At 36.3% G+C, this 72,089-nt stretch overlaps 1 long non-coding RNA gene across 11 annotated transcripts; it reads right to left on the reverse strand.

Annotated features, from left to right (window-relative positions):
- Positions 1–16,955: 16,955 nt before the first annotated feature.
- On the reverse strand, positions 16,956–29,449 carry LOC129893437 (uncharacterized). 11 transcript variants are annotated; one of them, XR_008767439.1, is made up of 13 exons: positions 29,283–29,449; positions 28,673–28,783; positions 26,523–26,664; positions 25,054–25,516; positions 23,248–24,944; positions 22,278–23,136; positions 21,977–22,040; positions 20,226–20,849; positions 19,946–20,148; positions 18,670–18,749; positions 18,476–18,583; positions 18,009–18,377; positions 16,956–17,189 (listed from the first exon to the last, which is right to left on the reverse strand). It is a non-coding gene; the product is annotated as an uncharacterized LOC129893437 (long non-coding RNA). The 11 variants fall into 11 exon arrangements; XR_008767442.1 differs by having other exon boundaries at positions 20,226–20,466; positions 20,534–20,849; positions 23,248–25,516; XR_008767441.1 differs by having other exon boundaries at positions 23,248–25,516; positions 26,523–26,661.
- Between the last annotated feature and the right edge of the window lie 42,640 nt (positions 29,450–72,089).

Here is a 72,089-nt window from a genome sequence, read left to right on the forward strand (position 1 = left end):
ACCGCTGTTCCACGACACTACTACTGACTAATGCCTAGGGAGTCATATGTGTGATCTCCTCTCTTATATTTAATTTTGAGTATTTTGGCATGCCATTGAGGAGAATGCACAACTTTTTAATGGGGGTAGGGCATCTTGACGCGTAGGAGTTTTTGTTTCCAAGTTTCTTTTCTCTCAAGTGTAATATCTAGTAGAAACGACATGTTTTGGTTGTTTAGTGTAAATACAAGAATTTATAGAAGTATATCAAAGTTAGCTAGAACATACTATGTTGATTGGTGCTGAATAGTATAACATATGTGCCATGTGTGAGAGAGCTAAACTACCTAGTTTGAGCAATGCATCTGCAAGCTAAAACTTGTCTGGTTAGTCTCACTGGAATAATTGGGTAGTTTAATTAGAACAGGATCATAGGCCGTTGTTGAGAATGAGTCACTTAGACTAAAAATGACCAATCAAATGAACGTGTACCTTTGAACCAAAAGTTTTAGCCTAAAAAAGACCTTTTGTTGAAACAATACAATTCAACTTCCTTGTCTGACTATAGATATTTATCTTGGCCAGGTCCCTTCTAGGATAATATGCACCTCAACTCAAGCTAAAAGCCTATGTTGAGGAAAAAGTTGGGGTATGAAAATAACTATGTGATGATAAGAAAATGAATAGCATTGGGTGTGGCTTCTAAATAAATAAAACAACAAATGTAATGCATCAAAGAATTCAAATTGCAATGATAAACTCACTTAGAAAAAAAAAGAACAAAAGTAAAAGGCACACCCAGGCGTAAATAAATAAAGGAATAAGTGGATGTAGTTTAGGGTTGAAAAAGAAGTATCTAAGTCAATGTAACATCATGGAGGGGAACAATAGTCACTTAAATCCTAAATATATCCTATCCGAGCTCGAGCCTACATTACAAGTAAAGAAAGTCCTAATATGATCCTAAAAGAGCTATTTGAAAGTGAAGTGTAAAATAAAGGCAAGCCTATGGTCTGTACATGTATATTGATTGAACTTCATTTTCTAGTGTGAGTGAGTTAATTTTAGTCTTTGTTTTATTTATGCATACCATGTGAGAGACTTTATTGTGGCGAGGTCATTGTAATTATACTGTTGAGTTGCTATATTGACTAGTACGTTGTTGTTTGCATTTTCTTGGTTGACTTTGAGTAGTGTGATGTTGTAAATCAATCTATGTGAGATAGTTGGACTATCAGTGCATTGTATAGTTGAGTGGATTTAATAAGTGGGTCATAGTTTATGTGTTAGGCTGCTAAATGTCTACTTGTAGTCATTTGTGTTTGCGTTTCATGATGCTTTGTTTTTTATGCCATTTCTTGAGGAAATATAATAGTTCTAAGTTAAGGGTGTTGATATGTTGCATATTTACGACACTTGCGATACTCAAAATGGTGGATTAGTATGAGTTGCAAGCATATTTTTGTAGATATAATGTTTGTATTATTCATTTTGCAGGACAACTAACTCGCGCATGAGTTTGAGATGATTTTTGAGGATTTGAGGATTTTTTGCTGAGAAATGTTGAAGGCCAGGGACTATGAGTGCCCCCATGGTCTGTGGTGGCTGGCGTGATGCTGATATAATTGAAGCCTAAAGCTAATCGAATTTTGGCTAAGTAAAACTCCACAAAACCCTTTATGGGTCGTGGAGTCCACCATGGGTCATGAACAAAGCTCGTGAAGGACCTGTAGATGGAAGTTAAATTTTTTCAAGGGAAGTACCACAGATCCTAGTATAGGGCATAGTGAGGATCGTGAGATATGATGTTTTCCTTTGAAGAATTAAAGGCCCACACAGTGGCTCACGGGGAATGAAGGCCAATATGAACAGTGATGCCTTGGTGTGAACATTGTGGGAGCATGTTTTGACTACTTTTCAAGATTCAAACATCCAATCTAATCTTTTTTTCGTTCTTCATCTTCATCTTGAGATTCAAGGTTTGCTTTTTCATAAACGTGAGTATTGTTTTATGAATTCTATATTGATTCTTGATTCATTCCTTACAAATATGAGTAGTTAAACCCCATAACTAGGGTTGGAAGAACCATGCCATAATAATGAAGTAGGCAAACATATAAGAGATTGTTGTTAAGTGTTTAGCATTGCATTGTAGTTTTCTTCATCTTGTTTTTCTTTTAACGAGTGCATGCGTTAAATATCACCTTTATTCATTACTTATTCGGGAGAGAGGTAGTGATTAGAAAAAGAAAACTATAGCAGAGATTTAAAATCTAAACCTTCATTTAAGAACTTGAGCCAAGGAGGGGATAATTTTCTGAGATAAAAAATAAGGGTTAGTCGATAATATACTCTGAGACTGGGAGGTGATGCGTGAAATATATTTAATAGGACCAGGAGGTATTTATATGTACATAATTTGCTAGATTGTACATGTGTCGCATCAATACGATATCAGTAATAACTAACAACTATTGAGTTACATGTCGTAGGGATCACAATCCTAGTTACATCTCATATTATTTACAACCTTAAAACTGTTTTATTTTGTTACTAAGAACATTTAATTACTAAAATGACAAATTCCCCATTTACTTTATTCATGTTTATTATTTGGAAATACTGACTATAACTGAGTTTAAGTGCGAGTAGACTTATTTCTTCCATATTCTCCATGGGTTCGACCCCAACCTAGTTGGGTTCTGTATTTGATAGGGAACGCTTTATACTTCTAAATTAAAGTGTAATTTTGGGTGTATCAAGGAAACAATTTTATTTTTTAGTTGGGGGTGCTTCACTTAGGGTCCTTTGTTTTGTATAGTTGATGTTGGGATTTGTGATTCTGGATTGTTATTGCTTCTTTTGATATTTCCCTTTCCGGGATTGTTATAGATTTGTATGACCTTACAGGACCTTGATGATTATATAGATGATGATCCCTTGTCGGGCTTTTGATTTTGATTGTGTTGGATTAGTCATTTTTTATTTTACTTTGTTAGCTATTTCTTTGTTCATGGTATTTTTTATTTTTGTTTTGATGGTGTTGGTGAATGGAGATATCCAATGATGGATAGAGTGACAACTTTCCTAAAAGAAAATCATCAGTTTATTGTGAGTGTGTTTCAGTGTTGTTGAGTGGTGAAGTCTGAGTAGTCATATGTATGTAGTGAAGTCTTAGTATCTAGTTGTGGTGAAGTCTGAGTATCCATATACCGGTCCCAAATAGATGTATGATTTTGGCTAGTGATGGATTGGTTGATGGCTTTATTAAGGCAAAAATCATTGTCTTTTTGGAGGTAGTGGCTTGGTTGGCACTAAGAAGATAGTCTTGCAAATTCCATACCCCTCCATTTTCAAAATTGAGCATATTTTGAATGATTTTGTGACAACTCTTGTAACTCTTTTATGACTTTTGATTTGTTAATGGGTTGAATATTTGATGCTACTTGTATATTAAAAATGAAATATGATTTTGAATAATTTTGATTGATTTTCATGCCATTGTGTGATGAGATGTTGAATAATGACTTATGTTCGCTTGTGCCACCTAGAACTTGCTCATTTGGTCTTGAAATACTGATCTTAATTGAGTTTAGTTGGAAAACTGATCTTAGAAATTCTTTGATTATTCTTGAAGTCCATTTGGCCTAATAATTCCACCTTTGCGCTAAATATATTCTTAGTTGTCTTCTTTGAGCCTAATTCCTTTTATTGGCAACCTTATTACCAGCCTTACCTATTTTGAACCGACATTCTTCTTTTAACCCTTTTCCTCCTTGAACTTGAAATTGTGAAAGTATAGGCTAAAAGTCTAAGTTGGGGGTGTTATGGAAAAATCATAGAAGGGATGCCTATCACATAAGAGCTTAATTAAAAAAAAGAGAGAGATTGATGAATGGAGGAAAAAGTCTTAAAGAAAGAAAATAGTTTTGAAAAAAGAAGGAAAGAATTGAATCCTTCAAAAGCTGAAAATGGTTGCATGTGTGGGGAATTTTGAGTGGAAATGAAATTTTGGAATGTGCATTGATTCGAAAAAGTGGAAAAGTTGAAAAATGATGAGTTGTTAAGTAGTTCAAGGAGGTTGTAATCACTTATACCTAAAGGATATCCTAACCTTCCTAAGCCTACATTACAAGTTTACCACAGTCGTTTGATATTTCTAACCATATGAAGTTGAGTCAATGTTGATTGAAAATATAGGCAAACCTATGGTGTGGTACTTGTGTTCATAAGATATTCTATTGCGAGTGTGAGAATTTGTGTTCTTGTCCCTAGTTTTGTTATACTTTGTGAGGGTTTAGGACATTTCTTTTTCTTGTGAGGGAATGAAAATTGATTAAATGGTGATTTTGAAATTTCCTAATTGAATCAAGTGAGCATGTAAAAGAGCTAAATAGTTGAGTCACTTCTTAATTTTGAGTTGTTGTCACTTAATGATTCTTGGTTCTTGAAAAATATACCATGAAAGTGAGGGGGTTGTTTTTGTTAAAAGTTGCATAAGGACTATTTGTTAGTACCAACCAAAGCCATGACCATGATCCTTATTTTAAATGAAAGTGAGTTGTGCTTAATTTGAATGCCTCTTGTGCTTTTGATTTTGTTTTGCTTGAGGACAAATTTTTTAAGATGGGGGTGTTGATGAGTTGGTATTTTTACCTACTTTTCTTGTCTTTAAACTCATAATATTGCCTTGTTTATGTGAGAATAGATTCTTTTGATGTTATTTTCTTCATATTTTGAAGTAAAATGAATTATAAGTTAATTTAGGGAATAATAGATGAAACCAAGTGAAATCGAGGCAAAAATAGAGATAAAAATAAAAATTGGAATTAGTAGCGAAATACTCTTTGCGACTTCATGGGTCAACGATTCGCAATCGCAATCAACAAATAACTTACTCTTGTCGATCGTATGAAGATGCTTCGCGATTGCGATGGGTTAGTCAATATTGAATTCGTGATTGCGGTCACGATGAAGGACATGTCATGCTTAAGGGACACGTTTTTTATCACAAATTTTATTATACACTCACGCACAACCATTTTTGGAGAATACACAGATTATATTAATTAGATTGGGATATTTTTGAGCTTGGCTTATCTTGGAGAGCAAGGTTCCCACAACAAACACTATTAGAGTGAAGATTGAGAGCTTTATTTGTAATAATTTTGTCATGACCCTACATAGGGCATAGTCATAACATGGCGATCGAAACCATAAAGGGCTCCAACCAAGCTTATTCTTTATATCATAAGCATACATAAGGTAAAGTAAAAGCGAAAAGATCATAAGAGAGTCTAAACCATGGATAGTAAATGAAGAATGTCACAAGACAACATAGACTTGAAATATTTATCCAACTAGGTATGTCCCTAGCTCACCCTCAAAAATAAATATAACAGAAATCTTTGGAAATAATAACCAACTCGATAACTAGTCCTCGATAAAGAAGGACTCACCACAACTTTGCCAGATAGGAAAGCTAAACTAGCCACATGGATGGATATGATCCTCAACCTCAACCCCTACATTATGAAACAATGTAGGCAAAAAGTATGTATTATTACGTTTTAAAGTACTAAGTATGAAGAAATGACATTGAACATATATAATGGAATACAATGGTCAAGTAAAGTACATAATAAGCTGAGATAAGTAAAGTCATGATAGAGTCATAATGATCAAAGCATTTGAAAAGCATAATGTAGATCATGAAAATACATAAGAGATCATACATATGTGGATAGGAATCATAACCGACAATAAGACCATGCGGGCTATAACATGGAATCTCGATGTTACCCCTACACCAGAAAAAGGGGAATTTACTTGCCAATGTAGACTCTACCCCGCTTGGCGGGTCATTACGTATGCTATATATGGATCCAATAGCTAGGCCATGAAGACAACCTATGGTGGAAAGTAGTTTAAGAGACATGAGGTTGCTACTAGGGCTTTTGGTAGGGCCTCACAGCAAGTCCACTCGATACTAAGTTAAATCCCATGGAATACCTACATAGCAAAGAAATCGTAATGAACATATATCATAGTCATGATCATAGATTTGAAATCATAGAGTAACTTATTTTCATAATGTAGCCACAATTTGAGTATTTGCCTTCCACATTACATAATATACCTACATAGTTGTAGTTCATACATAATTCATATCCTCCCTTAAGGCATCACATTGGGCCATAAGTAACCTTTTCCATAATTTGCATGAAAATCATGATTTGAAACATACTTATAATTCATGATCATAGTTGAAATACATAATCATAATTCATACTACAAAATTAGGGTAAAACATGAATGCATGATCAATTGTCTTGAAAATTATGAAATTTACTTGAAAACATGCATGATCATATACTTTCTATCAGCTCATACATAATTCATAACGATAATATCATTGGAAGTATAATTAAAAATACCCATAATTCATAACATGAACCCTAAAGATCAATATAGGAAAATTCATAGAAAAACTCTTCAATTCAATGCAATAACTATCAATTTATATCAAAATAGACTCATAATCATAATTAGAATCATAATTCATGCAATTGGAATAGAAATCATAAAACTCATAAGAATACATACTTTAATTGATTTTAAAAAGTAGAGAATTTGTTGGCTCCATGGGTGAAAGTGCCCTAGGATTAATTACCCACATACTTGACTGAAGACCAAAGAATTTGGAAGAATTTGAGAGTTTTAATGGAGGGCTTGAGTGAATTTCTTGAAAGTCTTCAATGGAGTCCTTGAGAGTCTTTTGTAGAGAGAAAAATATTTGAGTAGGTGAATTATAGAAGAATGAATGAATTTAGAGGTGTAGGTTAATTTATAGAGCTGAATTAGTTCCTAAAAACGTTCAGATTCATTAACTAATAATTTGGAAAATGTCTAAAGTACCCCCCACTTAAAATTGAATTTGGGACACGTAACTCGCATTTGAAAAATGTGTTTTATGAAATATAAGGTAAATTGCATTTCTTGAATTCTTTTTATGCCTAATTTTCTCGGAAGTGATTTTTGGCCAGACTTCGCGTAAAATTGCACTATGGGGAAGCAAGTCTGTGACGCGGACTTGCCATGCAGCCTCCTGTTTTGATACACGAGTCCTAAAAATCCACTGAGACTATTTTCGTACAGATTTTGGCCCCCTGATCGATATTCCAAATTCGGATTTTTCAAAAAGAATAAGGATATTGCGTTATGAGAGCGGCCTATTTCCCAGGCATGATTAAGGCACTTATGAGCATTTTGGAGGAATGTTACAGAGTTTGAATCCTTTATTCAACTCTTTGATTTGTATTGCTTAAATTCTAGGTGTAGTTGTTGTGGTGATTTGGATTTTGTATTAGAGATAAACAATTTATGGGTTATTGATTTTCATCTTATGCTTTTCTACATACTTGAATTTTTTTCATTTATTAATTGGGTCTTTGAATATCTAATCCATTTCAAGTTTCAATTGATTTCCTATTGATTTGATCACTTTTTGGACTTGCCCATTTACTTTGATTGAGCTTGAAAGAGTAAATTAAGGTTTGGAAAAGTTGATTAGTGCATAATATGAGGTCTAGCCACTCATGTATAAGATCTTAACTAGAAATAGTGAACCATGCATTGCGTTGTCACTTAATTAGGTTTGAAAGAACTTGTTGATAAATATTTGCCTATATTCAAGAGAAATAGGTGGATAATTTAGATTTTAGGCATGTATGATTTTACCCATGATTAATTAAGATTGTATGAAACTAGTATGCAATGGATCATATAGGTGTTAATTGGTATCCCATTCCAAAATCCCATTGGTATCCTTGCTTGAAAAGGGCTTTGTTCCTTGTTCTTTCCTATCCCCTATCCTAAATTGTTACCGAAATATTCATATTATAATTTTATCATTTATTTCAGATTCAAACTAGTAGCTTGTAATTCTTTATTTGTTCAATTGCCTAAATATTGTTCCTTGTGGGATTCGACCTTGACTCTACGTTGGGTTTATATTGACAAAGGCAGCCTACACTTCAATTCGTAAGGGTGTAGTTGGGCGATATCAATTACCACTCTTGTAGGGGTTAGTCTCATTACCAGCAGACCTTGCTTTCTTATGCTGGTGCTCCTCCCTGTCTTTCCGTTTTGTCCTCCACAACTTGTTATAGAACACCATGAGTCTGGAGGTGTCTATTTCAGAAATCTATAGGGTAGCCTTGAACTTTTTCTTCATATGTTTGCCCAGGCTAGAGACAATCTTTCTTATCTTCGATCTCACTTCAAGAACCGTCTCTGCATCATACCTGGATGAACTTAAGGTTGTACTCTTTTACCATCAACCCCTCTTATTTCAGATTTATAAACTCTTCAACCTTTTTTTCATCATCTCTCAGGAAAAGAAGTGGTCTAAAAATGCCCTCTCGTATTCTTCCCAAGCAGCAAGGTCGACATCCTTACCACAATTTTTCTCCTACTGTTTTACCCAAGATTAGCCATATCTCTGAGCTGATAAGAGATAAGCTCAACTCCCTCAATCTAAGTCGCATGCATAGCCTTAAGGATTTTCCAATTCTCATAGATAAAGCTTTTTAGATCTTTTTCAACCTTGGACCTTGTGAAGACTGGTGGGTTCATCCTTAAAAAGTCTATAATCCTTATAGAAGCTGAAATTCTTGGTAGTTAGAGCTAGTGGTGAGAGTTCTTTGATGACCTAACTAGGAAGCCATCAATTGAGTGAGCATAGTGATAACTCCTCTAAACTCCACCTCTATGGTTCGTAGGGAAGGATTTATGAATGGGTCTGAGGCTTGATCTTTAGACCTTATCAACATGCATTTCTTATGGTCCGTAAAACCTTTTATGAGTTGTAGAAGCCATCTATAGAAAGGGTCTTAGGGACCTTAATTTTTCACTAAGTCAAGGAGTGACGTACGAGTTCCTTCTACAGTCTGTAAAAGCTTCCACGGGATGTAGATAGAACTCACAATAGTCCTCTGGTAAAAAACTCAACTTATTCTAGCACTCTTTGGACTGATCTAAGTTATAATATTTTTGGGTGTTACATAAGGTACCATGATTGTAGCCGCTTATAAGGCTAAGTTCTATGCCTTTTTGCGTTATGATATACAGTCAGTGAGTACTGAGGAATAAAGGATCCATTTGTTCATTAAGCTTTTTATCATGAATTGCAGGTTTTATTTGTCCACATGACCTCTACAGGTAGGAATTTCAATGAGGTAACAAATTTTGTTAAGAAAGTCGAAGGAGTTCAAAGAGACGGGCAGGCCAAGGCTTTAGCTTAGAAGCCTATGAATATAGGCAATAATAGTGGTTCTTACGCTAGGGGTTCAGGTCGACATATATTTGTGGCACCGCTAATTCAGTCAGTTATGCTCATATATAGGAGGGGTTACACCGAGACTCCACAACAGAATTCGACTCAAGATGGTTAGGGAGCCTTATACTCATCAGCCATCAGGCCATCCCTCTACTACAATTGCTATAATTATGGAGAACCAGGACATTTGAGGAGGGATTTCCCTCACTCTCACATGATTGATCTATCTCAGTAGCAAATCAGGAAAGGTACCAGTGGGTGGACGTAATAATAGTAGAAAATGGCCCCAACGTGAGCGAGAAGGAAATTAGAGAGGCCATGAAAGCTGGGGAAATGGTAATATAGGTAGAGGAGTGGCACAACTCAGCAAGAGGTTTCTCCTAATGATGACAGAGCACAGTGATGTGCCTCTTTGGAAAGGTTAGAGGCGGAGGCGTTCGATACAGTGATCATAGGTACTAATTTTGTTTGTGATCGGATGGCTAAAGTCTTATTTGATTCTGGCTCTACTTACTCTTATGTGTTAGTTCAATTTACTATGCTTTGAATTGATCTATGATATAATTAATGCCCCATCCATGTTTTTACCCCTATTGGAGATTCTGTGGTAGTCACCCATAAGTACAGTGCTTGTTCTGTGTTGTTTATTGGATTTCAGACTTGGGTAGATCTGGTTATTTTGGACATTCTTGTTTTTGATGTGATCTTTAGTATGAATTGATTTTCCACTATTATGATGTGCTTAACTAAAATGCAATGATTGTGGCTCTAGAGATCTCGGGAAGGGAAAGGTTTGAGTGGAAAAGTGGTGTACAAGCCTAAGCCAACCAAGATCATATTCTTCATCAGAGCTAGGAAGATAATGGGGCAGGGTTGTTTGACCTATTTGACTCATATTCGAGATGTTGATGCGGAGTCCTCCTTCACTTAGTCCATTCGTGTAGTTTTAGAGTTTAAGAAGGTGCTTCCTATTGATTTGCCTGATATTCCTCCGGATAGGGATATAGATTTCTATATTGATTTGGAGCCAGGCATTCACCCAATCTATATTCCTCCCTATCGCGGCTCCTACAGTGTTAAGGTAACTTAAGACTCATATCAAAAAGCTTCTTGATAAGGATTTTATTCATCCTAGTGCTTCTTTTTGGGGTGTTCCAGTTTTCTTTTTAAAGAAAAAGGATGGTAGCATGAGAATATGTATAGACTATTGGCAATTGAATAAGGTCGCCATCAAGAATAAGTATTCATTGCCTCATATAGATGATCTATTTGACCAATTATGGGGTGCTTCAGTCTTCTCAAAAATTGATCTCAGATTATGCTATCAGCAACTAAAGATTAGGCCTGAGGATGTACCTAAACTGATATTCGAAACTCAGTATGGGAAATATGATTTCATAGTAATGTCATTTGGATTGACTAATGCACCTGCAACCTTCATGAGTTTGATGAAGTTCAAACCATTTCTATACTACTTTGTAATTGTGTTTATTGATGACATATTGGTTTATTCGAAGAGTAAGGAAGAACATACAGATCATTTATGTGTTGTTCTGGGTATCAAGGGGAAACATATGTTGTATGCTAAATTCTCTAAGTGTGAATTTGGTTGTCTTCCATCTCCTTTATAGAGCATGTAGTTTCAAAAGAAGGGGTGATGGTAGATCTCCAAAAGATTAAGGTAGTCAAGAATTGTGTCCGTCCTAGTTCTGTGACTGAGTTTTGGATTTTTGTGGGGCTTTCGAGCTATTATCGATGGTTAGTAAAGAATTTTGCTGGTTTTGCTACACACTTGACAAGTCTGACTAAATGGAGGTACCTGTAGTATGGTCTAAAAAATGTGAAGAGAGCTTCAAAAATCTCAAGCCCTTATGACTACAACACCTATTCAGATGTTGTCAGTTGAAGGTAAGGACTTCATTGTTTACTATGATGTTTCACATTCGAGCTTGAACTGTAACACCCCATATTAATCTAACATAGATCAGTCATAAAGAATCCAGAGAAAGTCAGAGGAAACACTATCCAGTAGGGGTTGGAGTTCCACCTACAACTTGTATAAGGTTCTACGAGTCATAGGGATGACTCGTAAACCCCACCAAGAATTAGTGAAAATCATAAGTTTTTGAGACCCTCCTACGAGTGGTCTAACAACTCCTAGAACTTTTATAGACCGTAGAAGGTGTTCATAAAGAGAGTATTATTGGCCAGTAAAGACTAATTTTCATGAGCCTAAGTTACAAGCCGTCAAAATTCTTACGACCCATAAGATCACCTGTAGACCCAAGTGTCACATCCTAATAGCTATTGGAATGTGCACAAGTTCCTACAACCAGGGTATACGACCTGTAGAAACTTTGACGAACTGTAGATGGGTCTATAGACCCCCATCACCCAGGAGACCTACAGTCCTATGAGAGGTACCCTATGACTCGTATAAGTTCCTACGGACTGTAGAAAGGGCTTATAAACGGCCAACACATTTTTAATGAAAGGTTTTTCCCACCCTTACCAAAATAAAACCCTGACGTTTGAGACTAAAATAAGCCCTTTATTAGTAACCCATGATACTTTTCCCTTATTAACACTTAGAATATTTTGAGAGGAAGGATTGGAGAGGAGAAAAGCTATGGTTCAAGCATTTCAACCAAGTTCTTCGAGTTTCACTTAGATCATTGATCTTATAGGTATGTAAGGCTAAAAAAAATGTTTGACTAAGTTCGTACTTGTGCCCTATATCTTTGTTTAGTTAGTATGAGTTGAGTTTGAGTATCAATCCCATTAAATGGAGTATTGAGTTAGTTATATAGTCTATCATTGAGTTCTTTATGTATTTAATCCTATTGTGATGATTTCCATGAATTGAGTTCTTGTTTTTTTATTCATCTTTACATTCATGAACCCTAGCTAAGTATATCTACATTGCTTACTTTTGTGCATTATTTTTAGATAAAAGAATGATATATCAAGTCTAAATGCTTACTTTCATTCATTGATTTTTGAGCATGTTCATTATCAAGTCTAAATGAGTTTGAGTAATAATGCATTTAAATTTTATCTTGAAACCGAGTTGAGACATTAAAGTTATATTTTATCCATTACTGAGTTGAGGAGTAAAACTATTTTCAAGAGAAGTTATGAGTTGAGAAGAGTTGAATTAAATTGAGAAAGTTCAATGAGACTAATAAGATAATATTTTGAGTATTTTAACTTACTTGAGTTTCTGAGCATAATAATACATTTTTGGGAGTAGTATTGAATACTGATTTGGGTAAGAGTTTAGAACAACTCATACCCATAAACTACATAGAAAGTGTAGGATAGGATTGTAATATTGGTTTGGGCGAATTCTCACTTCAGTCCCTGATACACACTTTTATTGGATCCATGAGATGAGTACATCCCTTACCTTAGAAAGGTATTGGACGACTGTGGCAACAATAATAGTTCATTGTATCATCATGATGCTCATAGTGATGGTTGTTGGTTAGAGAAACACCCCAAAGAGTAAAATATTTTTTTATATTGAATTGCATTGTCCATTTATATTTTACAACGCATTGTCTTATTCTTATATTGCATGTTGTATTGAGTTGAGCTATTATAGTAATGAATTCATTGAGTATTCTTGAGTAAATTTCCTTTCAGCCATTTTATATATGTACATTCCATGTACTGGCACTATTTGGTTCTGCATCATAAAATGATGCAGGTACATGTGATAAAGATCTTCGATAAGCGCATCGTTGATGATTAGTTTTCTGTCAGCTATTGGCGAGACCTCTTTGCATTAGGAGGAGATCTTAGTTATTTCATTCAATATTTCTTTATTACCCTGAGGTAGCTGTGGATCTGTCCCGGTACCTAATTAGAGTCAGTTTATAGGCTTTATAGACTAGACATGGAATAGAGTTCTGAGTTCATTCAATGTTACTTTCAGAGTATGTTTTTAAACAACCTTTGTCTATTTAGAGATTTATCTTGAGGTGCATGAGTTACTTTTAAAAGTATTTCAAATGCTCACAATTATAAAGCTATTTCTATTGAGTTAAGTCTTTTACTGAGTAGTTAGCCAATCCAAGGGTTCTGTTGGGAACCAACAACAATTTTTGAAAGCTGGCCACACCTAGGGCCTAAGGTGTAGACTCAAGGCGTGACAAACTTAGTATCAGATCACAATGTATTTGCATTGAAAATGTGCCATCAATACCTTTATGGTTTGTATGTTGATATGTTCATTGATCACAAGATCCTACAATATGTTCGGAAAAAGTTGAACTTGAGGCAGAGGAGATGACTTGAGTTGCTCAAGAATTATGACATGAGCATCCTCTTTCTCCCAGGTAAATATAATGATTTTGTTGATGCTCTTAACAGGTTATCTATGGGAAGTACTGCTCATATGGAGGAGAAAAAGAAAGAGTTGACTAAGGAAGTGCATAGACTTGCACGTTTGGGAGTTAGCCTTATGGACTCAGACGAGGGTTGTAATATTGTTCAGAGGGGGGCTGAGTCTACACTTTTTGTGGAAGTGAAGAAAAAGAAAGACTAAGATCCTATTCTACTTCAGTTGAATAAAGATGTTCACAAGTAGAAAGTGATGGCTTTTTCCAAATGCGGTGATGGTGTGTTGAGATATCAAGTCAGATTGTGTGTTTTTAGTGTTGATGGTCTTTGAGATAGAATAATGGCAGAGGCCCATATCTCCAAATATTGGATTCATCCAGGTTCTACAAAAATGTACCATAACTTTAGAGAATATTGGTGTAACACCCCACAATATTCTAGCCTAGATTAAATTGAAAAATTGAGTTCAAAAGGAACTCAGGCTGCTGAAACTCACCAAAATTTTTGGTGAATCATCGAAGGGTAATGGGCAACACACCAAGTGTCTGAAGTTTGCCAAAAAGTCCTGAGATTTATGATAAGAAAACAAGGAATGTTAGCGGGGTGAAGGGGAAATGACGACTCACCAAAGTGGCTAGGCAAGTTGCGAAGCCTCGCAAAACACTTCAAAGTGTTTTGGTTAGGGAGAAGGAATTTTTTGGTGAGTTAAGGGTAGGGTTGGCGACCCACCGAGGGAGTCCTGCAAGCTGAAAGAGCTCACCAAAAACTCTTGAGACTTTTTCTCAAGATCAAGGCCAATTGGTGAGAAGGGAGAGGGAACGACAACTCGCCAAATGGGGTTCGGTGAGCTTAATCGAGCTTGCCAAACTCTTCTAAGGAAATCCTCCTCAGAGCTTGAGGAGGTTTTTTGAGAAGGATATGAAGATCGGTGAATCACTGATTATGATGGTGAGTTTAGACAATCTCACCCCCTGTACCCCATCATTTAATTTTAAGGCTATTTCAATCCTTTCTCACCTTTTCAAAATCAAAACCTCGATGATTTGGAACTAGAATTAAACCCTTAACAGTCCCCAACGGAGTTTTCCCCCTCATTATTATTTAGACACTTGAGAGCAAAGATTAAAGAGAAGAGTAGAAGCTAGGGTTCAAAGATTTCAAGCCTAAGTCTTCAATTTTCGATTTATAAAGCTTCGTTCCAAGTGTGTAAGGCTATCATAATGTTGGTCTAAGTTCGTCCACGTGCCCTACATCTTTATTTAGTCAAAGTTGTGTTTCAAGTTTGAGTTTTTTGTTTCGTTAATGTGAATTCTCAAGTTGATTATATAAATTCTATTCCGTTCTTCTATATATTAATTTTTTCTTTGATGAATTAAGATTATGGATTCATGTTTGCACTCACATGGACCCTAATTCAGTTTTGTATTTAATACTTATGCTTTGGTTTGAGAAAATAATGATTGTGTTTTCATCATGATATTAACAAAGAGTTGAGCACGAGTCAGGTCAAATTTGAGAAGTCTCTTAACCACTATTTTGAGCACGAGTACTTTAGTATTTATACAAGTTGATTTTCAAATTGTTTTAAACATCCATTTGAGATTGAGTTGAGAAGTAACTTCACGTTTTAATGAATTATTTGAGTTGAGTTTGACCTAAGTCCAAAAGAGACTAAATAAGTAATTGAGTAAACACACTCTCTTGAGTTATGAACATAATAAACTATATTTTGGCAGTAGTATTGAGCACCAATTTGGGTAAGAGTAGAGAAAAATTCGAACCTCATAAACTATGTAGCCAACGTAGAATAGGATCGTACCATTCATTCAGGCGACTCCTTATTGTCCCAAGAGACGAATTTTATTGGATCCAGAGATGAGTTTGTGACCCTTATCCTGGAAAGGTATTGGACGACTGTGGAAATAAAAATAGTTCGTTGTATCATCACGTAGCTCATAAGTGATGGTTGTCGGTTAGAGAAACTCTCCAAGAAGTAAATTATTACATTTTATACATTGAGTTGCATTACTATATTTTAAAGCATTGTCTCTTATTTTATTTCACGCATATTTGAGTTAAGCTATTTTCAGAGTTGAGTTCCTGAGTAGAGTATCCTGAATAAGTTTCCTCTTGCCATTTTACATACTCGTATATTCCATGTACTGACGTCATTCAAACTGCATCATTTTATGATGTAGATACAGGTGATAGAGATATTCAACCAACACACCGCTGAAAATTAGTTTCTACCCAGTTTGGTGAGACCTCTTTGCATTAAAAGGTGCTCTGGAGTCTTTATTTCTTTTTTTTTTCCAGTTATTAATTATTAGTTTGATGTAGTCATGTATAAGACCCCAAACGTTGGAAAGATGGAAAACGAGGAACCAAAGATGAAATTACTAAAACAAACAGTTTTTGGCACCAAGTGATGACCACAAAGTCCATCACGGGTCGTGGTCGTCACCACACCTCATGGTGTGCCACCGTGGTGGAGTCCCTGAACCTCAGTCCAACAGAGAAGGGACCACGGGACGTGGTGAGCACCACAAGCTGTGGTGCCCTCTTGTGGTGACCCCTCCCCTAAGGCCCTCAAAAAGATTCCAAAGGCATGGACCACGCTTGACCACCAAGGGATGTGTAGCCATTCATGGACCGTGGTTAGTTTTGTGGTCGCTGCTCCTACAGGTCCTACATCATGTCTGCGATTCATGGACCGTGATGACCTCCATAGACCGTAAAGGTCTTCGTGGAGGAAGTCCTAAAACTTCCCATGAAAACCCTGAGATTTCATGTCCAAGGCTACCTTTACGGAATATCACCACGGATCATGGTATCCTTCATGGGCTGTGGTGGGTCTCTTGGTAGGCAACCTCCCAAATTTTCCTTTTAAATATCTTAAGTCCCTTACCACGGATGGTACCACCACTACTAGAAATTTGACCTACTGCAACATTTAAACTACCGTTGCAATAGGCCATACTTCCATTGCAGTAGCTCTATGGCCACGGTTAAGGCAACAGCTACAACAAATCGCATAACAATAGATCTATTGCTATGATGTACTCCGACGGTCTATAAAAGAGTTTCCTTAGATATCCCTATTATGACGGTTTCCTCATTAATTAATTGCCATTGGTTAACCTTTTGGTGGGACGGTGATGCAAGAAATTAAGCTTTTGCAATGAACAATATTAGGCTACTACAACGAATAATATTAGCCTATTGCAATAGATATATAAGTATTACTGAAAGCAATAATTTTATATAACATAAAATGCACATAAATCGATCACCACAAAAGAAACTATTCATTACCAAAATTACTATCCAAGATCCTGATTAGGTAATATTGATAAAAGTAAAATATACATATTTTTTGACCATTCAAAAAAGGTGAAACACACCACAGTTTTCAATTCTCAAAATTAAAAGATTTCTAGAACGTAGGTAAAGTTAACATCAACACGATCCATCTCCCACGTCAAGTCTTCTGTACTACTTTTGTCCCCTCCAATTTCATCACCTACAATTAATGAAAATACTAAATAAATCAATATGAGCACTAAATTCTTCTTTTGGTCTAACAGCAGTTAGATCATATATATAGTTGAATCTGGTTGCAAGAGGAAGAAAGAAAAAAGAGGACGAAGCAAGTTAACACTAAAACACAATCAATTCTTTCTAATTTCTCTGATGGCTCCTTTTCAACATGCTAGACACATTAAATGCCAAAAAATTAGCAGCAAGTAAATAACTCACAACCAACAAGGTTGATCCTAGAAAATACTCAACTAACCAAACGGCCGACAAGGCCACCATAAGAGTAAATAGCTAACAACAAGGCTGAAAAAGCCCGTGCTCAACAATCTGACATTTGTAACAAGACTACAAGTATGTAAGAGTTAGTAGAACATCCATTCATGATATGAGCATACCCATAAACACCAAATCTAATAATATACAATGCAACAGCAGAGGCCATTTCTAATATAAAAAATCAAAAAGAATTTCCTTTCTTTTGATGGCAGGAAACTTTTCATTTTTTCCTCAAAGATGGCAAGAAACTGCTGAAGTGTATTCATTCAAGCTTTTCATTTTCATTTAACCATATCCATTGGACTAAGCCACTAACTCACTATTATTCAGCTTTTCATTTTCTCCTGGTTAATCAAGGTCTTTTGCAACTACTAAAGTGTATTGATTCAAACCGATTTTATCTGAATCAGAGAAAAAAAAGAGTCACAACAGAAAATTGAACAAAGAGAAAATAGAGTTCGAATAGAGAAGAAGAAGAAGAAGGAGAAGGAGGAGGAGGAGTAAATAGAGAATTAGCGACACTAACCTTGATTAACCGTTTGTGCAGAAGTAGCTTCTCTTGTTGAAGGAACGGACAACGCTGCTAGTATGTTTGGATCAACTAATACTGCTTGCTAAAGTTGTGAAATTACATCTGCCGAAACTTCCTGTCGCATAGTTTTCTTTTGTTCCTCCATTTGTTTCTCCATTTTTTGCAACCTTTCTTCCATTTGTTGCACTACATCATTTGTTGCATTTAAAGCTGGTCTATAATTGTCAATTTTTGTTTTTAAAGTAGTCTTTGTAACCCTCGCTCCATATAGTCTGAGACGTCTTCAGCACCCATGACGGCTGAAAATGCATCAACAGACTGACCATTTGCACTTATTTGTACTTCAACTTCCTCCATTTCAGCCTAAAAGCATATCCAGTAGTCACAGTCATACATATAAATTAAAGTTTAGAATAAATATTGATCTCAATAAAAAAATTGTAAATCGACAGTATTCATACAATTTTACTAATTGTGTTTTCATTCGAAGCTTTGTACAAACGCTCTGGTTTCCTTGTTCTTGTGGCCACAAAGATCTCCTTTTGTTATATAGTTTCCTTATCTTTTTCCTAGTCACATAAAAATGGATATCAAAAATTGCTTAAATCACATATGAAGACTTGATAATAAATAAGAGAACACATCAATTTATTACGGAGTAAAGCAAAACTTTGTTTGCCAGTAGTGTGGATTCATTAGCTTTTGCCGATTTGCAGTATTTGTTTCAGACATTTTCTGCAAATAAATGAAACAACAATATTAATTGAAAGCATATGGTTGCTACAAAATGTACTAGACGAGGTCAATGTTCCCTATTTCTAACACCAAAAGGTAAACTTAAATGCTAAACCAGTGTAAGATAAGTTGAATATTAGAACAGTCATCTAAAAACTGAAGTCTCTGTAACTGGCTATATGGTTCATGCTCTTTGATACTGGTTAATTGAATGCTATATGGTTCACTACTAGTAAGCTGAACGCTATATTTTGTTGTAATTAAACAAGAACTTTCACTAAATAGTATACACTATAGGAAATATAAAATAAAGGCAGTAACTAAATAGTATGCTTTCCCTTCTCAGTTGGATACAAAAAACGGCTTCACAGTGAAGATTTAGATCACCAAATACAGTAATTTTAGATCAAAAAAATCATTTTTACATTTGTTTAACAAATAGCAAACCTCTGTGCTACATGAACTTTCTCAAAATTTATGTTTTTTGTTACTATCCTAAAGGTATATGTGGACTTCTCTATTATTTCTCCTCATCTGCATAGCTTTTTCTTCCAAGTCATGGGTAGTATTTTATTTTCTCCAAAGCACAGTAATCATAGTTCTGTTTGTTCATCAGTTTGTTCAATAGGACCGTGCTTTCTTTCATTGTTTTTAGATGTAAACCCACATGTTTGCCATGTGCTTTTTCCTTTATTCTCCATCATTTGTTGTATTAGGCCTTTCATGATATATATATCACCAGCTCTAAGTATTGTAACATGAGAACATGCTTAAGAGATTGATTTCGCCGATCGAGGTAGGTAAGCACAAACCCAGAAACTGGAGAAAAGAGTTTTACCATTTTTTTTCAATCTCACTTGGTGAATATGCTCGCAAATATGTGTACGTGCATATTTTCAAGCACAGGATAATCTCGTCTTATGCACCGACACATCTGTCAAGCTTTTTGAAACTGTAGTATACAAGTTACTATAGTTTGAGAAACAACTTCTAATTTATGTCTGTTGTATGTATTTGAGAAACGAAATCTAATTTAAAACCAAGATTGATTCTCAAAAAGCACCTTGAGAGGGATTAGATAGAAAGGAAGCAATAGAAAAAATAAATAAGCTACTGCAATATCGTAGCAGAAGAGAGACGAAAGAAAGAAAAGAAAAAAATAAGCTAAAAAATTGTGATTTTGAAATACATTTTACCTTGAATTTCTCAGACTTCCAATATTTGAGGAGCTCTCTAAACTGACATTCTGGAATATGACCCGATTTTTCGCCATTTGAACTTCATCATTGTCATATAGGTCATAATAATTTGTCTTTAACTCACTTCTATGCCTTCTCCAAGCATCTCGAATTGTTACCAAAGTCCATTTTTTTGCAGCTTCAGGAATAATGTATTTCTCCTACAATTTGGTGTCATTCACTTAGTCAATAAATGTAAAATACTTCAACAAATAATTAATTATTGAAAACTTCAAACCTTGGTATACTCCCATAAATCCTTTTTAGTGTCCATTCTCCTCCAATAAAGTATATCAAAGGGGAAAGGGTCGCAGTTCTTGCCAATGTGCCTAGGAAGCTACTTAACTCTGTTACAACATCATCAGTAGGACCAACAGGTTGATTCTTGCTGTTTAGTAGGATCAATTTACGCTCTTTTTGGGCAGGTACTTTAGGCATTTGCGTTCTACCTCTTTTATTTTGTGTGGGAAGGCCTTCAGCTATAAGAAAATACAAGAAAATAGAAATCATGGATGAATTCAATAATTTTCTAGGCTTATATGTTACCTTGTTCTTCAGGTTGTTCATTTGTTGGAGCGACAGAATTCATTTGCACTTGATTCTCTAAAGGTCGCTCCTCTAGAGGATGCTTCTCTACAAATTGCCCATTTGCTTCAGATGGTGGTGCTACAGGTTGTTGTTCTTCAATTAATTTTAGCAGATGCCCTTTCTCTGATTCTATAGCTTGAACAATTTTATTTGTTGTCAATAAACGTCTTTTTTTATTTGCCAAAAATGGTAATGATCCAGGTTTAGCATATGTCTTGTTTTCTGCTTTTTTGTATTTATTTGAAGGCTCTTGTTGACTCATGACTATCTAAATCTGTGTAAAAAAGTGTTAAAAGTTATTTGTTCGCATAAGACTGAACAAGTTAAAAAAGTGTGGAAGGTACACCAAGATATTAAAATTCATGTTAGAATGTTAACTTTATAGTCCACAAAACGTTTTCCTAACATATGTGATATGCCTATTTAAGTCAAAATCAATAGTCTAGCAGAAAAAGACATTCTTGGGCAGCAAGCTACTATTTTTTTTTCTTTTTTGACAAGTAAAAAACATTACTATTTCTTATATCCCATATTAGCCCCATCTCATGCCCCACTTCCACCAGTTTAGGAGCCTAAAGAGCCTATTCTCTATGTTAGCCACCGCATTTTAATTTTTGGAATGAACCAGCCTCATTGTTCTGATACTGTTTGCAGTTATTAGTTCTTTCAAATGAGTGAAAGTTAATAAGATAAGCACCAAGGTGAAGAACCAAGTAAGAAACTCTCACCTCTTCATAACTATAGATTTCTACGCACGATCACTTCTAGAAAGGCTGACAAGATCTAAAAGGAAATATCATATCTGATGAGTAGAAATGACCAATACTTTTAATAAGTTTTAGAGCAAGAACCTCAAGCAATAAAGAGACCACAAAAGAGAACAGCAGGAAAACAGAATATTTGTTCGAACCGATTTGCCTCTCGAAGACGTGGAAGTAGTACAGCAGATATAATCCAAATACTAGTTCAGGGGTAGAAGAAAAGGTAAAAGCTAAAATCAACTACAAACCTGCTTTCTTATTCCATAAAAAATTAAAGAAAGATATGAGAACTACCATGGTCATTTCAGAAAACATTTAAAGACTTAAGTTTCTTAATGCCAAAGAACGACAGAACATCATAGGGCAGCTTTGGACAGAGATAGAGAAACTTGATCTATGGATAGTATTTATAGCTTGTCCTACACAATATTTGACTTGATTGGTGGGAGGGGTTTTTAATCCATGCAAAATGAAGAAGTATAGCAAAGACATTAACAGAGAATCTTAATAACTAATATAGCTATAGTCCCAGCATGTTTTTACAGTAAAGAAAAACTACACAATAAATAATAATAAATCAAACATCTTGCACTAGCAAATGAGCAGCAATTCAGAATCTGAGAAATAAAGAGACTAGAACCTGGAGTTATGTTGGTCTACTGTGGAGTTGAAGAATCCTCAGAGAAATTGTAGAAAGAAAAATACTGAAAATGAATAAGAGAGAAAAATGAATTAACAAAAGTACTAATCTCAAAAGAAGAAATGTAAGACTAGAAAGAAAATTTTCATAATATAGCTAACACTTCATAGCACATGCATATTACTGAAGTTGCACTAATTTAAAACAAAATTGAAAAATAAGCTCATTAATAGACCGGAAAAGACAAATTTCATAATGTAGCTAACACTTCTAGCAACTCAAAAGGGAATTTAGTACTCACTAAAAAAAAAAGAAGACTATACATCTAAACAAGTTCGGAAGATCCTTTGACAATCATCAGCCTCCATCCAATCCCAATCAGTATCATCTAAATCATCCTCCTCTTCCGATGTTTCCATAGTTACATACTGTGAATGTTGTGTAAGGGAAGGTACATCAATGATATCAACAGGGAGATCTTCTCTCGACCACCTCACATCAACATCGAGAAATCTTTCTGATGAACCAACATCATCATTAGTTTCACTCCAAAATGTTTCTTCAATATTAGGAAAATTCTCTTCCTCCAAATCATATAGTTCAACAGGAACTTTATTTCTTGCATAATAAATATTTTTCTCAATTGGTTCTTCCACATAAAAAACTTGATATACACTTGAGATGCTAGTACAAAAGGATTATTCGTGCTGCATTTTTTGTTGAAGTACACTCAAGTCAAACCATATTCATCGACTTCGTTGCGAAACCAATCACATTTGAATAGTACAACACTAAAACAACCCCAATAATCAATATCAATGATATCCTGAATAATTCCATAATAGAAAACCATTCCACCGATAGGATTTTGATCCCTAGCACTAGCAAAACTATCTGTTGTTGCTGACAAAGCCACTTCACTATTTTGAGTCTTGCATGGGGCATCCCGTGTCTTTGTATGAAATCGGTATCCATTAATGAAATATGCAGTATATCTTTTAGCCACAAAATTAGGCCCTTTAGCTAGCCATTTTAAATGATTAGACACTTCAATATTTTTAACTTTTTCCCTAAACCAATCGCCAAATTCTCTGCTATGGATTTGTGCTTTTACCCATGCATTTCCTCTGGTGCGATTATCAATTAAATCTTTATGTTCCCTGCAAGCACTTATTGTAATTTAATCAATATATATTTTTATAAATGAAATTTAAAAGACACTATCACAACATATAGATGAAGTTCAAAATCAAACGACTATTTTATCTTACTTGATGAATGTCTCTACTTGTTCATCTCTAGTATTGAATAAAGCATATCGATATATGCTTCAAACCACTCCTGATTCTCCATGTCAAAAGGCTTGCCTTTTCTTTTATTCTTACTTCCGATTGGATGACCTGTCTTAGGAAATAAAAGTGAAAAATCATCTACCTCTGTTTGAATGTCCTCCTCATCCTCGGTTTGATACCTACTGAATCTTGTCTTCACCCCATCAGGAAGGTATCTTGAACAAAAGGTCAAACATTCTACAGCTGAAAACCCCTCTACTATTGATCCTTCTGGATTTTTTCGATTACGAACAAGCCCCTTGAAGTTACACATATTTCTTTCAGTAGAATACATCCAACGCAAATGAGTCGGGCCCCTAGGCTTAATTTCATCTACTAAATGGATAGGCAAATGTGTCATTATATCAAAAAAGGATGGAGGAAAAATCTTTTCAAGGTCACATTCTATATCTATGATTTCAGCCTTCATCTTGTCAAGATCCCTTCTTCTTATAACCTCACTACATATGGCTTTAAAAAAATTCTCCAACCTAATCAAGACCAAAGACACATTCTTGGGTAAGATTTTCCTTACTGCGACCTGGAGCAAGTAATGCATTATGAAATGAACGTCATGTCTTTTGTATCCTGATACTTTCATCTCTTCAATTTGCACATGACTTGACATATTAGAGGCACACCCTTTTGGTAATTTGGCATCTTTTAAGACGGTGCAAAATATCTTCTTCTCCTCTGGTTTCATGGAGAAACAAGCTTTAGCCAAATGAATGTTTCCAATATCACAATCTTTTATTGGTTGAAGCTCTTTGCGTAGTCATATTGAAAATTTATGTGATCTTTGGACTTTACAAGTATATCCAATAAAGTTCCAATCAAACTATCACAAATATTCTTCTCTATGTGCATCACATCAAGATTGTGCCTCAATTTGTTTGTTGCCTAATATGGCAATTCAAAAATATGGATTTTTTTTCCATGAACCATCATTCTTTCATTTTCTTTTCTTTTGGCTCTTTTCAAAAACACTATTGAATTCAGCATATCTTCAAGCACTTGTACGCCTGATAAGGGAGTAGGTGCAGCTTTATGCTCCTCTTTTCCATCAAATGATTTCTTATCTCTTCTAGTTGGATGATCACGAGGCAAAAATGCCCTATGACCCATGTAACACATCTTATGACTATGTTTGAGATATTGGGAACAACTATTATAGTTGTAAGTGGGGCATGCCCATCTTCCCTTGGTGCTCCATCCGGAAAGCATAGCTAGTGCTGGAAAATCACTTATTGTCCATAATAACGTTGCACGCATAGTAAATGTTTGGTTAGTTTCAACATCATATGTTTTCACTTCCACTTTCCATAGTTCCTTCAACTACGCAATTAGTGGTTGTTAGTATACATCTATATCATTTCTAGGATATGATGGACCTGGAATAATCATTGACAACATTATATACTCCGACTCCATGCAAATCCACGGCGATATATTATAGTTCATTAACATAAATGGCCATGTGCTATGGGAAATGCTCATAGTTCGGAATGGATTGAAACCATCGCTTGAAAGACCCAATCTAACATTACGAGCATCATTAGCAAAGTCAGGGTGCAAGGAATCAAAATCCTTCCAAGCTTCCCCATCACCTTTTTTGCCTTGTAAAAAGACTCGGGTATCTGAGAAAATGGAAATGCCTCTTTTATCAAGTCTAACAAGTCTGAAAAGGCTACATCACTCAACCTATGAAGGAATTTAAAAAAGTATAATATGATGGTGAAACTCAACTTAGAAAAATTCTTACACCCTGGATACAACTCTTGTTTCCGTTCCTCCACTAATTTAAAAAATCTTTTTGCATCTTCAGACGGTCCCTCTCTCACTCCTTCATGCCTCATGTCATCTTCTATATTTTTAAAAGTATCATGAAGTAGTTTATCAATATCATCATGCATGTCGGAAGTTTCATCATCATTGGTTGGATGTGGTGCATTTCTTGAGGAAAATCTTTCTCCATGGAAAGCCCATTTGGTGTATCCATGAACAAACCCATGACAAATCAAGTGATCCTCCACCACATTTCGACAATGCCAATAACGATTAAAGCACTTCTTACAAGGGAATAATATTTCATTTCCTTGGGAAGCTCGTTCAAATGCCTTATCAAGAAAATCATTAACTCCACGAATATATTTATTGGTGGATCTTTGGAGATCCATCCAATCTTTATCTCCAATATCCATTGAATATCCTACGTGACATGAGAAAAATATTAAAGCCAACAAATTCATGAGTACAAGCAGTATCAAGAGACTTAATCTTTCAAAGTTTCAAGATATTCTTTTACCTTATTGTTTATAACAAAATCATGATTGTAAATGATCTGATTAAGGTCATTAGATAAGTGAAATTTAGTTACATAACATATATTTAATAGATAATTGGACAAATAAATGCTATTTATACATTTAGTTACATATTTTACTATCTGTAGAAAAAAAGATAAGAAACATAGAACACAGAAGGCAATCCAGGAAGATGTTCTTATGGTTTCTGCTTGAGAAATCAAGAAGGAGACCTTGTTTATGCCCAAGGAGAGGAAATTCAGGAAGGGACAAACATAGAGGCTGAAGCTACTGCAATAAAGGAAGCAATTGTTCACTGTGTAACAGTTGGTTTAAATCACATTTGTCTGGAAAGAGACTCACTAATGCTCCTTATGGTCCTAACTATGGTATGGGAAGTACCCTAGAACATTGTTGTGACAATAGAGGATATATGGTACATATCACAGCTATGCAAGGTTCAAATCCAACATGTATATAGAGAAGGGAATAAGCTAGCTGACTATATAGCTATCTTAGCTCTGAAAAATTCAGGCAGACTAGTATTTAATTTACTTCAAGGATTTAAACAGTCATGCAAGAAAGCTACTCAACATAGACAAACATCAGATCCCAAATCTAACAATCAAGACCAATTAAATAACTAGAGACAGGGATATGAGAATAGGGAGTATATCATACGTCACATGATAGTCATATTTTTTATTGTTGCAACAAGATCCACAGTCAACACATTTTACCAATTACATCAACAACAATTAACAACCATCAGATTGTCAAATCTGGAAACAAAATGCCAAGCATTTGGTGTTCAAAATCCAGTACATTTTGTTGCACAAGCTAAAGAGAGAGGAAAATGAGAAGAACAAGATGAAAAGATGCTTGAACAAGAAGACAAAGTTGGGAACTTACCAGCGACTGAGGAACAACAGGCGGTGGCTTTCTTGGCAACTTTTCGGCAATTCCGATGACTGTTCATCGGCTTTGGAGATGAGATGCGGACCAAACTTAGCTCTTCAGTCAACAAGGGACAACAACAATTATCTGAAAACTTCTGATGGGCCAAGAATATAAACTTTTAAAAGCACATAATCAGTAAATCGATACTCATTAAATTAAATCAAATCAATTAAACACGAACACCCCAAATAGAGATATGAAACCTTCAATCACTTAAGTCTCATCCTAGCAAATCAAACTTGTAAGCAATTAGTGAACTCCATGAGTTTTAAACTTTAATAAAAGAAATAACTTAAGGAAATCAAACAAAAGGACTATATATTGATTTTTGAACTATAATATATAGTGTAGTAAATCTATCTTACATTAAGCCGAGGTAGCCAAAACACAAATGTTTACAATTATTAGTCTCACGAATGAAATCACTACTCTTGTAAGCTTTTTTATATTTTTAAGAAAGAAAAGAAATGAACCACATATCAGATTTTATATGAAGAATCAAAAACCCTAGTTAGAACAAATAGGAGTTCTTCCAACTTGCTGAAAATAGATCTATTCTTTAAAGAATCAACAAAGAACGTCAACAAATAGGAGACTAACATCAGCAATTAAACATGATGCCCCAATTAGAACAAATAACATAGATTTCAGACATACCCATTAGTTATCAGACAAACCCATTTGTTATTCTTTAAGATTTTTTAAAAACCCTTCAATGGAATTTCTGATTTTGAAAAATAATACATGCACTACAAATTAGAGACAATGGGGACTTAGAAATCATGAAATAGACAGAAACTTAAAAGTCATACCACTGGAGGTGCAAAAGTTTGTTGTGAAGACAACCATGACAGAAGAACGCTATCATAGAAGACCACTGAAAAAACTTTGAGATCGTAGAAGAACTCCGGTGAAAAAGATTGTCTTCATAGGAGCTCGTCGTATAGTTCACCGTCAAAGCTCGTTTCTCTTTTAGAGGATTTGGTTCTCTTCACTAACGAAGATGACCTTTGGATTTTGAAAAAATTCTAAAAGAGTTTCTTTTATTACTTTTTTAATTAATTGGAATGAAAAAATTTCTTAGGTACTCTAAATTATTGGAGGGAAATATATTTTTGGGACATAAATTGCAAGTACAATATTTTTTCATAAATTAACAATTGCCATAAGTCCTCCATTGCGACGACTATAAAACTCTGTTGCCATAGAACCTCTGTAGCAATAGTTGTTGAGATGATACCACGGTTTATTTTAACAATTGTCCTTTTAGATTCAACGATCTATTGCAACGATTGTGTAACTGATGCAAAATAAGAGTTGCGCTAGCTCTTAGAGCCATGGCAGGGGTAAAACCAACCACCAGAATTTAGCAAAGGAATGCACCCAAGATGGGTGCATACCATAATAACCCCCAAACCAATCTGAACCACGAAAATAGGTTTGCCACGCCATTTCACAATAACAGTTGTACCAGGTTCAATCTTGAAAAGATCCACTTCAATAGAAGCAAGGGCAAGAACAATGAAGCTCAAATCCATAACTACTTATCATGCCAATGAGTCTCAAATAAAAACATATATACATCCTAAAACATCTAATCCATGTAGCTAAGAAAACTAAAATGCCCAAATTTAGATCAAACACTAGCTAATTATAGTTTTCAGTTAGAAGGGGTGATATTTATGAGCCATGAAAAATTGAGCACGAAATATCATCTAAAGTCAAGGTTACAATACGAAGGTAAACCACCAGTAGGAGTTTCTTTATCAAATAACTCCAGGAAGGCAAGAAGCAATAACATGTCAAACATTTAGAAGGTCAGGAAGTGAACAAAAGCCATTTTGTGAACCAGCCCACTCTAAGAAGGTCCAATGGTATTCTAAAAAAAGTAACAAGTTGGATAATACAACAAAAGATAAGTAAAATTGGTCATAGTTTATATCTAACCTTGAATTTTTCAGAGTCCCAATATAATACACAAATGAACTGAGGCAACCAATGTAAGAAAATTTCAAGACAAATCAAAATGGGCTATTATGAGTTTGTTCTAAATTTGATGGAGATAAGAAACTGTAAAAACTTTAAAATAACATAATAAATACCTTCAATGGAGATAAGTAATGTGAAGTTTGTTCTCTGTTTGATGAATATATGCAACTAGAGGAAGCTTTAGGGATGAAGACCTTGCTGAAAGTGTAGGTTGCTGGAGTTTCCTGAATTGAGAAACTAAAGTCAGAAGAAACAGATTTATTAGACCCTTATAGTAGCAATAAATTTCACAATAGCTACTTACAGAATAAGACCTAAGTAAATTTTTACCCACACAAAATATCCAACATCAACAACAACAAATATATAGTCAGAAACAAAATTTCACCATAGCTACCAACAAAAATTTGGTCACACAAATCAAGCTAAAAAGAAATTAAGACCCATAGATTTAGCAATAAATTAAGACCCACAAATTTAGCTCATGCAACAGGAAATCCAACAATTTCAGCAAAAATTTTTAGACCCACACAGTACCAATACTCAAACGGGAAAACCCTTTAACAATTTAGGTCAAATTTATCCATCTGAAGAAATATATAAAAATAAACCTCAAAGATTAAAGATAAAAGAAGAGATTGAAGAACAAAACATCAAAGGTTCTCTGCTTTGGCAAAAATCACATAGAGAAACAAACCCCAAATCATAGAATCTCAAAATAACCTGCTAAAATGAAAAATATTTATCCTTTAGTCATTTCCTACAAGATTCCTACTTGGGTTGGTCTAAAGAGAGAAGAAAAATGATGGGTTCTAGGTTCGTCTACAACGATGAAGAGAGAACTAAGTGAGAAGCGTGCCTTTGAACTACTAGGTTTAGGGCTTTGAACTATGGGTTTAGGGCTGGCAGTTCGGCATTTGGTTCGATATTTTTAAAGTTTGTGTTCGATAATTTGATAATTGATAATTTAAAGTATATATAAAATATCGAACTTTCAAACTTCGGTTCGGTAATTCGATAATCGGTAAATCAAACTTCAATTTGGTATGGTATTCGATAATACCATATTTTTTTAATAGTTAATGTATAATAAAAATTTATCCGCATTTAATATTTACATTAACCTAAAGAATACATATCTTAACTTACATTTTTATTACTACACCATAATTAAGTAATATATGCATTTTAACTTACCAAATATCGAAATCAAAATTGCTCTGAAGCCACATTCTGCGGAGGAAAAATGATACATCGTAAATAAAGAGAAAATAATTTATGAATAGATACAGAATAAAAAAATATTACCATGTAATAAAAATGATGAAAAAGAGTGAAAACAATGTTATCCATAGTGTACGCGTTTGAAAGTGTGCATATAGTATGCTGTAAATGTGGAAAAGTTGAAATGAAAATGGTAAGGAAAATAAAAAAATGGGATAGTTTTCTCTTACTAAACTCTTATCTTTTTGGTAATTTTTCTTCTTTTTTTCCCATTTTTTTGTATTAATAAAAAAAAAAAATTGGTATTCGGTATTTTCCGAATACCGAAACCGAAATACCAAATACCGAAATTGAAATACCGAATTTTATATTTCAGTACCGAATACCGAATCGAATTATCGAATATCGAATATCGAAATACCGAAATAGCCAATTCGATTCGGTAATTCGGTTTTCGGTATTTTATGCTCATCCCTAACTAGGTTTGTCTAAAGAGAGACGTGAGAACTAGGTTGTTGTTTTTGTTAAAGAAAAGAAAAGAAAATGTCTAAAATTGAGAAATGGATTCCTTTATTTTCATTGGCGGTCTATGAAAATAAACGAGGAAAATTGTGGAGGGAGTAAATAACCGTTCCAATGCCTAATTTTTTTCATACACCCGTTGCCATAGAGGGCTTTACGTGACGGTTTAAATAATCGTTGCTATAGGTGATTCTATAGCAACGCTTTTAATAAAGTTGCAACAGTTTTATGGCTAAATCGTAGCAATAACATCCGAACCTTTTGGCAATGGTTTGAACTATTGCAATAGATACTCTATAGGAATAGTTTGCAGTTCGTTGCTAAAAAATATGTTGCCATAGGCTCAATTTCTAGTAGTGCACAGATTGTGGTGCCTTTGACGGTCCGTGATGATGACTCGTGATGGATCCTAGTTTTAGTTAAATGAAAGGTATTTCAGTCATTCTCTATTCTTTCATTAATGTATGTAAACGTTTTTGGGAATAGATTCATTATTTAACTGTCCAAAATACTCCTAAATACATTCTTTTCCCTCATAAACTCTAAGATAACTTTTAAGACTTCTCTCCCAAGGTTCCTTCAAGAGTTCATTTTCTTCATCATTTTTTGTCTAGGGTTTCTTCAAGAACAAGTCTCCTTTTTCAATTTCAAGTTCAAATTTATTCAAAGTATGTGGAGATTGATCCATGGATTCCTTTCACACATGGAGTCCCAAGGTTTTCTATTCGAAATCTCATTAATTTCAATTGGGTTTGTAACCCTAGTTTGATGAATTGCATTGGCTTGTTTCAATTATGTTTTTAATCATTATAGATGATCGTTATAAGTATGTTTCTACATTAATTGCACAATTTGAAGTTGAATTATGAATGCCTCTTCATGAAGCTATTTTCAATTATGGTTTACATGAAGTATGATTATAAAATTCAACGATTTCAAGTATTCTTGTGATTTCATCCAAATTGACTATGTATATGAGTTTTACTCTAAATTCAAGTATGAATTATGGTCATGAATTATAATTATGTTAAAGCTATGAATTCCATGAAATTTATGAAGAAAGGTAACTTACGATCCTTAATTGGTGACCTAGGAACCTAATGACATGAATTATGCACGTATAATATTGAGATGTTGAAAGACTTATACTCACATTACAAGTATGACATGAAAATGAGCTAATCTATGAGTCATGAAGTTTATGAAAAAGTTATGATATATAATAAATATGATTACTATGTTATGTATTAAATGGGATTTGACTTAGCACCAAATGATGACTTCAGGTGGGGGCTCGACTTACGGGGTCCTTATATATAGTCTCTTGTCTCATAACTATGTTCCACCGTAGGATTCACCTTAGTGGCCTAGCTAGTAAATCCACATATAGCATATGTACATGGCCCACCTAGTGGGGTAGAGTCTACCTTGGCAAAAAAATTCCTCTTTCTTCCATTGTATGGGGAGAGATCGAAATCCCATATTATAACTCACATGGTCTTATTGTCGGTTACGGTTCTATCCCACATATATGTATACTTTCCTTATTTTCTCTTATGGTCTCAATATGTCTTTTAAATGCTTTGATCATTTTGGATTTCTCATGACTTTACCTATTCTCTTTTATCATATACGTCAATTGATCATTGCATCCTATGATTTATGTTGCATGACATGCCCTCATACTTAAAACATTCAAACGTACTAACGAATATTGTATCCTACATTGTTTCATTATGTAGGGGTTGAGGATAACATTCTTACACCTGGCTTGTTGAGCTTCTATATCGGTGGAGTTTTAGTGAGTCCTCATCTAACGAGGACTAGTTATGAGTTATTTTATTTTAAAGACTTTTATTTCATTCATGATTGAGGGTGATCTAGGGACATGTCTTAGCCCCAGCATGTCTCAAGCAGTAAAGGTATTGTTAGACATATGTTGTAGAGTCTATGTAGTCAACTTTACATCTTTTCTATGATTCATGATTTATACTCTTCCTATGTTATTTCTGCATTTAATTTACCTTATGTATGCTTATGATATGCAAAAGACTTGGGTTGGAGCCCTTCGGGCTTTCGATCGCCATGTTACGATTAGGTCCCAGGTTGGGTTGTGACAAACTTGGTATCAGAATACAATGTTTAGGATGTCCTAGGGAGTCCAACTTACCGTGTCAAGTAGAGTCTTATTCATGGATGTAAAGCGCATCACATTTATGAATAGGAGGCTATAAGGTATTTTATGAAATCCTCATTTCTTTCATAGTCTATGTCGTGCTATATAGTATACACTAAGACTTTCTTTCCCTAACGATTTTTCTTTGCGATTATCAGAAATGCCTCTAAGAAAAGAACCTATTCAAAGAGGGGTCCATGCTGATGATGACCAAGTTCCTCCGGTCTCTCAAGACAATGGTCCCCTACCCGACCAAGTTACTAATGCGTAGTTTCAAACCACTATCACTATGCTAGTCTAAGTAGTGGCCAACCAAGGGGTTGCGACTCCTCTTAATGTCTCCATTCCATCTTCTAGAGTGAGGGACTTTGCAATGATGATCCCTCCTAAATTCCATGGTTCAAAGGCTGATGAGGATCCTCAAGAGTTCATTGATGTGGTCTATAAGATAGTGAGTATTATGGGAGTGACTTTGGATGATAAAGCGGAGTTGGAGGGACTTTGGATAACGAGGTCTACCATCTCAAGAGTGTTTCTCAAGTTTGGTACACTCAATGGAAGTTAGAGAGAGTGGATGAAGGTCCTATTGATTGGAAAGCCTCCTTGATTGCTTTCCTTGATTGCTTCTTCCCTCTTAAGGTGAGGGAGAAAAAGGTGTTGGAGTTCATCAATCTTCGACAAGGCAACATGGGTATGAGGGACTATGCCCTTAAGTTCATCAAGCTATCTAAGTATGCTCCTTCATTGGTTGCCGATCCACATGCTCGCATGATCCAATTCATATCGAGGGTATCAAATTTGGTTGCTAAGGAATGTCGTACCTCTATGCTTGTTAAAAAAATGGACATAACTCGGCTCATGATATTTGCCGAATAAATTGAAAAAGGGAAAATCAAGGAAATAAGGATGAAAGATTGTAAGAGGGCCCAGTAGGAAGGTGAGTTCTCTAATGCTAGGACTGGTGGTAGAAATAACCGTTCTCAACAAGGACAAGGTTCGGGATAGAAGTTTGATAATGATAGGGTGCCATACCCTAAGGTTCAAGAAGGAGGTGTAAATGCTAGTATCTCTTCATTTCCCAACTGTTCAAAATTGTGGAAGAATCATGAAGGGGAATGTTTGATGGGAATGGGTGCTTGCTATGGATGTGGAAAGATGGGTCATAGGAAATTCGAGTGCCCTCATGGTTTCAAGAAAGGTAGAGAAGGTCACCCGTAAGGGCAAGTAACCCAAGGAGACCAAGTGTAACTAGGTGCCTAAGCTCAACCAAAGGGTGGTCATGCAACAATCAGTTCTATATACTTCATGGTAGAGAAGAGGAAGAGGAGACTCCCGATGTTGTTACTGGTATGTTATGGGTCTTTCACTATGATGTCTATGCATTGCTTCATACATGTGCCAACTTATCTTTTGTTACTCCCTGCCTTGCTATGATATTTGATGTGTGCCCCGAAGTGTTGTTAGAACCTTTTATAGTTTATACTCTCGTTGGTGATTTGGTGTTAGCCAAGAGAGTTTATAGAAATTTTCCTATTTCGGTCTTGCATAAAGTTATTCCTTATGATCTTGTTGAACTAGAAATGATCGATTTTGATATTATTCTTGATATGGATTAGTTACATTCCTCTTATGCATCCATTGATTGCAGAACCCGATGGTTGATCCATATCATGTCTTAAGGCCTAGAAAATGATTTCCAAAGGGTGCATCTATCACATAGTCCAAGTTAGTCGCTATAGTTAATAATTTTCCTTATGTGTTTCCTGATGATTTGCCCTGTGTTCCTCCCAAAAGGGAAATTGACTTTGGCATAGATCTCCTTCCCGATACTCAAACTATTTCTATTCTTTCTTATCGCATGGCTCCGGTGGAACTTAAGGAGTTGAAAGAGCAATTGAAGGATTAATTAGATAAGGGTTTCTTAAGGCCAAGTATTTCACCATGGAGTGCTTCCGTGTTGTTTGTTAGGAAGAAGGGTGGGTCACTCCGAATCTATATAGATTACCTGCAATTGAATAAGGTCATCGTAAAGAAAAAGTATCCAATTCTGAGTTTAGATGATTTGTTTGACAATTGCAAGGGTCAAGTTACTTTTCAAAGATTGATCTCCGTTTTGGTTATCATCAACTAAGGAAAAGAGAGTGTGATATTCCCAAGATGGCATTTCGAACACGGTATGTTCATTTTGAATTCTTAGTCATGTAATTTGGGTTGACTAATGCTCTCTCTATCTTCATGGATTTGATGAATCATATTTTCAAGCAATACTTGGTTATGTTTGTGATTATCTTCATTGATGATATTTTTATCTATTCTTGAAGTAAAGAAGAGCATGCCGATTATTTGAGGATTGTATTACAAATTTTCAAGGATCGTCAATTGTATGCAAAGTTTAGTAAGTCTGAATTTTGGTTAAGGTCAGTTGCTTTTCTTGGTCATATTTTTTCTGGAGAAAGAATTATGGTTGATCCATAGAAGATCGAGGAGGTTAAGAATTTCCCTAGACCATTCACTCCTTATGATATTTGGAGTTTCTTAGGCTTAGCCGGTTATTATAGAAGATTTATAGAAGGTTTACTTCCATTGCATCGCCTTTGACTACTTTGACTCAAAAGAAGGTGAAATTCCAATGGTCCGTGGCATATGAAAAAAGATTCCAAGAGCTGAAGGATAGGCTTACCTCCTCTCTGGTGTTGACTTTACCAAAATTCTGATGGGTTCGTTGTGTGTTGTGATGCTTCACGAGTTGGTATTGGTTGTATGCTAATAAAAAATGGTAAAGTGATAGCTTATGCTTCAAGGCAAATCAAGAAACATGAGAAGAATTACCCAACTCACGACTTAGAGTTTGTGGCGGTGGTATTTGGTTTAAAGTTGTGGAGACACTCTCTCTATGGTGTTTATATGGATGTTTTCATCGATCATAAGAATTTGCAATATGTGTTCACTCAAAAGGACTTGAACTTTCGACAAAGAAGATGGCTTGAGATGTTGAAGGATTATGACATGAGTGTGCTATACCATCCGGGTAAGGCAAATGTGATTACTGACGGTCTTAGTAGGTTATCCATGAATATTGCTTCCCATGTTGAGGATGAGAAGAAATAGTTAGTTTAGGATGTGCATAGATTAACCCATTTGGGTGTTGATTGGTTGATTCCGAAGATGGGGGTGTTATTATACAGAATGATTTCGAATCATCTCTTGTGGTGGATGTAAAGGAAAAGCAAGATAGTAATCTCACTTTGGCTGAATTGAAGAAAACAGTTGCCGAAAAAGCCATTAAGCCTTTCTCCCAAGGGGCAAATGGTGTTTTCAGATATCAAGGTCGATTGTGTGTTTTAAATATTGATGGATTGAAAGATATGATATTGTTCAAAGCTCATAGTTAGAGGTATTCTATTTGTCCCAGTTCCACAAAGATGTATCGAGACTTGAGGGAAATGTATTGGTGGAATGACATGAAAAAGAATATTGGAAAATTCATTTCTAGGTTTCCTAATTGTCAACAAGTGATAGTTGAGCATAAAAAACTAGGAGGTTTCGCTTAAGACATTGAGATTCCAACTTTGAAGTAGGAAGCCTTGAATGTGGACTTCGTTACAGGTTTGCCTTGTACTCGTAGGCAACATAATTCCATTTGGGTGATTGTTGATCGAATGACTAATCGACTCATTCTTTTCCTATTAAGACTTCATATTCAGCCTAGGACTATGCTATATTATATATCTGAGAGTTGGTTAAGCTTCATGGTGTTCCATTCTCTATCATTTCAGATAGATGTGCTTAGTTTACATCTCAGTTTTGGAGATATTTCAAAAAAGGTCTTCGTAGTCAAGTGAAGCTTATTACAACTTTTCACCTACAAATGGATGGTAAGGCTGAGCATACCATTCAGACATTAGAGGATATGTTTAAAGCATGTGTGATTGATTTTAAAAGAAATTGTGATGATCATTTGTCATTGATAGAGTTTGTTTATAATAACAGTTATCACTCTAGCATTGAGATGGCTCCATTTGAGGTGTGTATGGAAGGCTGTGTAGGTCCCCTATGAGTTGGTTCGAAGTAGGAGAAGTTGTTTTGGTAGGACCCGAGTTGGTATTTGAGGCTATGGAGAAGATTAGACTCATTAGAGAAAAATTAAAAACGGTCCAAAGCCAATAAAAGTCCTATTTGAATATGAGGAGAAGGGAACTTGAATTTGAGGTTAATGATTGGGTTTACTTGAAAATTTCACCCATGAAGGGTGTAATGCATTTGGGCAAGAAAGGCAAGCTAATTCCCCGCTATGTTGAGCCATATCATATTTTGAGATAGATTGGGAAGGTGGCTTGTGAGTTGGATTTGCCTTAAGATTTGGCAACGGTTCATCCGGTGTTCCATGTGTAATTACTGAGGAAGTTTATTAGTGATCCTAGCAATATTGTGCCATTGGAAAACATTGAGGTTCAAGAAAGTCTCTTGTATGAAGAGGTTCCGATTGAGATCGTAGACTGGCAAGTTAGAAAGTTGAGAAATAAAGAAATAGCTTCAGTTAAACTGTTATGGAGGAATCAACAGATTGAGGATGTTTCATGGGAGGCCAAAACTGATATGATGTCCCGATATTCTCATCTCTTTTCGTTTGTGACAAGTTGAGGTATTTAGTTCCTTCATGATCCAACCAGCCCAAATCACGTGTTTCAGTTGTTCTCATGGTTTCATATGCATTCATGTTCATTAAATAAGTTTTAAAGTCATGTTTTAGCTTAAGATTAAAGATTTCATGTTTTATGCATTATCGAGATATTTTGCATTCTTGTTGGGCTGTTATGTGCCTTTATATTCCATTCATGCTAGCTTGAGTCCCATTTAAGGACAAATATTCCAAATGGGGAGATATTGTAAGACCTCGGAAGTTAGAAAGATGAAAAATGAGGAACAAAAGATGAAATTACTGAGATATGCAGTTTTTTTGCACCTAGTGATGACCACAAAGGCCATCATGGGCCATGGTCCTCACCATGCCTCGTGGTGGTCCACCATGGTGGAGTGCCTAAACCTCAGTCCTACAGTGAAGGGAACACGGGCCGTGGTGACCCCTTCCCTAAGGCCATCAGAAAGTTTCCATAGGAAGGGACCATGCTTGATCACCACAACTCGTATAACGCTTTATGGACCACAGTTGGTTCCGTGGTGGTCACACCTGCAGAACCTCCTGCAGGTCTTGTACCACGTTTGTGATTCACGGACCGTGTTAACTTCCTCGGACCATAAACTCTCCGTGGAGGAAGTCCTGAAACTTTCCCTACAAACCCTGAGATTTCAAGTCCAAGGCTACCTTCACGGAAGACCATCAAGAACCATGGTGCCCATCACGAGCCGTAGTGGGTCTCGTGGTGGGAAGCCTCCTAAATTCTCCTTTTAAATATCTTAAGTACCTTACTACGGACGGTACCACAGACCGTGGTGGCTTTGACAATCTGTGGTGATAACTCGTGATGGGTCCCAATTTCAGTTAAATGAAGGATATTTCGGTAATTCCCTATTCTTTCATTAATGTATGTGGATGTTTTTGGGACTAGATTCATTATGTAATTATCCTAAATACTCCTAAGTCCATTATTTTCCCTCATAAACTCTAAGATCACTTTTAAGACTTCTCTCCCTAGGTTCCTTCAAGAGTTCATCTTCTTCATCAAGTTTTGGCTGGGGTTTCTTCAAGAACAAGTCTCCTTTCTTATTTCCAATTTCAAATTCAGTCAAGCAGATCCATGGGTTCCTTTCACCCATGGAGTCCCAAGGTTTTCTATTCGAAATCTCATTAATTTCATTTGGGTTTGCAACCCTAGTTTGATAACTTGCATTGGGCTGTTTCAATTATGTTTTTAATCATTATAGATGTCATTCTAAGTATGTTCCTACATTAATTGCACAATTTATAGTTGTATTATGAATTCCCATGCATAAAGCTATTTTTAATGATGATTTACATGAAGTAAGATTATAAAGTTCAATGATTTCAAGTATTCCTATGGTTTTCATCCAAATTGACTATGTGTATGAATTTTACTCTAAATTCAAGTATGAATTATGATCATGGATTACAATTATGTTCAAGCTATAAATTCTATGCAAGTTATAAAGAAAAGTGACTTACAATCCTTAATTGGTGATCTAAGAACCTAATGACATGAATTATGCAAGTATGATACTGTGATGTTGAAAGACTTATACTCACATTGCAAGTATGACATAAAAATGAGCTAATCTAGGAATCATAAAGTTTATGAACAAGTTATGATGTATAATAAGTATGATTGCTATGTTATGTATTCCGTGGAATTTGACTTAGCACCGAATGATGAGTTCAGGTGGGGGCTAGACTTACGGGGTACTTGTACAAAATCTCTTATCTCATAACTACGTGCCACCGTAGGATTTATCTTAATAGCCTAGCTTGTGGATCCATATATAGTGTATGTAAATGGCCCGCCTAGTGGGGTAGAGTTTACCTTGGCAAGTAAATTCTCCTTTCTTCCATTGTATAGGGAGACAACGGGATTCCATGTTATAACTCTCATGTTTGTATTGTCGGTTCTGGTTCTATCCCACATATATGTATATTTTTCTTACTTTCTCTTATGATCTAAATATGTCTTTTAAATACTTTGATCATTATGGTTTTGTCATGACTTTACCCATTTTCTTTTATCATGTACGTCAATAGATCATTCCATCCTATGATTTATGTTTCATGTCATTCCCTTATACTTAGTGCATTCAACCGTACTAATGCATATTATTGCCTACATTGTGTCATGACCCAACCCCGTAGGCCGCGACTGAGGTCCGACTTGGACCCCCCATATACCTAACTATCAGTTATAGTCAAATTGAACTGTAATTAAAACAATATCATGTCATAGAGCCCCATTAGGCGATAACATTTTCATAAACCTGTAGCTCTTTTTATTTATGTTGTAACATGAAATGGCATGCAAGCCTACAAGGCTTCCATAACATAATAACATATACTATACATCATGTAGACCCAGCTGAATCAAACTGACATACACAACCCACATATACATGTCTGCAGACCTCTAAATATTAACGACAACATATGGTAGGACAGGGCCCCTACCGTACCCCTAAATAGACAAAATAATTTTATACATCAATGGCTAATGCCAACAACTAGGCTCCGATAGAATGGAACCTCTTCCAGCTGAGCTAAGACGAAATCCTAAGCTGACGGACTCCAAAACCTGTATCTGAACCTGTGGGCATGAAACATAGACCACCAAAGAAAGAGGGTCAGTACGATATATGTATTGAGTATATAAAATGTAACATAATACAACTGGAGGTATACCCGAAATAAAGAAGCAGGGGAACAAAATATCAAATTAGAAGCCTGTACCTGTACTCTGTGAATTACAAAAATATGCATGTTCAAATTATATCATATAGCCTGCCCTATCAGGGGCCCGGTGGATACACCTGTAAGATCATCACAACCTAGTGCCATCACCACCTTATTACAACACATCATCATATATATATATATGCATACGTATCCCGGCCCTCTAGTGAGGGGCTCGGTGGATAATGTAGTGAATTATGCACAATTACTATTCACGGCCCGAGACTCGGTGAAAGAAATGCTACAGTATACACGAGTAGAGTAGTGAGCAACTATATGCAGTTTAAATCATTATTGGAGACTTAATAGAATAAGAAAGTTAAGCTTTTGCTTGAGGACCCAAGTAGTGGTGTAGTCATCTCGAGTGTCCTCTAAATGCCATTATGGGTTGTCTCAATTGTAATCTTGGGGACCCTAGACATGTATTAACATAGGGCCAAATCGTTTATGGAATCGAAAAAACTTAGTCTCGTATAGTCTTTAGGACTTGGAGCCTGTACATTTGGTACCTCTTTAACATATAGAAGTTTCCAGGGAAATAGTTCAACTACTATTAGAGTTTGATATTCAAAAGTAAATAGGATATGCTAAGAATGGAGTTACTCCGGAGCTCACATCATATTTAACTTACAACTAAGACATGCCAGAAAAGAAATAGAGTAAACTCTATATAGTCCGTACTTTCCTTCAGGTGGTCATTATATACATATCTCGTACCCGGCCCATCCTGGGGCTCGGTGAACAACTATGGCATCATAATGTCATTTTCATACCAAGTACATATCAAGAGAAAGGAAAGATAGTTTCCCATACACTACTCTTTAGCACGTAGAAGCCTTAACAGGCAATGCTCAATTCTTGTAAGGGTGTCAACACCTAACTGTAGTTAGGGATTATAAGGCATGCCTGGAGTTTTGGGAATGAAATTATCCCTACATTCCACATACAATTCACTTAAGTCTAAGACTTGCCAAAAGAAAAGAAAGATAGCTGTACGTACTTATACCAAAACATGCCAAGAGAAAGCTTTACATACCTCGTACGAGTCACTCTTTGTCATGTTTGCCTTGTCTTCCTTTGAACCTATTCAACATGGAAGTAATACGAATATCAACCACTCTTGACTTTCCATCATCTTCAGTTGCACCTTAGTATTCATGGAATCTATTTCCTTGTTTGTTTCCTCGACTAGTTTTTTAATTAGTTAAGGCGTTAACGAAAATTGGGCAACACCTCCCTTATAATGTGCCCTATACAAATTTCTAATCACACCCCTAATAACTACATCCAACCAAAAACAACAACCTGCAATATATATACAAACAATTCACACCAACATTACACAATACAAACCCCAAACAACTCACTCAAAATTATCAAAACGTGAATTCTGGACAACTTACTGTCTTGAATTGTCGCTTTGTTTCGAAGGGGTAATTGAGGGAAACAGGCTTTATGTCCTGCATGAAAGTTATAGACATGTGTCTTAAGGTCTCATAAAATTTGGAATCACCCCTACATCAATTCTGTAAAAAAGGATATGCCCAAAATACCAACAGCAGTCCGTGTAAGATGTCCAAAACCAAAATCTGGGCAGTACCTCCTCTATACTTACTCACCCTTTTTTGAGGATATAAAAGCAAAAATGGATTTAAAGGCTAACTGAAAGTTATATACCTATGAAATACCTTTCCAAAACATATTGAATTACTCAAAACGAATCTGTACACAAGAAGTTATACTAATATTACTAACAACAGTCCCATTCAAAAATGGGTTTGTTAACTAGCTTTTAACGTTTTTCTCTTTGTTCTTTCAACTTTCTCTCAAGTTTTCAAGTGAAAGGCTGAAGTAATGACTCATTATTCATCCTAATACACATATATACACCTCCATGTGTCCAAGGAACACCTTAGATAATTAATTCAAGGAGAAAAATTGAAGAACTTACCTTTAATTTCTCAAAACCATGGCTGCCTTGTTCCTTTCTTTCTTCACATTTTTCTCTCTATGTTCTTGGCTGATTTTTGGATAATGAAAGAGTTAAGATTCACATAATACATATATATACACCTCTTTATAAGGTTCCACGTGGCAGCCCCCTAGGGTGACACGTGGCAGCCTCTTAGGGTGCCACCTCAACTTATTCGACCAATCACATGCTGCCATGTGGCAGTGGGGTCTACCCCAAGCTGCTGCATCACCTACTTGACCCTAAATAGGTGCATCACCTTCTTGTCCAAGTAGGTACATCACCTACTTGCTTCGAGTAGGCGCGTCTTTTCCTTATTTCTCTTTCGTGAGCTCGTAATCTCGTCTTACTTCAAGAGCCTATGCACTCCTTGCTACTTAAGCTCGATGTGTACTCAAGTAGCTTAAGTATGTAGGACTTCTAAGTTAGTAGCTTACGTAGGTAATTCGAGTCCTACGACTCCTTACTTCACCTCCAACTTCTTTCGACTCCTTATAACCCTATTTCCAACCTTTTCTACTATGGAGTATCACATTCTCCCTTCCTTGGAGTTGTTTAATAGTGTTGTAGATTATTCGGCTCACATAGCAACTGCTAAGAAACTTAAGAGACACTCCGAGCTCTAGAGTGTGGGGTGTAACACATTGTTTCATAATGTAGGGGCTAAGGATCACATTCCTTGTAAGACCCCGAAAGTTGGAAAGTCCTAATACGAGGAACAAAGGATGAAATCTTAGAAAATATAGAAATTGGACTGTGGTAAGCAACTGTGGTAGAGATTCATAGACTTAGACCTACAGGGAATGGACCACAACGAGGGACCATAGACTATGGTGTCCTTCATAGTGACCCTCTCAAGGCCCAGGAAACTTTCCAAGGCGAAGAACATGGACGACCACCACGGGCTGTGGAACTTTTCACGGACTATGATGTGTTTCAATGGTGGTCAGTCTGCAGACCTCCTGCAGGACATGACAATGTTTCACGAGCAGTGATGCCCTCTACAACCACGAAGGTCTCCGTGGAGGAAGTTCAGAGACTTTCCCTACAACCCCAAGACTTTTCCCTCTAATTCAATCATAATGGGAAACCAATATGAGCCGTGGTGAGCACCACAAATCGTGATGGGTCCTCCGTAAAGCCAGTCCGGCCAGATTTAAAAGAAGTATTTTATTTTTTTCATGTGTTTTAATATTAAAGTGTGGTCATTTTAGGTTCTGAATTAACCCTGTCTGAAGACCATAAAGCTTCTAAATCCCCCATTTCTCACACTTAAACTCAAACACAATATTCCCTTCTACTCAAAGTTCTCCCAAGGGTTTCAAGAAAAGCTAGGGTTCCATTCAAGGTTCTTCAAGTCTCCATTATTTTCAAGCTTCCATTAGGGATTTAATTCTCCAAGGTATGTGGGTCTCATTCATGGGTTCTTCCACCCATGGAGCTCAAATATTTTTCCCAACTTCATAGTTCAATTTTAAATGGTGAAATCTTATGGGGTTTTTTAAGCTATGATTCCAAATGCATGGATTATTTTTTATTTAAAGTTTATTTACCTATATTAGTCTATATTGACTCTTAATTGCATGAAATTAATGATTTTATTAAAGGTTCTTATATGAATGCATGAAAGGGGTTTAATATATTTTGGTGGGTTGTTCAATGATATCTAAGTTGATGCATTTCATTACTCTAATGCATGCTAGCATTATCTTAAATGATTTAAAGATTGAATGAATATAACCCACCTAGTTTTACCATGTTCTCAATGAAGTTTGACTTGAAATCTTTGACTCCAAAATAAATGTTTATGAATGCAAATGTCTATGATTAAATGGAGTCTCAAGAAATGAAAGAATGATGAAATAATGTATTCTACTTGTGAAAGGCCGATTCTCACTTGTGTGAATCAAATGAAAGTTGTTATAAGCTATTTTACCGAATGATGTTTTGATGATCTAAAGCTATTTAAATAATTATGTTCTTACTATATGAACTATGCCGTGGGATTGACTTAGCATCGAATGGGGCATTGAGGTGGGATTCCGTAAGGGAATCCTAGTAGCAATCCCTTGTCCCATTAACTATGTTCCAACATAGGAGCCCTTGTAGGCTTATACTAGTGGATCCACAAATAACCCTTAAAGTTAAAGTTAAAGAAATGAATGAAGTTGACGGAGTTCTATCCAGCAAGTAGTCCCTTCGTGCCAATGTAAGAGTTATATTGGATTCCTTGTAATAGCTCGCATGATCTTAAATGTCAGTTACAATCATATTCCCATAAAATGAATGTTTCAAATCATATATTAATGAATGATTTTGCATGCATTAATTTATGTCTCATACTACATAAATGCTCAAATGTCTCTTTAATATTCATGCATGCCTACATACTTAGTACATTCAAAGTACTAATGTATACTCTTTTTTCTACATAATATCACCATGTAGGGACCAATGTTGCTTCATATTCACCTCCTCATGGCTAGTTTGATTATTGAGGGCTACTACTATGGTGAGTTGCCATGTTTAGGGAACAATACCCCTTACCCTTTTAGCTTATTGATTTGTATAGACGTTTAAATACCTTTTTGGGTACTTTTTCCATTTGTTATAAGTGTGAGCTAGGGACATGTCTTATCCCCCGCCACCTCTAAAGTAGTAGAGGTATTTTTGGATAAATAGATGATGTTGATAGTGTTAATTTCTCTCATATTACGTTGTTTCCCTTAGTCCCATTATCAGAGTCTAACATGTCAAGTCGAATAAGATCTTGTTCATAGTTATGAAAAACAACACAACTATGAATATGGGACTATGGGACATTTAGGAAAGTTTTTTCTTCTTTTAAATTCATGTCATGCCGTAGAGTGTCCTAAGACTTTTTCTAACTAATGAACCATTTTGTGTTCTCTAGATAATTCCTCGAGGAAGAGTACCTACACCTAGAGCAAGGGTTGATGATTGGGACCATGATCCTTCAATTCCCAAAACACCAAATCATGAGGAGGGAGTGACCCATGCAGAATTTTGGAATATCATCACATTGTTGTCTCAAGTTGTATCCAACCAAGGAAAGCAAGTCATTCCTCATCCTTCTCAAGTGCCTACTCTAGCTATTAGGATTCAGTACTTCAAGAGGATGAATCCACCCGAGTTCGATGGTTCTAAGGGAGATGAGGACCCTATAAAGTTCATTTAGGAGGTTTACCGAATTGTGGCAATCATAGGAGTGCCTCCAAATTAGAAGGCCGAGCTAGTGGCCTATAAAATCAAGGGCGTGGCAAGGGTTTGGTATGAGCAATGGGTTATTGAGAAGGGTGAAGATATGGGACCCACAGGATGGGAAAAGTTTAAGGGTGCCTTCCTAGACTGCTTCTTTCCTTTGGAGCTAAGGAAGGCAAAGACCCAAGAGTTCAATAATCTTCGCCAAGGGAGTATGAGTATGAGGGAGTATGCCCTCAAGTTCACCAAATTGTCCAAGTATGCTCCTTTCATGATCTTTGATCTAAGGGAATGGATGAGCAAGTTTATTTCTGGTATCTTTAATTTGGTATCCACGGAGTACAAGACGACCATGTTGGTCAAAGAGATGGACATCTCCCGACTCATGATTTATGCAAAAAGAATTGAAGAAGAGAAGTTGAGGGAGAGGTCCAGAGGGTTCAAGAAGGTTAGAGTTGATGGTGGAGGGTTCAATCCTCAAAGGTCCGATTATAATTATTGCGAAAAGGGCCAATGTGGTTAACGATTCATAGGGAAGGGTTTTTCCAATACTCCTCCTCCAATGTTCAATAATATCAAGGGTGTTAATCCAATGGTTTCAAGAGAGAATGTTGGTGCTCAAGCTTTTCTTGCTTGCAAGAAGTGTGAAAGGACTCATAAAAGGGAATTCCTGGCTGGTTCCAATGCATGCTTTAAGTGTGGTAAACTGGGCCACCATGCTAGAGTTCGTAGAGGTGATGGTAGTAGGCCTTAATATCAAATTAGTCAGCGAGAACAAGCTCAAGCAGGTATCTAAAGCACCAACCAATTTTATGCCTTGCATGGGAGATAAGAAGTTTAGGAAGCACCCAATGTTGTTACTAGTATATTAAAGGTCTTTTCTTTTGTTGAGTATATATTATTAGACTCGGGTGCAAATTTTTCATTCATTAATCCATTACTTACTAATAATTTTGATGTGTTAACGAAAATGTTAATAGACCCCTTTTTGGTGTCTACCCCCGTTGGTGAGTCAGTTGTTGCTAGAAAAGTCTACAAGTGTTGTTTTGTGTCTATCTTACATAAAGTTGTTCCTTGTGATATCATTGAGCTTGACATGATAGATTTTGATGTTATACTTGGGATGGATTGGTTATATACATATTACACTTCCATAGATTGTAAGACTCGTCGAGTCAAGTTTCTATTCCTAAATGTGTCTATTATTTAATGGAAAGTTCATGATTCAGTAGTAAAGGGTAGGTTCATCTCTTGTCTTAAGGACTGAAAGTCCTTCTCTTAAGTCAGTTCCCGTAGTTAATGAGTTTTCTGATGACCTTCCCAATATCACTCCTGAAAGGGAAGTTTATTTTAGTATCGATCTTCTCCCCGATACCTAACCTATCTCTATTACTTCTTCCTAAATGGCCCCAGTAGAATTAAAGGAGTTAAATAAAAAATTAAAGCTTTTGTTGGAGAAAGGATTTATAAGGACAAATATCTCACCATGGGGTGTTCCCGTGTTGTTTGTGAGGAAAAAGGATGGGTCGCTTTGAATATGCATAAATTTCCATCAATTGAACAAGATGACCATTAAGAACAAATATCCAATCCCTAGAATAGATAATTTATTTGATCAATTGCAAGGGGCAAGTCACTTCACAAAGATTGATCTTCGATTCAGCTATTATCAACTAAGGGTAAGGAAGTGTGACATTCCCAAGACATCATTTCAAACATGGTATAGTCACTATGAGTTTGTGGTAATGTCGCTTGGCTTGACGAATGTGCCGATGGTGTTTATGGACCTAAGGAATAGGGTGTTTAAACCCTACCTTGTTACCTTTGTGGTGGTCTTCATTAACGACATCCTGATATACTCTCGGGGTGAAGAAGAACATAAGAATCACTTAAGGGTTGTGCTTCAAAACTTGAGGGATGGGAAATTGTTAGCAAAATTTAGTAAGTGTGACTTTTGGTTAAAAGAGGCAGCTTATCTTGGTGATGGGATCAAGGTTGATCCTAAGAAAATAGAGGCGGTGAAGAATTTTCCTAGACCATTGTATACTACGGACATTAGGATCTTTTTAGTTCTAGCCGATTATTATAGAAGGTTCGTTGAAGGGTTTTCTTCCATCTCATCTCCTATGACGAAGTTGACTCCAAAGAAAGCAAAGTTTCTATGGATGGATGAGTGTGAAAAGATTTTCCAAACTATGAAAGATCAACTTACCTCTGCTCCTATCTTGATTTTATAGAAAGGATTAGAAGGGTTTGTGGTTTATTATGATTCTTCAAAGATTTGTTTGGGTCGTGTCTTGATGAAAAGTGGCAAGGTTATAGCCTATGCTTCTAGGCAATTGAGGGTGCATGAGCATAATTACTCTACCCATGATCTTGAGTTGGCGGCCATTATATTTGCTTTAAAGATTTGGCGGTATTACCTCTATGGGGTACATGTGGATGTATTTACCGATCATTAGAGTCTCCAATACGCTCACCCAAAAGGACCTCAATATAAGGCAAAGAAGGTGGCTTGAACTTCTCAAAGGCTATGAAATGAGTGTGCATTCGTAGAGTATTTATGGTGAGAGTGGCTCGTGTGGATGAAGGGAAGAGGAAGTTGGTGAAAGATCTTCATCGATTGGCTAGATTAGGGGTGAAGTTGAGCGGTTATGATGGTGGTGGTATGTTTGTTCATAACGGGTCCAAATCATCTTTGATGATGGATATTAAGTAAAAATAAGAACTTGAATCAACAATTGTTGAGTTAAAGAAGTTGGTGAAGGAAACAAAGGTAGATGTATTTTCACAAGGGGGAGATAGGGTACTGCACTACCAAGGTTGGTTATATGTTCCAGATGTGGATGGACTAAGGAGTTTGATCTTGAAAGAGGCTCATAATTCTTTATATTCTATTCATCCTGGTTCGATAAAAATGTATCGAGACTTAAAAAGAATTTTATTGGTGGGGTGGAATAAAAAGGGACATAGCAAGGTTCATGGAAGAATACCCAAATTACTAACAAGTTAAGGCCGAACACCAAAGTCTGGGTGGCCTAGCACAAGTTATTAAGATCCCTACTTGGAAGTGGGAAGATGTGAATATGGATTTTGTAGTAGGTTTGCCTCGTACTCAAAAGCATCATGACCCGATTTGGGTGATTGTTGATAGAATCACAATGTCCGCTTAGTTCCTACCGGTCAAGACATCTTATAGTGCCGAAGATTATGCTATGTTGCATATTTTGGAATTGGTGAGATTGCATGGTGGGCCATTGTCAATTTATTTTGGATCTTGGAACCCAATTCACTTCTCATTTTTGGAGATCGTTTCAAAGGGGTATTGGTACTAAGGTGAACCTAAGTACCGCATTCCATCCTCAAACCAATGGGCAAGCCGAACGGACAATTCAAACACTAGAGAATATGTTAAGGGCTTTTGTGTTGGAGTTCAAGGGAAGTTGGGATGAATATCTACCACTTATTGAGTTTGCCTTTAATAATAGCTACCACTCAATCATTGAGATGGTGCCGTTTGAGGCTTTGTATGGGAGATGATGTAAGTCTCCATTTGGTTGGTTCAAAGTTGGTGAGATGACCTTGTTGAGTCCTAAATTTAGTGCTTTATGCTTTGGAGAAGGTGAGAGTCATTTGAGAAAGGTTGAAGACGGCTCAAAGTCGTCAAAAGGCCTATTTTGATAATAGGAGAAGGGATTTTTAGTTTAATGTGGATGATTGGGTATACTTGAAGGTTTCACCCTTGAAGGGTGTAGTTCAATTAGGTAAGAAGGAGAAATTGAGCCCTAGGTACAGGGCCTTATAGAATCTTGAGACGTGTTGGCAAGTTTGCTTATGAGTTGGAGTTGCCTTCGAAAATGGCCATGGTCCATGCGGTGTTCAATGTGTCTATGTTTAGAAAATATATGGTTGATCCTAGTTCCATTGTTCTTTTGAAAATATTGAATGTTTAAGAGAACTTAACCTATGAAGAGGTTCCGGTTGAAATTTTGAATAGGCAAGTCAAGAGATTGAGGAACAAAGAAGTTGCATCCATCAAAATCCTTTGGAGAAATCAATAAGCTGAAAGAGCTACAAGGGAAGCAGAATCTGATATGATGAAGCGATACCCTTTAATTCAATTCAAGCCTAAGGTACTAAGTTATTCATGCTCAAATATTTAAGACTACTACGTTCCATATTTTCCTAAGTTTTCATGTGTATGCATGCTCATGAAGTTGATTTTAAAGTCATGTTTTACAAAGTTTAACGATCTAATGTTTTATGCATTTCAAGTGTCATTGTATTCATGTTAGGTTGCTAGTCCTCGTGCCGTGTTCTTTTTTATGCTTATGATTCTCATTCGAGGATGAATGTTCCCAAGGAGGAGAAATCTCAGAAAAATGCAGAAACTGGCACCAGGTGATGACCACGGAAGGCCATCACGGGCGGTGGTACGCACCATGAATCCTGGTGAGCAACCATGGTAGAGATTCAAAGACTCAGACCATTAGAGAAGGGACCATGATGAGGGACCACAGACCGTGGTGAACATCAAAGAATTTAGTGCCCTCCGTGGTGACCCCCCTTAATGCCCAGGAAACTTTCCAAGGCGAAGACCACGGACGACCACCACGGGCTGTGGAGCTCTTCACGGACCATAGTGTGTTTCCGTAGTGGTCACTCTGCAGGCCTCCTACAAGACCTGCACCATGACCATGTTTCATGGGCCATGATGCCCTCCACGGACCGTGAATGTATCAGTGGAGGAAGTTCAAAGACTTTCCTTGCAACCCTAATATTATTCTAGCGTAGATTAAATTCAAAAATTGAGTTCAAAAGGAACTCAGGACGCTAGTGCTCTCCAAACTGTTTGGTGAATTGCCGAAGGGTGCTGGGAGACATTCCAAGTATCACAACCTGAATCCGGGCCATGATGGCTCCTACTATAACCACCGAGTAGGCAAACCAAACCCAACTCAAGCGGAAGTCAAAACTAATTTTAAATAAACGATTAATAACATAAGAAGGCGGAAGCAAGAAGAATATAACAAAGGAAAAGTTGGGCCAAGGTATATATATGTAAATACGATACAAAATATACAAAAGGACCGAAAGTGACTAAAAATGATGAATTAACACTAGACCAAAGCCCAAACCTGGTGTTACCTATACAGGAGCTACTAATTACAAAAGCTGACAACATATATATACAATACAGAAATGACTATCCCACAATATAAAATAGTAGCCAGTACAAAAGAAGGAAAGTAGCAAGTCTCTAAACGCCGGAAGGTCACCATAGTCCGAATCTGGCACAACTACAGATGATCAGGAGTGCACTGGAGGTGGCTCGAGATTGGAGCTGTATCAAAAATATGTAAAAGAATAGTATGAGTTCCAAAATATAGGGTACTCAGTAGGCATCATAGGCCGACCAATATCAGAGAGAACAAATATATAATAAGCAACACGATAATACTAATAACAACAAGAGGGAAACATAAACTACGGCTATAGGGAAAGAAGGTGCGGGAAGATTATACAATATTCAAGTAAATCCAACTAATCAGGTACCCACACTAATAATCTCCACTCATAAATATCGGAAGAAAGCATACATGTAGACTAGTAGATATGGATTAATATTCCTCAAATGTATCATGGAGCGCTCAGAAAAATCCTCGAGCTCATAAATATCAAAGTAATAACTCATAATATGTATCAATGGGGCATCAATGGTGCAAATAAAAGTGTACCCCAAAGTCAATAAAAGGGCTGACTAGAATTATACCTCAAGCTCATCAACCATGAAATGCCATAACTAAGATTTCACCAGTATTTTCTTAAATTACTCATACTTGCTCACCATCCAAAAATATTAATCTAATCATTTATTCTTTCTTTAAAAAATGTTTTTAACACTGGCTAGGTAAATCAAGACAAGCATTCCAAGACATAAGACACCAACCAAAAATCATATACTACTAAAGTAGAGTAAAAATACTATTTAAGGCACCAAATTACTAACTTGAGACTCTAGTGTAACGAAAGCAAGGCCTCGGGCCCAATATTTCAATACCAAAAGCATTCCAAGATTTAAGCATAAGCCAAAATCATAACAAGTGGGCAACTGAAACCAAATATGTCAATCAAGCAGTATCTTAAGTTCAAACCACCTAGAAGAAAGTTCTAAGGACTCTAAGCGATGCAAACAAGTCAAGATAGCACCTAGAATAAGGCTCCAATGACTAAAACCCAAGCTAGTTACTAACGATGAACATCAACTCCAAATTTCTCAATAGGATTTCAACACCTAAATCACCAAAATAATCATACATTACTACTGAAAATATATCTTGCCTAACCAAGATAAGTCTTACAAGAGAAAACCATAACCTACCTCAAGGCCAAAACTGCACACGAATCACTAAAACATAGCTTTTCCCTTCTAGGCTGCCTCTGAACGATTCCTTTTTATCAAATAATCAAATAACACATCAAAACAAAGCCAACAATACCCATATTACTATAATTATAAACAAAACCAAAATTGAGTCAAAATTTGACATTGGGATCCATGCACAAAATTGAAAAACCAAATCTGTCACAAGATCCCAAATAGCTCAAGGAACCGGTGCTCTAAAAATGGGCACATTTCGAGCACCGAAAGAGCTCAAAATAACACCACCAATTTCAAGCCCTAGAATAATAAAAAATGCAAGGAAATAACTAATTTACGCGAAACTTACAAGATTTTGATGAAAAAGGGTCTCGAACGTTACCACAAGAATCTCTAATGCACTGGAACAAGAATAATAAAAAATGATCAAGATTTTCTCCCAAAATTTGAATTTTGATATGTTGGAAATAAGAGAAAAAGGTCTAGAAATGGGTCTTAAAAGACCACACTGCCAGGCCCCATTTTGCCTTGGCGAATACAAAGATAAGTTCCGCGAACACAGAGGTCCACTAGGTTACTCTCAACGAATGTAGAAGCTTGTCCACGAATGAGAAGAAGGGATAGCTAACCCTCTGCAAATGCAGAGAATAAAAGCCACTCCTCTGTGAACGCGGAGTACAAGTTAAAAGTGCACCAATAGTTGGGCAACAACATTTCACCAAGGGGAAAAACTCCTTCGATAGGGGTTCGAAACTCATTCAGAACCTCGTTGATGCAAACGAACTATGCTATCTAGCAAGAAATGGCATTTTAGACTCAACAAAATCAAAGGATTTTCCAACGGAGGTTGTTTTGATAAAAAAATGACCAAAATCAATGATTTTCAAAGGAAAACACATAAATCACGCAAACAGCCTAAAACTCATTCTGAGCACTTAAGGAACTGAACCATAGAGTGCTAGACATAACTTGGGTTTCAGAGCTAACTACATTGAGGTAATTTTCATTTGAATGCATTTACTCAAAATGGTGACTGAAATCAAACTTGGCCAACACTTTAAAGTTAAAACGACAAAACGACAAATCTCACAAACTCAAAACAAAGACTCTAAAACCCAAACCAAACATTCTTCTATACCAAAATGGACCTTCCGGAGCTGATGGAATGGTCAAAATTCTCATACGATGCCCGAATCTCTGGATGTTAATGAAAGTCTACTCTTTCAAGCCTTAAGCTTCAAAAATGGCCAAACTACCTCAAAACTCAATTAAATACCTTGGGGAACGTGCCACCCATCCCACATCACATAAGAGCTATAAAGAAGCTATAGGAATGGGTACAATGGTTAAAACATGCAAAGGTACGGAATTGACCTTGTTGGTCATTTCCAACCATAAACTCCAAGGGCCGAACCCTCGGATAAACATAATTCTTCTGCCTACTCTGGGCTGTACGGAGCCTGTCTTGGATCATACGAACTCTAACCATCGAGTTACCTAATAAATTGGTTCCCCAAGGCCTAACCTCAAAAACATCAAACTAGCCTATTGGGGAACGACATCTCCTACCATATAATGCCTCATAGAGAGCCATATCAATGTTTAAATGGTAGTTATTATTATATGAAAACTCTGCCAAGGACAAAGACTGATCCCATTGACCCCAAAATTAATAGGATAGGACCATCAACCTAAATAGTACTCTCTGACTGATCATCGGTCTAGAGGCGGAAAGTTGTGCTGACCTCGACTCGGGTGTCCAACTCTCTTTGTATAGACCTCTAGAAATGCAAAGTGAATTAAGTACCATGATCTGAAAAAATAGATACTAGTACTCCATGCAATCAGGCCACCTCTTGTATGTAAATCTGAGCCAACCTCTGTGAATGTAGGTAGTCTGGACATGTAAAAAGTGAGCCGACTTGGTCAATTGATCTATGATGATCTAAAAAGAATAAAAACCTTGGGAGGTATGTGGTAAACCCTCTACCAAGTGCATAGCTATCCACTCCTACTTCTACTCTAGAATGGGTAGGGGCTGGGTCAACCCACCTGGCCTATGATTCTCAAACTTAACCTGCTCACAATTTAAGCACCTAGCCAATAAATTTGCAATATCCCACTTCATTCCACACCACTAGTAATGCTGCCATAGGTCATAATACATATTTGCCACACCGGGATAAATGGAATATTTGGAGCAATCGACTCTCTCAAGGATGAGCCGGACTAAACCTCCAACTCTAGGAACACAAACATGACCCTCTATCCTCAAAATTCCCTCTAGATCTAAGGTTGCCTTCCTAGTCTCCCCACTAAGTACCATATCATGAATCACCCTCAGCTATCGATCCTCAAACTACTATGCCCCAATCCGCTTCATCAAGGAAGACCCCTAGTCTTTACACAACCAAGTACCCTGCCTGGCTAAGAAATATATACACGAAATATTAGGTTAGCTAAGGACTGAATGTCCAAAGCTAAGGGCCACTCCTCAACTGATAAGAATATTAAACTCCCCATACTCACCACCTTCCAGCTCAAAGCATATGCTACTACATTTGCCTTGCTCGAGTGATAGATAATAGTGACATTATAGTCCTTCAACAACTCAAACCTCCTGCACTGCTTCAAATTAAGGTCTTTCCAGCTGAATATGTACTAGAGACTATGGAGGTCAGTATAGATCTCACTAAGGGCTCCATACAAGTAATGCCTCCAAATCTTCAATGCAAAAACTATCACTGTTAACTCTAAATCATGTGTGGAGTAGTTCTACTAATGCACCTTCAGCTGCCTAGAAGTATATGCAATAAATCTACCCTGCTGCATCAGAATGCAACCCAAGCCAACACCTAATAATTCATAATACACTGTATATCCCTAGCCCTAAATAGGAAGAGTAAGAATCAGAGCTGAAGTCAACAAGGCCTTGAGCTTAGAAAACCCGCCTCACACTCATCAGACCAATGTAAATGAGCATTCTTCTAAGTCATTCTAGTTAGGGGCACTGCAATAGAAGAGAACCCCTCCACAAACCACTTATAATATCTTGCCAACTCGATAAAATTGTGAACCTTGGTAATAGAAGTTAGCCAAGCCCATTCACGAACTGCCACTATCTTTGTCGGTTCTACCATAATCCCATCCTTAGATACCACATTCCCTAGGAATGCCACAAACTCAAGTCAAAATTCAAACTTAGTGAATTTGACATACAACTGTTGATTTCGCAAGGTCTGAAGTACTATACTAAGATGCTGCTCATGCTGCTTTCTGCTCTAAGAGTAGACTAGAATGTCATTAATGAACACAATAATGAAGGAGTCTAAGTATGGTATGAACACATGATTTATCAAATCCATGAATGTTGCGGGAGCATTAGTCAACCCAAAAGACATGACTAAGAACTCATAGTGGCCGTATAGAGTCCTAAAAGCAGTCTTAGGGATATCTGACACCTAATCCTCAACTGGTGATACCCTGTCCTTAAGTCTATCTTAGAGAACACTGATTCACCCTAGAGTTGGTCAAATAAGTCATCAATCCATGATATCGGGTACCTATCCTTTATTATTACCTTATTCAGCTGCTTGTAATCAAAACACATACTTAAGGTGCCATCCTTCTTCTTCACGAACAAAACTAAATCACCCCAGGGAGACACACTGGGCTTGATAAACCCCTTACTCAAGAGATCCTAAAGCTTCACCTTAAGTTCCTTGAACTCAACTGGAGCCATCCGGTAAGGTAGAAAGAGACTGGCTGTGTACTCGGCTCAACATCAATGCTGAAATCAATGTCACGCTCAGGAGGAAGACCATGTAGATTAGTGGGAAATACATCAGGGAGCTCTCATACCACCAGAACAGAATCGATAGGAGGAGTTTCAGCGCTAGTGTCATGTATATAAGCAAGATAGGCTAGACATTCCTTTCCCACTAACTACTAAGGCATGAGAAAGAATATCACACCACACGACACATGACTAACTGTACCTATACCTGCCCACATGATCAAAGGAATGTTGGGCATACACAAGGTAATGGTCTTGGAGAAGCAATACAAAACTGAATAAAGAGTAGACAACCAATCCATGCCTAGAATCACGTCGAAATCTACCATATCAAGCACAATCAAGTCTTCTATAGTATCATTCACAAAGATGGTCACCACACAAGATCAATATACCCGATGCACTACTAAAAATTCACCTACGGGGGTAGCTACACACAAAAACATAGTAAGGTTGGTGAGAGACGGAGATTGTATATGTGTTGATGGTATTCGATGCTTCTGTCTCCTTCCTACCCAGAAAAACACATACAACTGCATCTACCTCTACCACCTGTCTGTCCTGCCTGGAAACCACCCTTAGTACGCTGAAAATCACCTCTGCTACCCTGCACACTCTCTCTATGCAGTTGAACTAGGCTCCCGGAGGCCTGAACCTACTATCCCTTAGGACCTTGCTAACACTGGTGTGTGCGATGGCTAATAGTAGGACACTTCTCGGAAAGTGGCCTATCACACCATACTCATTGTATGACCCTTTGAATGAACCTCCTTGTGATGTCCCAACTGAACCTGAATGGCCACCATAGCCTAAATACCCAGAGGTCTAACCCTGAGAAGATTGAGCCAAAGTCTAGCTGCTCTGATCATTAGCTCATGCTGACCCACCATTAGTGAGTTGTAAGGCTACTTGAACCGGTTTGCTAGGTAGATATTATTTTTAATAACCACTGCTAAAAAAACCTCTATTATATGACTATCATTCAGTGAAACTACTCTTGCAGAAAGGTATCTTGTCGCTACCTCCGTAGGCCGCACAACATATAGCCTTAATAGTACGAGCATGGTCTACTATCTGCAAGAATGAATAGCTTGAAGCAACCATATACTCCATAGCCTACCTCAAAGGAACAGACAACCCTCTGACAAACTGGTGCATCCATTCCTTCTCTATCAGCTAATCATGGTGGCATGCCTGGATAACTCACAAAACTGAGACTCATACTCTGAAACTTCTATCGGTCCCTTTAGTAATATGGTGAACTCATCCCTCAGCCACTCCCTTAAACTATGAGGTACATACTTCTCCAATAAGGCCTTAGAGAACTGAATCCATAGCATCGGCAGCGATCTCGAAGGTGTCTTTAGCTAAGATAAGATCTCCAGCACTATTTTGCTAGTCCATCCAACTGGAAAGTAGTGTAATCAACCCGTGGGTCACCACCAATTAGAGGTTATGCAAACCTCTCCTGGCAAATAACCAAAATATCATGGGTATCCTCTCTTGTGGCACCTGAGAACCTAGGAGCGGCCAATTTGATAAATTTTCCCAGCATCTTCTACTTTTTTGCATTCATAATCGGCCTAGCTACCATGTGGTGTACAACTGTAGGAATAGGATGAATTACTAGATGAGGAGCTGTATTAATAGGTTGTAGATCTAGGACCAGATCATACTGTTCCCTTCTATGTCTTAAAGTCTGAGCCTTTTCTTAGACATGAGGTTTGAGAGAAGTGCAAGGCAGTGTCCCTGCTCGGGACTTACCCTTCATAAAGCTGAGGATCTAGGCTAGAGTATCTTGTAATATTGTGTGGTCATAAATTCATATGGAGGCTAGGAGGGGTCCTCCTCCACTAGCCGATGCTCGAACTGCTGAACCTCTATATCTAGCTCCGACACTGGTACTGTGGCTTAAGCTCTACCTTAGCCCTTTTGTCGAACTCGATCCCTACCCTGAGTTGGGGCTCTATCTTTAGGCGTATGGGGTCCTCATCTGCCCCGAGTGGATCTCATCCTCTCCATTTGAGAAAGAGTAAAACAAATAAGATTTAGAGGTGTTTATCATCACTAGCACACAATCAGAAACAGAATAGTGACTTATTACCTAACAATGTCCTATAGCCTCCTAAGATTAGATACAGACGTCATCATACCAATCCACGGGATACTACTGAACATTTTCTCTTGTAATTATGAGATTGGTGAACCTAAGCTCTAATACACAGTGTCACGACCTAAATTCGAGTCATAATGGCGCCTACTATAAACCTCAAGTAGGTGAGCAAAACCCAACTCAAGCAGAATTCAAAGCTCATTTTAAATAAATGATTAATAACATAAGAAGGCTAAAGCAAGAAGAATATAACATAAGAAAAGTTGGGCAAAGGTATAGATATGTAAATACTATAGAAATTTACAAAAGGCTCGAAAGTGACAAAAAATAATGAACTGATGCTAGAATAAACCCCAGACCTGGTATCACCTATACAGGAGCTACTAACTACAAAAGCTGACAACATATTTATATAATACTGAGCTGACTATCCCAAAATATAAACTACTAGCCTGTACAAAATGAGGAAAGTAGCATGTCTCTGAATGGCGGGAGATCACCACAATCCAAATCTGCCACAACTATAGATGATCAGAAATGCGCTGGGGTGGCTCGAACTAGGAGCTGCATCAAAAAAATATAGAAGTATAGTATGAGTATAAAAACACGAGGTACTTAGTAGGTATTAAAGGTCGACCAAGCTCAGAAAGAACAAATATATAATAAGCAGTACGATAATACTAATAACAACAGAAGGGAAATATAAAATATAGTTACGGGGAAAGAGGGTGCGGAAAGATCATACAATACTAAAGTAAATCCAACCAATTAGGTAATCACACTAATAATCTCAATTCACAAATATCGGAAGAATGCTTAAATGTAGACTAGTAGATATGGATCAGTATTCAAGTATCATGGAGCGCCCGAAACAATTCTCGAGCTCATTAATATCGAAGTAATAACCTAAAACATGCATCAACAGGGCGCTCGAAATTCACACCTAGAGCTTATCAATGGTGAATATAAAAGTGCAGGCCAAAGTCAATAAAAGGGCCACCCAAAATCATACCTTGAGCTCATAAACTATGATATGCCATAACTAAGATATCACCGTTATTGCCTTAAATTCCTCAACTTTCTCACTAACCAAAAATATTAATATCATCATTTATTCTTTCTTTGAAAAGGTTTTTAACACCGGTGAGGTAAATCAAGATAAGTAGCATGTCAAAAATCATATACTACTCAAGTCGAGTAAAAATCCCATCAAAGGCACCAATTCACTAACCTGAGACTCCGGTGTACCATAAGCATGGCCTCGAACCCAACACTTCAATACCAAAAGCAATTGTAACATCCCTTAAAAATGCTCACAAGTGCCTTAAGAATGCCTTAGGATTAGGCCGCCTATGTAACACATTATCCTTAATATTTTTGGAAAATCTGAGTTCAGAATATCGATTAGGGGATCAAAACCTGCAGAAAAATAGTTTCGGTGGATTTTTAGGACCCGTATATCAAAAGAAAGTTTTTTGAAGAAATTGCGCAAAACAGTAAGGTGCGCAAAACGTTTGCATCACAGACTTGCTCGCCTCCGTGTTGCGGACCTGGAAGTGTATATTTGGCCAAATTTAAATTTTAGTAAGGACGTTATAGACTTTTTGCAAATTGTTAGCTAATGAATCTAGACGTTTTTAGGACTTAATTCAACTCTATAAATTAATCTAAACTTCTAATTCTATTCATTCTTCTACAATTCACCTACTCAAATATTTCTCTCTCTATAAAAGACTATCAAGGGCTCAATTGAAGACTTCAAGTAAATTCACTCAAGCTCTCCATCAAAACTGTCAAGTTCTTCCAAATTAATTGGTGTTCTCACTTAAGGTATGTGGCTATTGATTAATGGATCCTTTCATCCATGAAGCCTAATCAATTTCTCAAGATTTTTTATCAAATTAAAGTATGATATTTTATAGGTTTTATGATCTCTATTCCAATTTCATAAATTTTGATTCAAAGTGTTACACCCCTTACTTTGGTACCTTGGGACGCTTCTTAAGCTTCTTAAGTTTTTGGGAAGGCTCTTAAGTTTCTTAGAAGTCTTCATGTGAGTCGGATAATCTATAACGCTATCAAATAATCCTAAGGAAAGGAGAAGGAGAAACTCTATAAGAGAAAAGATTGGAAATAGGGTTATAAAAATTCGGAAGAAGTTGGAGGTTTAGTAGTGAGTCATAGGACTCGAATTACTTGTGAAATCTATAAATTGGGACATTTTACATACTAAGCTACTTGAGTACACGTCGAGCTTAAGTAGCAAGAAATACATAAGATCTTGAAGTAAGACGAGATTACGAGCTCACGAAAGAGAAATAAAGAAGCGACGCGCCTACTCGAAGCAAGTAGGTGATGCACCTACTTGGAAAAGTAGGTGATGCACCTACTTAGGTTCAAGTAGGTGATGCAACAGCTTGGGTGGAACCCATATTACCACATGGCAGCCAATGATTGAAGGCATGATTGAGGTGGCACCCTAGGGGCTACCACGTGTCACCCCTAGGGGGCTACCACATGAAAACTCCTAAGGATGAATATATATATATATATATATATATATATATATATATATATATATATATATATATATATGGATGACTAAGGAGTCATTTTCAGCTTTGGACTTAGCCAAAAATGGAGAGCAAAAATGTGAGAACAAGAGAGAGGCAGCCACGGGTTGCTCCAATTTAAGGTAATCCCTCCGATTTTATTTCGTGAATTAATTATTTAAGGTATCCCATGGATATATGACAGGGTTTAATAGAGTAAATTACTATTTGGGGAAGCAAAGAAGGGACACAAATAGTCCGCAACTTTCAGCATGTTAAGGAGTTTCTGAAGTTAATTTTCAGCAAGTTTGGGAAGCCATTTATTAAGGTATAGCTTGGTTATCTTCTCCCACATTTTGGTAAGGGTTTGGAAATGATATTAAGGTGTTAATAATGTAAATTTATGGTTTGGATCAGAACAAAATGGATAGAAAATAGCCATAATATTTCAGCCGCAATTAAGAAACTTTCGAGGCGAGTTTTGGCAAGCTTTGGCCAATTTCGGGTAAGGTGAGGTATTTCCTTTCAATTTGAAGTTTATGGTGTGTTTAAGGAGTGTATTACACGCTTTTAGATGGATGAAAGTATAAAAATTCCATATAGGGGCTTGACGTTCGAAACAAACTAAATTGGAGTCGCTATAGTGAAATTGTAGTCGAGGCAAGGTGTTGTGCTTGTGGTGTGCTACTGCAGGTGTGTGGTGGTGTGTTTCAGGGCCTAAAAGTATTCTAAAAGATGTGTGGAGGCTTCTGTTTGCAGCCACACGACCCCTTATTTCGTATAATTAAAGGTTTTGCGAAATAAAGACTAAAAACCCTATTTTGGTATCATATTTTTCAGCAAGTTGTTTGGAGCTTATGTTGTGTAATGTTGCCATGTTTTATTTGTATATGAGCTTCAGATTGTTGTTGTTGGTTGGATGTAGTGATTAGGGATCTAATTGTAAATTCGTATAGGGCATGTTATAGGGGAGGTGTTGCCTGATTTTCGTTAACTCCTTAACTAGCTAAAGAACTAGTCAATAAGACGAGCGAGGAAATGAGTTCTATGAATACTCGTGTACAACTTAAGATGTTGAAAAGACAAGGATGGTTGATATTCGTATTACTTTCATGTTAAATAGTTTCAAGAGATGACGAGGCGAACATATTAAGAGTAATCCATAAGAGGTATGTAAAGCTAACATTTCCTTCTTTTGGCATATTGTTGGCATAAGTATGTAAGGCTTAGACTTTCTTTTGGCATGTCTTCGGCAAAAGTGTATTAAGCTAATCTTCCTTTTTGGCATGGTTTTTATGAAGCAAGTATATGACTTTGATATGATTTCAAGGAAGTTTCTATTCGTAGAACCGCTAGGATGGCCAAATTTTTGATTTCCAAAAGATATTTTATTACGCTTTGATATGAGTATAACATTCCAGAAGTTCTATTTTGATATAACCCATAGTAACTTTTAAAAGGTACTTGATACGACTCTTGTCTTGATTTTTAAATAATAGCTTATTTTGTTAACTCCATCGAGTCTCAAACATGATTTAAAGTGCATTTAGTTTCTCACTACTCTACTCCTAGAAGCCTCAATGCTTCCTTCACTAAGCTCGGGTCAGGTTTTGTTATCGTGTGTACTTCTCTGCATTATTCGCCGTACCCCAACATAAGAGGGAAGGTACGACCTTACATGGGTTTGATTTGTGGAGTTATGATGTGCCATGTACACCTATAATATGATATGATCTAATATGACCATCTGATATGATATGATATGTTATGGAGATATTCCCTACTATGGAGTTATGATGTGCTGTGGCGCCAGTGAAGAGGCGGTGACCACGTTTTTTATTTGTTCACCGAGTTCCATAATGGGGACAAATATGACATATGTTTTTCTGCATACATTATCTGTGGTTATGAAAAGCATTTTGATATTCTAGATATTTTTCTCACTTTTGGACCTTCTGTTATGGTAATGGCTTTACTTGTTACAGTCCATACTTTACATACTTAGTACATATGTCGTACTGACCCCCCATTCTCTAGGGGGCTGCATTTCATGCCCGCATGTACAGATGCTAATTTTGGAGATCTGCCAGCTTAGGGTTTCCACTCAACGATGTTGGAAGTGCTCTACTATTCTGGAGCCTAACTTTTGATACTGGTCATTTGATATATATGTTTGTTTATTCAAGGGTGCGACGGGGCCCTATCCCGCCATATGACTAGGCTAGCATTTTGTATAGGTCTATAGACTTGTGATGTGGGTTGTGAATATATATTTTGGGCTTTGTGTTCCGTGATGGCCTTAATGACCCTCGTGTGCTACATCTGTTCTCATGCACTCTCTAGCAACCCCTTTTCAATTTCTACTTTTGTTTATTCTGCTAACACGCTAAATGAGGATAAAGGTACGTATGGGTGCCCAACTCGGGCACCAGTCATGCCCTACAGAGTTGGGTCATGACACAAAGTATGATCATGAGTCTATGTTGATATAAATTGATGGTTATTTCATTAAATTGAAGAGTTTCCCATGAATTCTCCTATTTTGATTTCTAGGGTTCATGATGTAAAATATAAGTATTTTTAATTTTACTTCCAAATGATATTATCTTTATTAATTATGTATGGGCTGAAAGAAAGTTTATGATCATGCATGTTTTCAAGTCAATTTCATGAATTTCAAGTCAATTGTTCATGCATTCATGTCTTATCCTAATTTCAAGTATAAGCTATGATCATGAATCTCCAAGTATGAATTATGTCTATGTAAGTATGATTGTAATGATGAAAGGACAATTGTCACATTGCAAGTATGTTATGAAAATGAGCTACTCTATGATTTCAAACCTATGATTATGACTATGATATATGAAATTATGATTTCTATGCTATATATGTATTTCATGGGATTTGACTTAGCAATGAATGTGGACTTGAGGTGGGATTTGGAAGTACGGGTCCTTATATAAAGTCTCTTATCTCATAACTATGTGCCTGTAACATCCCCTAAAAACGTTGTATACGATGTTTCAATTCTCGCCTAAAAATGATACAGTCTTCGTATTTTGGGCATAACATTTTATAAGATTGTCCAAATTGGGTGATTCAAATTTTTGAGTAACCACAAGATCATTACCTACAACTTTTGTGATACCATAATTTAAGTTTCGGAGGTTACGTAGGTCAAATAAATTAATTATTGTAAGACAGTGTGCTATGATGAAATAGAGTATTTGTAGAAGAAAATTCATATCTCACTGTAGGGTGCTCCAAATTGGTTGATTCTTAAACGAAATGAAACTAGACTTCTATATATACAGTTCTTATGAAGACACTAAATCCTAATAAGGAATTTATCTTGTTCAAAAATAGCTCCAAAAAAGAGTATTCTATCAAAGATAACTCATTTCACCTACCATGAAAAGATCTAGATACATTTAACATCATTCATGACATAAATTGTCCTCCAATTAACATCATCCATGACATCATAATTTTCCATTAAATTTTCAAATTTTTCTTTATAATTATTTTATTTATTATTAGGTCCCTCTTTCCCACCTATAAATACCCACCTTATTTCCTCATTTTATTCATCAAGCTTTCTCAAGCAAGTCTTCTCTCTATACACTTCTTTACACATTCTCAAATATAGTTTTAGTTCTTAGTAGTAAAGAAATACTATTCCGGTGATTCATATACTCCGGGTAATACACAAAATGTAGTTCATAAGTGATAGTTGTTGGTTAGAGAAACTGTACGAGAAGTAAAATATTATATTTTATATATTGAGTTGCATTACTATCTTTTAAAGCATTGTCTCTTATTGTATTTCATGCTTATTTTAGTTGAGCTATTTTCAGAGTTGAGTTCTTGAGTTGAGTATCCTGAGTAAGTTTCCTCTTGTCATTTCATATACTCGTATATTCCATGTAATCACTTCATTCGACCTATATTATTTTATGATGTAGATAAAGGTGATAGAGATCCTCAACCACCACACCATTGAAGATCAATTTCTACCCAGCTTGGTGAGACCTATTTGGATTAAGAGGCGCTCTGGTGTCTTTATTTCTTTATTATATTTTTCAGTTATTAATTTTTAGTTTGAGGTAGCTGTGCACCTGTCCTGGTACTTATTTTAGAGTCAGTATTCTAGAGGTATCATAGACTAGAAGACAATGTTCAGTTTTGTTCCTCGAGTATATTTTGAAAATATTGAGTTAAGTCTCATACATTTTTTTTATACTTGAGTTTCATGATTTATGCTAAAGAATATTAAGTTGCATGCTTCATTGTGCCCATCAAAGCTTAGTTATGAGTTAAAGTCTTGCGCTAAGTGAGTTATCCAGGCCAAGTATTTTACTTGGGACGAGCAATAGTTTTTGAGTGATGGCCATGTCCAGGGTGTAGGTTCGGAACATTATAATTGGTGGAATGACATAGAAAGGAATATATCATATTTTGTTTCTAAGTACCCAAATTGTCAACAAGTCAAAGTTCAAAATCAAAGTCCTTTTGGGGTAGCTCAGAATATAGAGTTTCATAGTGGAAATAGGAGATGATTAATATGGACTTCACTACATATTTCCCACAATCTCACAGATAGCAAGACGCGATTTGGGTGATTGTGGATAGGATGACCAAATAAGCCTACTTGTTACTCATTAAGACTACGAATTAAGCAGAGGATTATGCTTGATTATATATTTAAGAGATAGTCTGAGTTCATGGAGTTTTCTTTTCTATCATATCAGACAGTGGTGCTCAATTCACTTCTCAGTTTTGGAAGTCATTTCAAAGAAGTTTGTGTTCAAAGGTAAATCTTAGTACCTTTCCATTCTCTAATAGATGGTCAAGCAAAGTGTATGATTCAGACTATTGAGGACATATTGAGAGTTTGTGATATGGACTTCGAAGGTAATTAGGATGATCACTTGCCACTTATTGAATTTTCTTACAACAACAGTTTTTACCCGAGTATCCAAATGGCTCCTTATGAGGCTCTTTATCGAAAGGGATGTAGATCACCAATTAGTTGGTTTGAAGTTGGTAAAGCTGAGATGATAGGGCCATACTTGTTCCATCATGTGATGGAGAAGGTGAAGATCATTCAAGAGCGATTGAAAATCGCACAAATCGTTAGAAATACTATATTAATGTTAGAAGATGAGATTTTGAAAGAAATGGAAGCTTAGTCTCCATAATGTTGTCCGTACTAGATTATTAAGAGGGTTGTCAATGTATATTTCGAGTTGGAGCTACCATCAGAGTTAGCAGCCACTCACCAGTGTTTCAATTTTCCTTGTTTATGAAGTGTTTGGAAGATTCCTCACTCATTTTTCCTACATAAAACATTGGTGTGTTAGATAGCTTATCCTATGAGGAGATTCCTATCCAAATTCTTCACCATCAAGTTTGCAAATTAAGGTCCAAAGAGGTTGCTTCATTAAAGTTTAGTGGAGAAATTAATTTTTTGAAGAGTCTATATGGGAAGCCAAAGAGAATATAAAAGCCAAGTACCGTATCTATTCATTTCTCATAGTACCGATGATTGAGGTAATATTTCTTTCTCTATCTCAGAGTTAGTACCTTCTTGAGTATTTGAGTGGTAATTCATTAGTTTGAGTCTTTGAGTTCTTGCATTGTATTCGTGCCTTGAGTAAATTGATAGCTTGGTCATTATTCAAGGATGAATAGTTCAAAGGGGGAGATATTGTAACACCCTGCATTAATCTAACCTAGATCAGTCCCAAAGAGTCCAAAGAAGTTTAGAGGAAACACTATCCTGTAGAGGCACAAGTGCCACGTACGGCCCATAGAAGGTTCTAAAAGTCGTAGGGATGACTTGTAGACTCCATAAGGACTTAGTGAAAATCTTAAGTTTCTGAGACCCTGCTACAAGTGGTATTACAGCTTGTAGAATTTTCTACGGATAATATGAAGTGTTCATAGATAGAGTATTACTGCCCAGGCAAGAGTAAAGTTTCACAAGCCCAAGATATGAGCCATCAAAATTCTTACCCCTCGTTGGGTCACTCATAGACCGAAGTGTCACATTCCAGTAGCTACTAGAATGCACAAAAGTTCCTACGACCTATAGAAACTATGATAAACTATATAGGGGTCCTTAGACTCCAACCCCTCAAGATACCTCTAGTCCTATGACAGGTACCCTACGACCCGTAGAAGTTCGTATGGACTATTAGATGGCCAGCGATGTTTTATGAAAGGTAAAACCATTTTTTCCCACCTTCCCAAACAAAATCCCTAAAATTTTGAGACTAAATAAGCCACTTATTAGTACCCCATGATACTTTTCCCTCATTAACACTTAGAATATTTTGAGATCAAGGATTAGAGAGGAGAAAAGCTAAGGTTCAAGCATTTTAACAAAGTTCTTCGAGTTTCGCTTAGATCATTGATCTTTCAGGTATATAAGGCTAATCACAATGTTTAAGTGAGTTCATAATTGTACCCTACATCTTCCTTCAGTTAATATGAGTTGAGTTTGAGTTTTCATTCATTTAAATTGAGTTTTGAGTTAGTTATATAGTCTATTATTTAGTTCTCTATTATTTAAATCTATTGTGATGATTTTCATGAATTGAGTTTCTGAATTATCATTCATGTTTACATTCACATGAATCCTAGCTGAGTATATTTACATTACATATTTTTGTGCATTATTTGAGATAAAAAAATGATATATTTTATCTCTTAAATTGAGAAAGAGTTTGAGCATGAATTTGAGTTTGAGAAGACTTTCATTCACTGATTTTTTTAGCATGATCATTATCGAGTCTAAATGAGTATAAGTAATAATGCATTTAAGTATTCATCTTGAGACTGAGTTGAGACATTAATGTTCTATTTTATGCATTCATTGTGTTGAGGAGTAAAACAATTTTGAAGAGAAGTTATGAGTTGAGAAGAATTGAGTTAAATTGAGTAAAGTTTAATGATACTAATGAGATAATATTTTGAGTATTTTTACTCACTTGAGTTCATAAGCATAATAATAAATTTTGAGAGTAGTATTGAGCGCTAATTTGGGTAAGAGTTTAGAAAACCTCAAACCCAATAAACTACGGAACAATCTCATGATAGGATCATACCATTGGTTTGGGCGACTCCGTACTTCAGTTCCTAATACCAATTTTTGTTGGATCCATGCGATGAGTGCGTCCCTTACCCTGGAAATGGAAACAGTTCATTGTATCATCACATTTCTCATAGTGATGGTTTTCGATTAGAGAAACGCACAAAGAGTAAAATATTGATTTTTATATTGAGTTTCATTCTCTATTTATATTTTGTAAAGCATTGTCTTATTCTTATATCGCATGCTTTATTGAGTTGAGATATTATAGTATTGCATTCATTGAGATTTCTAGAGTAAGTTTCCTTTCAACCACTTTATATATCATACATTTCATGCACTTGCGCAATTTGGTGCTGTATTATTTTGTGATGCAGATACAGATGATATAGATCCTCAACTGACACATCATTGAAGATTAATTTCTTCTAGCTTTTGATGAGACCTCATTCCATTCATAGGAGCTCTTAGTTATTTCATTCAGTATTTCTTTATCATCCTTTTGAGGTAGCCATGGTTCTGTCCCAATACTTAATCAGAGTTAGTTTGTAGGCTCCATAGAAAAGACATAGATAGAATTTTGAGTTCATTCAATTTTACTTTTAGAGTATGTTTTTAAACACACTATGTACATTTTAGAGATTTTGCTTTTTATGCATGAGTGACTTTTAAATGTATTTTAAATGCTCACAATTATAAAGCTATTTCTATTGAGTTAAGTCTTCCGATGACTAGTTAGCCAGGCTAAGGATTCTCTTGGGAACCATAAACGGTTTTTGAGCGCCGGCCACCCCTAAGTTTTAAACAAGGGGAGTGATATGGGCATTATATTGATGCTATATAAGAATTTCATAGCTTATGACTCACGACAATTAAAGGTTTTTGTGATGAATTACTCGATGCATAAATTGGAGTTGATAGAGGTAGTGTTTACCCATAAGATCTAGTGGAATTATCTCTATGGTGTCCAGTGTGAGGTTTTCACTGGTCATCACAGTCTCCAATATGTGTTCTCTCATAAAAAAATGAATTTTAGGCAACAAAGATACGTGGAGTTACTCAAGTATTATGACATCACCATTCAACATCATCTAGGTAAGACCAATGTGGTGGCAGACGCATTGATCCAAAAAATAGTTAGCATGAGTAGTTTAGCTTGTTTGGGTGCATCTATTGACCCCTTGTCTAGAGAGATTCACGATATTGAGATGAAGTTCATGCAATTGGGCATCTTAGATAAAGGTGGGGTGTTATCCATTATTACGGTTAGACCTATTTTTATGAAGGAAATCAAACATAAACAGTTTGAACATAAACGTTTGAGCGAGCAGAAGATGGTGTTTAGCAAGGCTAAATATGTCTCTTTTGATCCTGGTAGTGTGTTCAATTTTAGGGGAAGGATTTGTGTTACCCAGGTCTATGATTCAATCCAAACATTGTTGATAGAGTCTCATGGTTCGTAGTATTCTATTAATCTAGGTGAACAAGATTTATTGGGATTTAAAACGGCTTTATTGGTGGCCTGGAATGAAGAAAGACATAGCTAAGTTTGTGGCTAAGTGTCAAAACTACAATTGGTAAAGTATGAGAATTAAAGGCCTATAGTTTTGCTTCAGAGAATACCCATTCCTAAATGGAAATGGGAGAAGATACCTATGGATTTGTTATGGTTCTTCCTAATACCTTGGGAAAGTATGACTTGATTAGGGTTACAATGATAGATTCACTAAATTATCCCACTTTAGTCCAGTCAAAGTGGAATTATCGTGCTCACAGTTGGCATAGATCTATGTTAAGGAGATAGTAAGATTGCATGGGGTCCCCCTTTCTATCATATCAGATTGTGCCACACAATTTACTTGTATGTTATAGGGGAAATTGCACGAGGAGTTGGGCACCCAACTCACTTTTTGTACACTCTTTTATCCATAGATTGATGGTTAGTCGAAGAGGACAATCCAAGTTTTGGAAGACATGTTGAGGGCATGCATGATCGAATTTTGGAGCCATTCAGATTAGTTCTTACCCTTGTCTGAGTTCTCTTATAATAACAACTATCACTCCAGCATTGACATAGAAGCTTTTGAAGCACTTTATGGAAGGGGATGTAGATCTCCCATAGGATGTTTGAGGCTAGAGATGTGAAACTTTGGGAGTTGATTTGGTAAAGAAGGCTCAAGAGAATGAAATGAGTATCCAAGCTAGATTTTTAGTAGCCCAGAGTCGGCAAAAACAATATACATATCATAATGTCAGAGATATAATATTTTAGGCCGGTGAACATATACTTCTAAAGGTGTCACCCATAAAAGGAGTCATGAGGTTCGGCAAGAAAGGCAAGCTTATCCCTAGCTATATTTGCTCATGTGATATTCTTGAATGTGAGGGGTTAGTGTCTTATAGGCTAATTACCCACCTAACTTATTTGGAGCCCAGCTTGTGTTTCATATATCCATGATTAAAAGGTCCCATGAGAATGGAGATTAGATTATTAAGTGGGTCCCTAAAAGATATCATGAGCGTACTATTTTTGTGCTTGGTTTATGGGCATTGTAATGAGGTCGAGGTCCCGATATATGCAGAGATTGATAACTTTTTCAAGGTGAACTAGGTGTAAGATATTAGTCTGATTCGTGACAATACTAACCCAGTATCTTAAGTTTGGGGATAACACTCTGGTTCTTTAGTTATTTGTTATTGATAGATACTACTAAATAGGGAAAACATGTTGATACTCCTCTCCTTCTTGGCTAGAGTTGGAGGTCAGTCGGACAATGGGGCAGATTATTAAGCCCATGACTTTGGAAATTTGATTCAACACACCATTTGTACCTACTTCGGACACCACATTAGCACCATATCTACTAGACTACCTAGCTATGGTCCCAGTGACAAAAGTTTTTATTATTGGTTTGTCCAAGTGGACAACACACAAAGCATAAGTTGGGTCAGCTTTTGATGAAGATAAAGCCATGGGTTAAGTCAACAATTGAGGCATCTGATGCCTCTATATGAGCATAATTTGAGCAGTTTATGAAGTACTTCCATGGTCAGAAGGATAGCCTAGAGGAACGGATGAACAACCGGCTGACAAAATTAAATGTGCTCGATATGGGCAGGATCTTGCTCTACTCCAAAATTTATAGTGATCTTGCTCTACTCCAAAATGAGATTATAGCTATCACGACCCAAACTACTCCCTAGTCGTGACATGGTGAATATGATCTAGAAAGATCCTAAACAAGACACTTAACATAAGTGTGACACTAAGACAATCAACATCACCAAATAATTTAAAAAGTGGAAGATAAGTCTCAACATAGTCTAATTGTAACATCCCTAAAAAATGCTCATAAGTTCCTTAAGAATGCCTTGGGATTAGGTTGCTCATGTAATGAATTATCCTTAATGTTTTTGGAAAATACGAGTTCGGAATATTGATCAAGGGGTCAAAACCTATAGGAAAATAATTTTGGTGGAATTTTAGGAATCGTAGATCAAACGATAGATTTCTCAAGAAACTGCAGAAAATAGAAAGGTCCGCATCGCAGACCTAGCAAGGATTTTCTGGCCGAGTTGGATTTTTAGGAAGGGGATTTTAGACTTTTCCCAAATTCTTAGATAATGAACCTAGAAATTTTTAGGACCTAATTCAACTCTATAAATTAACCTAAACCTATAATTCTATTCATTCTTCTACAATTCACCTCCTCAAATATTTCTCTCTCTACAAAAGACTCTTAAGGACTCTATTGAAGACTTCAAGTAAATTCACTCAAGCACTCCACCAAAACTCTCAAGTTCTTCCAAATTATTTAGTCTTCTTACTTAAGGTATGTGTGAATTGATTCATGGACCCTTTCATCCATGAAACCCAATCAATTTCTCAAGGTTTTCTATCAAATTAAAGTATGGTATTTTATGGGTTTTATGATCTCTATTCCAATTGCATGAAATTTTAATTCAAAGTATGATCATGAGTCTATTTTGATATAAATTAATGGTTATTTAATTAAATAAAGAGTTTTCCCATGAATTCTCCTATTTTGAGTTTATAGGGTTTATAATATAAATTATGAGTATTTTCAATTATACTTCCTAATGATATTATCTATATGAATTATGTATGCACTGATATAAAGTTTATGATCATGCATGTTTTCAAGTCAATTTCATGATTTTTAAGACAATTGATCATGCATTCATGTCTTACCCTAATTTCAAGTATAAGCTATGATCATGAATTTTCAACTTATATTCTATGAGAAGTTTTATTTAATGATTTCAAAGATATTATTATGAATCTCATTCAAATTGATTATGCATCCAAGTTTTACCCTAATTTCCAAGTATGAGTCATATCTATATATGTATGATTTGTAATGTGGAAGGACAATACCCGCATTGCACTTATGTTATGAAAATGAGCTACTCTATAATTTCAAACCTATGATCATAACTATGATATATAAAGTTATGATTTTATGTTATGTATGTATTCCGTGGGATTTGCCTTAGCATCGAATGTGTACTTGATGTGTGGACTCAAATTATGGGGTCCTTATATAAAGTCTCTTGTCGCATAACTACGTACCACCGTAGGTACAAAAGGATTAGAGGTGAATAACCAAATCTGTACGAGGTGAGTACTCGAAATATCAAGGCTTGGAGGTGAGTACCCGAGTCTAAGAACTAGGGGTGAGTACCCAGTTCACACGACCGCTTACTGGATCCACTTAGGCATGTAGGAGTCTACCTTGGAAAGTAGTCTTGTCACGACCCAACCCCATGGGCTGCGATTGGGGTCTGACCTGGACCCCTGTGTACCTATCTATCGACTATAGTCAAATTAGATTATGTATAATGTGATACTGCTCACAAAAACCTCAATAGGTTAAAACTTTTTCATATTCATATAGCCTCCTAGATATAGGAACCAAACACATGAACCCAGTGAGTGATAAAATATTCATACACGTGTAGCCTCTTTTATTTGCATCATATCATGAAAGGGAAAGCCAACCGACAAGGCTGCCATAACATAATAGCTTTTACAACATA

The sequence above is a fragment of the Solanum dulcamara genome, chromosome 6, assembly GCF_947179165.1.
Source record: "Solanum dulcamara chromosome 6, daSolDulc1.2, whole genome shotgun sequence".
NCBI lineage: Eukaryota > Viridiplantae > Streptophyta > Magnoliopsida > Solanales > Solanaceae > Solanum > Solanum dulcamara.